Raw genomic sequence first — 72089 nt, forward strand, 5'->3', positions numbered from 1 at the left:
TTCATTGAATTTTTTACGTGTATATTTGAACATGTATCCTCTTAGTTGTTTACATAGCTTTATTGGTCTACTGTACTCGAGTGGCGGTGCATAACGGGCACGTGTCTGAACGTAGGACATTATGTAAAAACTGATAACGGGTCAGGCAATTTAAATTCCACGGGATCATCATATTGCCTTAATGCTTGTTTGCAAAGGTTACTATATTGAAATTGCCCATGTCCAGGTGTAGTATTTAGACACACTTTTATCTAGAGCAAACAAGGCCGTGAAGAGAACCTCATTGCCATTCATTCTCTCTCTCTCTCTCTTTCTCAATTACAGACCAATTGTGCGTACATTTCAATTTACGTAAAATATTATATTAGTTTAACACAAATAAATGAGACGTTCGGTTCTCACATGTTTTTTCATTGATAAGTCAATGAGATGGTTGATCAGTCAAACGCTAGTCCTGGAGGGTCTCAGCATTCAGAAGGCAACATTTTTTGAGTGAGCACAGCTGGATGTTTACTGGGGTAGTTGTAGAGGTTTTGTGCCTTTTTTGCTCAAGTGCAACAGTTGTGTTGTGTTCAGAACAGGAATCTACAGACCGGGGCAATGGGAAAGGAAGAGTTTTACTGAGCACGGAGACTATGGGACTTGAACTGAAGATAGGCAATCTCACTGAGGACCCGTAACCTGGAGTGACCTCTCTCTCTGAGAATAGGCCCGTGTGTTCATCTGTGTGGTACTTAGGATGGGAATCACAGCATCTGTGCCACTGTCTGTGATGGCTTTTTGATAGCTTTTACTACTTCATGTGCCTTTGATGTTAATTAACATAATTAATTGATGTGTTTTAGAGGCAGTGACCGTTGGCATTCACTCATGGCCCTAGAGATCTGACAGGAGCATTTTAGAGTGGCCTTCCAGCTGATTGACACGTGGAACAACAGGTGATTGTAATTTCCCATCAATTAATTGCTTCAATTTGAATTCAGGTAGCACACACCTAAGAACTTCAGATTCTGGATTTGGGGGGAGGGATAGAAGTCAAGCATTTTCTAGATTCTCCTGTCTCTTGTACTGTATGTCAGTCTCTCTCAGGCCTGGTCCCTTTTTATCTTGATCAATTAAGGTTGTTGAAAATGTGTTTAAGTTCTACCATAATTGTGTGGTTAAACTTATTTTAACACGTTGCAGGTTTTCTCATTTGCTGTCAGTTAAACCCCATTAATTTTACTCAGGTGGTTATAGGTCTCCACACACTCAGAAAATGGGACCCTGCTGATTTCACCTGTCAGTTTGTAATTGAATCAATTGAAAATGGAACCTCTTTCAACTGAATTTTTATTTGCCTCTCATATAAACCCAGTGAATGTTCTACCGTACATAAGTCATTCTGCGTTAGAGAGTCTGCTAAATCAATGTAATGTAATGATTACCTTTTATATGTGCAGACAAAGCAGTGTGTGTCATATGGGCACCTGCATTGGCTTTTTTGCACTATTAAAAATATTCAGGAATACTAGGAATGCATAACGCAGGATATGAACAACACTGAAAGCAGGGGAGCGGAGGAGGAAACTGGACGGCCCGAGAAAGAACACAAATATTTTGCGGCCGCGATTGCCGCTGGCAAATCATTAACACCGCGCCACCTTTGTCGGAATGGGTTAAAGTTGCACAAGATCAAAGGGAAACTTGGTCATCCAAGGTCGGGTCGCTTCGAAAACAAGAGGCCGAGAGGCCCCCGTCGGAGGGAGGGCCCGGCGAGGAAGCAGGCCCGAGGCGCTGCCCGCCTGCCATTTTAAAAAGTCACGTCACGATGAGTCGGCGCGTTACTCAACGTTCCCGCCGGAGCGTGTTTACGCACCCGGGCGCAAACACGCTCGATCTCCGAGCCCGGGTCACGCCGCCCACGCCGCCGCCCACGCGCGCCCACGCCGCCGCCTCGTGCCCCGCGTTCGGCAGCCCGAGAAGGCTACTCCACCGCCAGCTCGTGGTGAGCGGCCTCCTCTATGCTGTGCATCAGCTGGGCCAGCCATTCCGGGACAGCAGGCGGCGTCTGTGAGGGGAGGAGCAACGGGAACGTACGCTGGAGAGGACGTCAAACCGGGCGGCTGCGGCCCAGCTTCCGTCCCAGCCTTCGTTGTGCATGCACGCGCACACACGCGCACACGCACACGCACACACACACACACACACGTTATAACGCTTCTCATTTGTGGGTCTGAGCTCTTGATTGATCTCATTCTGCTGTTTATGCTACAGTGTGTGGAACGTTTGGTTCTCTAACAGGTGAAATTTGGCTTCCGGGGCCCTGGGTGGGGTGGGGTGGGGTGGGGTGGTACACTGTCCTGTCCTTTCCAACATTTAATCAACCAGATGACTAGAAAAGAACACCTCTCAAATTTACAGAAAGCACATAACAGTGAGTTTTCTATCACAAGTGCATTATTTTCACGTTTTAAAGTCACCTTTGTGGATAATAAATATTAGAAATCTTCAAATACATTATTCTGGGGGGCTCTCAGTTATTTCCTGGTTACGGGTTAAGTCTAGAGCTGTGATCTTTATTCCTGGTACTGGAGAGCTGCAGGGTCGGCTGGTTTTTGTTTTCGTCTTAATATCAGCAGACACTTCAGACCCAAGGAACCAGGTGAGGCGAGTTAACTGTGTAAAAGTGCCAAGCAACGCCAAACACCAGCAGACCCTGTGGCTTGTCGGGACCAGGAATGAAGATCACTGCTCTGGAGGAACTGCCTTTCAGGGGCAGCGGGACCGGGAATGAAGATCACTGCTCTGGAGGAACTGCCTTTCAGGGGCAGCGGGACCGGGAATGAAGATCACTGCTCTGGAGGAACTGCCTTTCAGGGGCAGCGGGACCGGGAATGAAGATCACTGCTCTGGAGGAACTGCCTTTCAGGGGCAGCGGGACTGGGAATGAAGATCACTGCTCTGGAGGAACTGCCTTTCAGGGGCAGCGGGACCGGGAATGAAGATCACTGCTCTGGAGGAACTGCCTTTCAGGGGCAGCGGGACCGGGAATGAAGATCACTGCTCTGGAGGAACTGCCTTTCAGGGGCAGCGGGACTGGGAATGAAGATCACTGCTCTGGAGGAACTGCCTTTCAGGGGCAGCGGGACCGGGAATGAAGATCACTGCTCTGGAGGAACTGCCTTTCAGAGGCTTTCTGCATGAGCAGATAACCAATGGCAGCAGTTCCAATATACATCATTTGAGGTGTTGGCTCCTCTAATACTTACAATTGTGTCCTTTTTTCTTGTGTCCTTTTTTCTGAGTCGTTTCTTTTTTGGGGGTGCGACAGGTGCCTCGCCGTCCTCAGATCTCATAGAAAGCCTTCTGTTTGGTCTTTTGTTTCTCTTCATTTTGCTTGCTGTTGGCTTTCAAATCACAAACATCGCAGAACCAGTCACCAAGTTGGATGTGGATATGATCCGAGTTTCCCGTTATAATTAATCATCTTAGCTACACCTGATGGCACATTTTTCACAGACTGGTGACAAATTAAAGAATCATGCTCATTCACTGATTGCAAGTTGAATAATAAACCTTAAATGCCTACCTTAAATTTGTTGTTGTAAATATTTCCAAGCATTATTTGACAAAATTATTACATTTGTACATGTAAATATGTATTTTATATGCAATATATACTGTTATATATGTAGTTTGGCTGACAGTGGATGCATGTTGAATATGAAACATCTAGATTTTTTAGGTTAAACACGAAACATAGATATGAAGACAGTTTAGTGGCTTAGTTTGAGGGGAAGATGTCATTGTTTCGTACCTCTACCCAGTCCTCGTCCTTGCTTTCTGCGTCGGTGTCTTCTCTGGGAGGGGAGCTGTCCCCTGGTGACATCACCGCAGTCCCTGGTCCTCTGGGCCTCAGGGAGCGCTCGGACTGAACTTCAGCCAGCGGGTAGGAAGGAGAGCCGGGCAGTAGTGATTGGTCAGGGCCACCAGGCGCATCATCCGCCTCCTGAAGGGAGGGCAGGAGCCTGTGCGGCGGGCCTCGGGACCGGCGGGCCCTCAGCGGCCCGGAGGCGAGGGAGGAGTCGCCGCTGCAGCTCGCGGTGAAGCAGGACTCCTCGGTGTGGGCCGGCGTGCTCTGCTTCACCAGGGAGACTCGACCGCGCCTGCGCACGCCCAGCAAGACCGAGTCCTCCAGCTCCGCCTCCGACTCCGACTCCGACTCCTCCAACTCCTCTATGGTCTCCAAGTACCAAACCTGGACCAAATGCACATTTGAAATACTTCAGCTCTTCAGATGGTGGTAAAATAATAATAACAACAATAATAAATAAATAATTATACACTCCTGCAGATCACTAATGACTTTTTTTTTTTTACAAAACATTAGCATTAGCAAAATGTATAGTCATTTGAAGTATAATATTCTTCTGAAAACTGGTGAAAGAGTTATTTTCTTTTTTTTTGCTGGTGTGTAAAGGGACGTAATACTTGAATGCTCGTTTGAGCCAGGGTCTCTAAGGAACTCTACCTGTCTCCCGCCAGAGTCGCTGCTTCCAGCTGCCATTTTGGGGATGGGGAAGGGGGCTTCTGCAGGTGGAGAAAAAGATGGAGGCATGACGGCGTCCACTGCAAAACCCGGACTGCTCCACCCTGGTCCCGGTGAGGGTCACGGGTCCCCAGGGTCCCCTAATCCCCGGAGGGTGGCTACCTGCGATTTTGGGGGCTCCCTGGTTCCGTGAGAGGTTATTAGTTGAATAGTGATGGCGAGTTAGAATCTGCTGCCATTCATAATCTTAACAGCACCCACAAATGATGTTCATTATAGTGATCGCAAAACCTGTTGGACATTTCACTACATCTCACAGAGAGATGAGATGCATCGAGCAAATTGGAAAATTGGGCCATATCTGGCAACTTTTGCTGATTTCATAAGCCCACTTACTTATGGTGCCAATGCTGCCATTTTAGCTACATTGTTTTGATAGGTTTCATGAGTGACTGTTCAAGACTGTTCTTGTGTCTCTATATCACACTTATGTGGAAGTGAATTGGCATTGATATATTAGTTATTTGACATGGGAAATTAGTTTAAACAAAGACTGCATATGCACAAGCCCCTTCCCCAGGAATGAAGCCCCCACCCAATCTAGACAGTCTAGATCAGTGGTCTCCAACCCTGGTCCTGGAGAGCTACAGGGCCTGTTGGTTTTCATAGTGACTCTGCACTTCATGAATCAATTAGAGCAGTTGATTACACAGTCAACTCAACTCACCTGGTGTCTTGGGCCTCAATTGGGTGCTGATTTTAAGGCGAAAAACAAAAAACCAGCAGACCCTGTAGCTCTCCAGGAGCAGGGTTGGTGACCACTGGTCTAGACGAATGTTATGTTTGTGAAGCGTTCTTGTTCTCAAATGTACAATCGCCCCGCCTCTTTATTGCTGGATTATGGCTCAATCGCTGATAAGCTGGACTCGTTCCGGAGTGACCCCCCCCTCGCTCCTCGAAAGCGGTTCTGGCCGACCTGACATGTTGTCACACCGATTCCCATCAATATGATGTCCTGAACCCACCTCACCCCTTATCGCTGGGGCCTTGGATCAAAGCCTGGTTCCATGCAGCGCTGGGCTCGCTGAAGAAAAGCACCGAATCATAACTCTGTGTGTCGGTTATCCGTTGGGCATTGTCCCAACTGTAATACTATGCTCCTGTGTTTACTATGTATAGGGGTGAAAAAAACATTGCGCTTGTACTTGGCGACTGAAAGTCTGCCTCTGGGTCATGAAAGAAAAGGGATTAGAATTCCTTGTTCTCTGTGTAATGTGTGGTCGATTCCTAACGCATGGTTGTCATGTGCAAATTGAATAGATCAAACAGAACTGACCCTGATACAGCCTTGGCCAGCAAACGAGTTTTTCCACATTGGGTGAGATCAGTTAGATATTAACGTAATGATGAATTTTAAATTCCATCCATGATGGAGACATTGTAATAAGTACAATGTTCTACGAATACATTACAGTAAATATCTTTATGGTCAGTAGCCAGCTTATTCATATGTGTTTCAGTCACACAGATTACTTCCAAGGGAAAGATAAGCACATAAGTAGTATAAACCAGGCATTTACACATCTTACTTATCAATTAAATTAATGAAAGGATGTTTTGACATTTACCTGTGAAAAGTTAGAAAATCAAAAATTATAATGGGAAAACTGCAGCCCTTTCAAAAATAAGGAAGGTCCATGTACAAGCTAAACAAACAACCATAAAGGTAACACTAAAGATAGCTAATCATCTATCTGAGCATATTTACATAACTGGATATATACCCGAGTACCATATTGTCTTGGGACGGCCCCACTGCATCTATCGATTTATTCATTTTTGCGAATGCGTGTTTGTTCATACAGAATCAATGAACTGTCCGCACGCTTACATTACCTCCAGAGACAGAAGACTCTGCTGTCTTATTTCTCCAGTCTTTTAAATGGTGAATCTGAAGACTCAGACCCACCACAGCCAGCCCAAGGTCCACCTGCTGTCAATCAAGCAAGTGCATCAGTGCCTTCCACTGCCTGCGGTGTGGAGGCTGAAATTTATATGGACTCTTCAGGGATCATTGCAGCTTTTCCCACCTGGCCTCCATGGAAGCTATCATGAATGCTACATTGTTGAGTGATGGAATTGTTTTTTTGGGGCTGCAAGATCACCTTTTTCCAACCAGACCAACACAGTTTGTTTTCCTTTGATTGAGGTTTTTTTTCATGCCTAATATAAGTCCCTGTTTGCACATGGGCTTAGTTACCACTTACCCAGTAGGTGATTTAATCGTCCCATTTCCAGGGCCCAAATTAGCAGGTAATTGAAAGGAATTCGCAGGAAACCTGCGGCCAATTCTTCCCTGTGCGTCTTCATTTTGAGATCCCATACATTAATTATTTGTTTATTACTTTTAGTAATTGACTGCAATTATCAGGAGGAACACTGAAGCCAGGAATTACACATGTGCGACGTAGAGAGGAAACCAGCAGTTCATTGTTGTAGAGCAGTGGTGTCAAACTCGTTGCCATGGAGGGCCGTGTGTATGCAGGTTTTCATTCCAACCAATTAATGCTGCCTTAATTGAGTCCAATTACTCATTCAGCCATATGCGTTTAACTGCATTGAAGCACAGAATATAAGAAAATTTTTATTTAGACAATGCGGGTCACCATAGACGTCGGGTCACCATTGTGCACAAACCTGCATCCCTAATTCAGCAAATAATTTAACTAATTATATAATCAAGATCTGAGGCTGGAATGAAAACCTGCATACACACGGCCCTCCATGGCAACGAGTTTGACACCACTGTTGTAGAGTGTGTGAGTGGGGGAATTGATTGACCCCAGGCTGAGCCATTTAGAATCATGTAGTCACATAAACAGCAGACTCTTGATTGAGCAAGCCAGGCCTGTGTTGTTGTTTTTTTTTTCCACGAATCACGTGTCTCATTTGGATGTTTTTCCAGTAATGCCATGTTCCTTCAGAAGATCTTGGGACACTCCTGTTTTGTATCCAATCCCACACAGGTCAGCTGATAAGGCTTTTTTTTTTTTTTACCACTGTTGGATTACTCACTGTCCTATGATAGCCCTTTCACCACTAGCACCCTGACTGCAGAAGGGTGTGCTGTTACCCTATACTGACCCTGGATCAGTTTCACCAAATATCAGCCATTGGTGAAAACAGGCTGCCAGCAACATTCCAGCAAAGCAAGGGGACAAATATAAGATGACTAATACACTACATGGCCAAAAGTATGTGGACACCTGACATTCAACATTTCATTGAACACTTGTGGGCATTAATATGGTCCACCATTTGCTGCTATAACAACCCCCACTCTTCTAGGAAGGCTTTATACTAGAGGTTGGAGCATTGCTGCAGGGATTTGTTTCCATTCAGCCAGAAGTGAATTAGTGAGGTTGGGCACTGATTGGGCAATTAGGCCTGGCTCTCAGTTGGCTTTCCAGTTCATCCCAAATGTGTTGGATCTGGTTAAGTTCAGGGCTGTGTGCAGGCCAGTCAAGTTCTTCTGATCTCAACAGAACCATTTCTATATGGACCTGGCTGTGTGCCCGGGGCCATTGTCATGCTGAAACAGGAAAGGGCCTTCCCTAAACTGTTGCCAACAAAGTTGGAAACAGAGAATAATCTAGGCTGTCATTGCATTAAGATTTCCCTTCACTGGAAATAAGGGAGCTAGCCCAAACCATGAAAAGCCTATAGACCAGACCACTCCAGGATGTCCCCAAAAGTGAACGTGGACATGATAAACAATTTCCATGTCTCTGGTTTTATTTCTTTCTTTCTTTAAAAGTTCTTGGTCCCTTTTGTGAATAGTATCCCAGATTGACAGGTGGTTTTTTTATGTTTATGTTGTGAAAATGTTGTGGTTCATGATTCAGTTTGCATAGAAAAAAAAGTAAAACTGAAAAAAAAGTCATGATCTGGAGGTATTTATAATGCAGCTGGGAGCTACCAGCTGTGAGTGCATACACACAAAAGCATATTCATTATATAAAAGAGATTTATTGATCAAATAAAACAATATCTAAACAAAACTGTATTTTATATACATTGAGGAAGTGCTCCCCCTGGTGGCACAGATCCATACAGTGAATACAGCTGAGAATACAGTCCCACAAACGCGCTGCACTGTACATGCAATAGATCTATTCACACTCTTTCAAATACCGTGGCTATTTATATGGTTACTCAGTTTGGTATAGCAGTACACATTAAAATTAATCCTGACTGTAAAATTTAAAAAATTAATAGAGAAATCACTGGACCTAAATACTGCAAATAAGGTCATTAATATGTTTAAATATGTGTATTCTATATGAAGATTTGAATTCAAACTGAATAATAATTGAATGAGTCACACATGCATTTATAGAAATAATCATGGGTTTCCTAAACCCTGGATTGTCTCCCTGGACTAATACAACAGCCAGCAAATAGAAATACCTTAGAAAAACAAAATGTTTTTGGCAGAAAATGCATTTGATTGAAAAAGCAAGTAAAAACAGTTTATATTGCAGTTATCTCTCACTGTATTCATGTCAGGCAAGAGTCAGTCTAAGCCGGAAATGAAGAAAGTGCTTTTTCTTATTTCTTCCTTTTTTTTTCCTTTTTTTTTTTTTTACATTTCTTGTGTTTTGTACATCTTATGAGTTCAGCCAATTAAATAATATCCAAAACAAACAAACAAACAAAAAATCTTCAAAAAAAAAACTACAAAGTTTAGCAGACGTGTGAGTTTCCCAGGTTAAATACATTTACTTAAAACAATCAGTGTTCCCTCGCAGAGTTGCACAGATACGTCATGCTGCGTGTATTCAGATCAGAAACAGGGCAAAGCAAGAGCTACAGCATCCCAGCCACTATTACATCACGGGCAGCGCAATCTAAAAAGGCTTATTGCTGCTTTTTCTTAACAAAAAATGTAAATTTAATTTTCATATACATTTGGCATGTGTTCTGTATCACAATTTCTTTTTTTTTTGTTGTCAGAAACATAACTATAATCATGAGAAGAAGGCAGTTCATTACAATGATTATTTCTCATAATTATTGAAGTTCTGTGTAGATAAAATTATTATAACAACCAATAAATATTCTGTGTAAATAAAATTATTATGACAACCAATCTTTATTCCTTAACATACAGTTGCTACTAATGTTACTTCTACAACTTGCACCACTACAACATGTAAATAAATGAATAAATAAATAAGTAAAGAAATAAATAAATGTCAAGGCCTTAGATATGCAGATAGAACAACCAAATCAATTGAGTAATAATAATATTGCCTTTTATAAAATTACTCATTTATATCGATGAATACAAAAACTGATATTATCCAACTGTATCTTTACAGAGTCGGTAATTAATTGTGTGTAGTTGCTCCACAGATGCACAAGATCAAGTAAGCATATTAAATTGATTATGTAAAAGGCATTTATTTTAAAGACTGTACATTTAAAAAATAAGGCAGGAAATTGTTCGTACCTACATTTACATTTAAATTGTTCTCACAGAGAGGCTAGCTGAATCAATCAGGCAGCAGGTAGGGGGGAACCAGCGCAAGCTGCAGTGTACAGAGCTGACTGAGGGACACCGTGTTGTAAAAGTACAGAGGTCCTCTCTATGACATAACAGGAAATACTGTGACACCATTTCCTGTGCCATCCCCCAAGCAGCCCCACTCAACACCTACAGGGCAAAAAAAAAAAATTTTTTTTAAAAACTAAGCCGCTGGAAAATTTTCAACCAATCAGATCTAGGACTCTGTTGTTGTTGATCCAATATTGGATGGGTGCAAAAGCCACTCGAGCACTATTCCAAACAGCATACTGTGCCAGTGACCTCCAGCATCACTGTTGACATAACCGGGTTGAGTAATATTAAACTGCGACAAACCACACGACGACAAAAAGCGTTAAAAACATGACAGCCTAGCTGTCACACTTATAGCCTTGTGCTGTGTCCCTAACTTTGGGTCGCCAAATATAAACTGCATAACTACTCCATTTTACTTTTCTCTCCATAATGGTAGCCAAGAAAATTGGTGCAAGACACCAATCAACAGCCACCTTTACAACATTATAGCTTTTGCTTACGTTTCGTGCTCAGGACAAACTTCATAAATAAAATAGTGAAACCGGAATTCACAGCTGCTCAGCTTCGGGTGTAAAGATTCAGTGCATATAGTGAAATAATGAGAAAATATAAGAGCTAAAAAAAGGCCCAAGGCCCTTCCTGGTGTCAATCAAAATGCCTTTATTAGAACGGCATGTTCAATAAAGGTTCTAAAGTTAAAAACATCAGGGTGTGATAACACCATGGAGAACAAGCCCTTTTATGCAAACGGAGACAATGAAACCCTGCCAATTCACAACAGAAAGGTTTCCTTGGGAATTTGTGCTGTAAAAAACTAGCACTACTATGCTTATTCTTTAATGAATACACATATTTTGCACATGGTGATGGACAACACACTGGGATGTATGGGGAGACCGGACATCAAAAATAATGGGCAAAATTTTTATTGAGGCAAACTTTAAAGCATTAAAGAATTGTTTACTTAGTGCGTATTTGTGCTCTTGGGTGTTTTTGTGTGTGTGTGTGTGTGTGTACATCAAATAGTGTGTTCATGTGTGTTTATGGGAGAGAGACTTATTGAGTATTACTTTGCTTGTGTGTGTGTATGTAAGAGAGTATACGAACGAGACCGTTTTTGAGCATTTGTGTGCGTGCATGAACACGTGAATGCATGCGTGCATGTGGATGACAGAGAGACTGTTTCTGGGCATTTATATGCATGCATGCACACGTGTGTATGTCGGAGAGACTGTTTTCGAGCATTGGTGTGCGTGCTTGTGCGCGTGTGTGTGTGTGAGAGTGACTGTTTATTAGAGAATTTATATGCATGCATGCACACGTGTGTATGTCAGAGAGACTGTTTTTGAGCATTAGTGTGCATGCATGCGTGCGTGTGTGTGTGTCAGAGAGACTGTTTTCGAGCATCGGCGTGCGTGCATGCGCGCGTGTGTGTGAGAGAGACTGTTTTCGAGCATTAGTGTGCGTGCTTGTGCGCGTGTGTGAGAGAGACTGTTTTCGAGCATTAGTGTGCGTGCATGCGCGTGTGTGTGTGTTTGTGTGAGAGAGACTGTTTTCGAGCATTAGTGTGCGTGCATGCGCGCATGTGTGAGAGAGACTGTTTTCGAGCATTAGTGTGCGTGCTTGCGCGTGTGTGTGTGTTTGTGTGAGAGAGACTGTTTTAGAGCATTAGTGTGCGTGCATGCGCGCGTGTGTGTGTGTGTGTGAGAGAGACTGTTTTCGAGCATTAGTGTGCGTGCATGCGCGTGTGTGTGTGTGTGTGTGAGAGAGACTGTTTTCGAGCATTGGCGTGCGTGCATGCGCGCGCGCGTGTGTGTGTGTGTGTGTGTGAGAGACTGTTCTTGAGCATTAGTGTGTGTGCATGCGCGTGTGTGTGTGTGTGAGAGACTGTTTTTGAGCATTAGTGTGTGTGCATGCGCGTGTGTGTGTGTGTGCGTGTGTGCGTGAGAGAGACTGTTTTCGAGCATTAGTGTGCGTGCATGCGCGCGCGTGTGTGTGAGAGAGAGAGACTGTTTTAGAGCATTAGTGTGCGTGCATGCGCGCGCGTGTGTGTGTGAGAGAGAGAGACTGTTTTAGAGCATTAGTGTGCGTGCATGCGCGCGCGTGTGTGTGTGAGAGAGAGAGACTGTTTTAGAGCATTAGTGTGCGTGCATGCGCGCGCGTGTGTGTGTGAGAGAGAGAGACTGTTTTAGAGCATTAGTGTGCGTGCATGCGCGCGTGTGTGTGCGTGTGTGTGTGAGAGAGAGAGACTGTTTTAGAGCATTAGTGTGCATGCGCGCGCGCGTGTGTGTGTGAGAGAGAGAGACTGTTTTAGAGCATTAGTGTGCGTGCATGCGCGCGCGTGTGTGTGTGAGAGAGAGAGACTGTTTTAGAGCATTAGTGTGCATGCGCGCGCGCGTGTGTGTGTGAGAGAGAGAGACTGTTTTAGAGCATTAGTGTGCGTGCATGCGCGTGCGTGTGTGTGTGAGAGAGAGAGACTGTTTTAGAGCATTAGTGTGCGTGCATGCGCGCGCGTGTGTGTGTGAGAGAGAGAGACTGTTTTAGAGCATTAGTGTGCATGCGCGCGTGTGTGTGAGAGAGACTGTTTATTAGAGCATTGGCGTGCGTGCATGCGCGCGCGTGTGTGTGTGTGTGAGAGAGACTGTTTTCGAGCATTGGCGCGCGTGCATGCGCGCGTGTGTGTGTGTGTGTGTGTGTGTGAGAGAGACTGTTTTCGAGCATTGGCGCGCGTGCATGCGCGCGTGTGTGTGTGTGTGTGTGTGTGTGAGAGAGACTGTTTTCGAGCATTGGCGTGCGTGCATGCGCGTGTGTGTGTGCGTGTGTGTGTGTGTGAGAGACTGTTTTTGAGCATTGGCGCGTGTGTGTGTGTGTGTGTGTTGTGTGTCGGCACCCGTCTGCGGCCCGCGTCTCCCCGCGGTGTCGTAACTGCAGCGGGGTTAACGTTGACACACAGCCGACCCCACCAGGGCATCGCTCCATAGGTTAGCGCACGTTCCCCCCCGCGCTCCGCGCCTCTCATTGGCCGGCTCGCGCTTTGGACACGCACAGCAGCCTCCGTGTCCAACACAAACACGCCGCAACCGCCAAGGCCACTGGAGAGCTGATGGAATGTTGCATTAAATCCAGTCGTGACCGTTGGAAAATTTCGTGATGCATCGAAAGCCCTGTGCTGAAGTTCAGACCTGCGCGAACACGTTCTGTGCCAAAGATGACAGATGACCTTCATAGTAAAACGGAATACAAAAATTCAGAAACTTTCTCAAAATTCCTAATGCAAAGTATGACACAAAACTGAGACGCTAAGAAGTGCCAAAGTGTATTTTCTTATTCATGCAGAAAGTATTCTCCTAACCACACCAAAAGCATATTGCCATAAATAATAATAATAATAATAATAATAAAAGCATTTGTTATATAAGCTTAGAACAACAAATGAATTAGTGGCAGTAGAAAGACTGTACTGCATATTATTAAATATGATGCCTTTTGTCCGTAAATCCCAGCGTACAAGAATCTATTTCTGCTATTGTGGCAAGCATTGCTAAGCCGTTGCAATGTTTCATTTTCTGATTTATTTCTCAAAGGCAACAGCCTAGCTGTAGAGGTACAGTATTATCAAGTCTGTGATATTTCGTAGCAGCAGGGGGTGAGTGCACCTCCACCCACACCTATCTCTTCTTTCTAACAGGGTCCAAGGGACCATGTGGGGAGCAGGTATTCCATTTATAATGAACGTCCAGGTTGTGCTCACCATATTGTGCCTCCACACTTGTGGATTTGCTTGTACATAAAAACAGAATACTTCTATTACACCTTTCTTAAGTTATGAATTACTTAAGTTATTCTAATCATTTCATCATCTGGTATAAACAAAAAAGTAAACTTTAAACTGTTACCTTGGCATAATTTCTGGAAAGGTTACTAAAAGTAATGTCAAAGATGACATTTAGTTGACCTCCTTATTGGATATGTTAAGTATTTCAAGATAACAGTGTGTGTGTGTACAGGGCCGGCCCGTGGCATAAACGCTCTATGCAGCTGTTTAGGGCCACAACCACTGGGGAGGGGGGGCACACGACCACGAGGGGGGCCACACGATCCAATGTTTATCTAAGGTAAATAACGTTGTTTTCGTAATTACGTTATTCATCCCCTATCGCGGAATTAGCAGTATAAATTTAAAATGTAATGGCAACAGAACTTTGCATAACAATGTAACGTAAGAAGGATTTTACCAAGAGAACCCCCCCCCCGGCTCGACAGAATCCAACAGCACCCTCCCCCCCCGAACGCATCCCACATAATTGTTTAGGGCCACCAAAATCCTAGGGCTGGCCCTGTGTGGGTGTGTGTTTCTGTTTCTGTGTGTTTGTGGAAATAGGAATGGCAGGTTTTCAACTGGGGCAGTGAATGAGCTGAAGACTATTCAGCTACGATAAAACCATGTGACCCAATGACCAGTGACACAAATGTCACTGCGGCCTCCGCAGCATAGGCCTGTGCAAACTAAGTCCTTACATAGTATTAGGTGCCGGTTCTTAAAAATCAGACCACTGTGTTTACATCTCAGCACACTGGGTTCTGCGGATGGTCAAACCGTGACGAAATATAAAACGTGATGGCCTTGCCCTCGGAATGTACTGCAATACATTACAAATACGTGACCTTTTTGAAAACATAATGACAAATAATTTCACATTCATGTATTCAAAATATATATATATATATAGCAATGCAATATTTGAAAGGGACAATAATGTGTACATTTGCTCATGCATTGCAAATATCTTTCCGCTCTTAATGATATACTTTGTTTCAGTATACTGTAGTATGCTCCATTCCCTTCAGTGTTATTTTCTTGTCAGAATTTGTAAATAAATTTTAAAAAACGAAATAACTAAATGAAAAAAGTAGCTAATTAGCCCTGTCCGGTTCTGCCTCTTGAAGAAGTTGTTTCGGTCTGAATTTCTTGGCTCATATCGGAATGCCCCTGACAGTTTTAGAAACTTATTTCCATTAGGAAGGAGTGAGGAAACATGCTCCTGTCGATGTTATCTTTGACTCAGGCATCCTCAGCTCTGGTCCAGGAGAGACGCATACCCTGCTGGTTTCCACTGTTGCCCAGAACTAAATGGATCAATTAAAGCAGTGATTGAACTGGTATCTCACCTGGCCTGGTGTCTTGGGTCTAAAGTGACTGTTGATGTTAAGGTGGAAACAGAAGCCAGCAGATCTTATGGCTGTCCACGTCGAAGGCTGGGGACCCCGGCTGTAAGACTCCTGTCATCGGTTTAACATTCTTGTTTTCAGCTGGACGACGGCAAGAGAAAAGGGTCCTCACGGTTCGATACAAAGCAAAGCTCAAAAATGGTCTACGGCAAGAATAAAAACATTCAAAGGTGTTAGAAGATGGATGCACCAGGCAAACGCGTGGGGTCCGGGGTCCTTCCGGATGCTTCCGGTGACGGGTTGCGGACAGACCCTCCTTAAATCCCTCCGTGTCCCAACAGTTGAACGAAACCCAGCTTTCTCTTTGGTTGGTCAGCGAGGGACCCTTGTGCAATTAGCCTAAGACCACCCGGTGAGTTTACAAGCAGCGACGAGCAGCGCTTCTCAGCCCCTCCCCCCCCACCGCGTTCCCGTCTCTCACTCCTCCTCCAGGGCAGCCCTGGAGGTTGCTGGGAGTTGTAGTGTGGCGGAGGCGAGGGCGGGGGTGCTGCCCTTGGGGGTGATGCCCACCCTTGCTGGAAGGCTGGCCATGGATGGGGAGGCTACGCCCACTTTGTCCTGGACACCGGCCCTCCCGTATGTTGTCCCGCCCAGGTGGCCCCCGCCCGGCCGAGCTTGGGTCCTGGAGGTCTGGGTCTTGCCTTCCAGGAAGTAGGTCAGCATCTCGCCCTTGCCCTTCACGCTGACCTTGCCCCGGCACACAAGGTCATAGTCATCGTTCAGCATGCGGTACACGTCTTCTGTGACCTGCAGGGGGAGCCAGAGAACAGAACAAAATCAGAAAAAATATTTTCCTATTTTGATGCCAGTAAAGTTTGAAAACCCTCCTGGTCTGTAAGATAGTTCTTTGAAACATGTTACAAACCAAAATGGTGAGTTGAAGTATTTCAAATAATAATTTAGCCTAGGTCCAAATATAACAGAATAGACTAATTTATCTTTATTATTAATCTGGAAGTATAAATGTATCTTTGGTTCCACTTCTCATTGTAAATTGAATTCTGAAGAAACAATATACAATGCAAATGTAAAGCATATAATGCAAATTTAGACATAAATCGCCTTAAAAATAGGAAGAGCATGGCTCCAGCAACCCCATCATAAAAGCACCTGTCACCTGCCTCTGCCTCCGGTAATGAACAGAAGCACAAAGGAAAAGGCATTCAAGGATCACAAAGACTCATCTTGGAAGCTGCTCTGTTCTTCAAGAATGAACACTGCGGTAACATTCGATTTTATTTTTAGATGACAATGTTCCCCTGTGTCGGAATAGTATTACGACTTCAAAAGAGACGTTGAGGTTACTGGATAAAAATTACCTGCTGGAAACTTTTTTCCCCTACGTTATTCTGAAACGTGGAACAAAAAAACAATCAGCTGGGTGTCAGCTATACCCGCCAGTCTCACCTGTATCTTCCCTGGAATACCTGTGCTGTCCATTCGACTGGCCACATTGACCGTGTTCCCCCAAATGTCGTACTGTGGTCTCCGGGCCCCGATGACCCCCGCAACCACGGGTCCCACGTTAATGCCTGCAGGACCACACCGGCGACAGCCAATCAGGAGGCAGGTCTCTGCTAGCTGTCTCTCGCTCTCTCGCTCAGTCTCTCTCTCTCTCTCTCTCTCTCTCTCTCTGCACTGTATTCCTGCCTATGAACAGTAGCTAGGGATTTAAATTATGTTAAAATATAATCCAATTCCGAATTGAAATTGGTTGGAGGTTTGTTGGCATGACAAATAGAACTGTTTTGCCAAAGCACAGTTGCTGAAACACTTACCCACTCGCAGCACAAACTCATTGTATGACTGATAGTTGATTTCGTCGAGAACGTCGAACATCTCGATCGCAAAGTCCGCCACCGTGCTTAAATGAGAGACGATCGACTTTTTGGCCTGTTTCACAAAGACAAAGAAAAGTTAAATGCATGAAACCAAAATGATCATCTTTTTCAGAAAACAGAAGGAAACACAAATTATATGCAAATTATTTTCCATCACATTGTGCATACTGACAAAAACATTCTGTCTCTTTTCAATCCTAGTATAGCGTACAATATGACTGTTCGTGTGATACATATATCCAGGAATCAAAGTCTTGTAAAAAGCTACAGTGCAACTAAAACAGGTATTCATTTCTTTGGACTGTGGAGGAGTGGCCACAGAAGTGGTCCCTGGCCTAATCTCACACACACACAGACACACAGACACACACACACGGACACGCGCGCACACACACACACACACACACACGCCGCCCTTACCTTGGTTCCTATGGTAGGCACCAGGCCCACAGCTGCCATGTACGTGCTTCCGATGGTCTTTATCTTCTCGATGTCCTTGTAGCACTCTTTATCCATGAGCTGAAAAAAGCAGGTCTTTGCTCATCAAAGGCTAGAGGCTCCCACCCCATGCAGCGTGACTCCCTGCAGTGGCCCCAAACACACTCCTACCGCCGCGGTTTCATTTAAACTCATAGAGTGCGCGGAAACTGCAGGAAGCATTTTGCACATGTTACTGTGCAGGATGTTGAAGCTACTGCAGCATTTCTCTTACGTTGTGACATTTGTGGAATGTTGGAACTGCGTGATGATGTTAGGGGTCTAAAATAGTAATACTATGTGTACAATTCGCTCTACATTTTACACTTCAAGTAATAATAATAATAATAATAATAATAATAATAATAATAATAATGAAATTTGTGATTATGATAATGTTTTCTGTCCTTATTTATCAGCTATTACAGCTTGTCCTTGTCATTCTATGTCAGTGCTATTCAAGGGAGGCATTTGTCTCTCTCTCTCTCTCTCAAGAGAGATCATTAATCCTTTTCATTCATTAATTTATGTCATTAAGTCATTTGTGTGGCGGGTTGATTGACGGGCTGACCTCGTCGAAATCAGCGATGATCTCATTGAGGAGCCGCAGGCACTCCACCCCCATGTTGTTGCCGTCCAGCTCGATGTAGAAGTCATTGAAGTTTGGGATGGAGGCGAAGAGCACGCCCACCTGGGCGTAGGACTGGTAGTACAGGTCCTGTGGGGAGGAGGAGGGGACAAAGTCACATAGTGCCCAGGGAACTGGGACTGCAACCAGCAGGTTATGGGTTTTAGTCCTGGGAAAGGTAGCATTGCAAGAAATACATACATACATATAATCACACATACCTGTACATATATACATGCAGACATACATACATACAAACACACACACACATACACACACATATACATAAGCACTCGCATACATACTTGTATATGCATGCAGGCACACTGTCTCACACATACATACATACATACATACAAACACACACACACACACTGGGGAACTCACCATATTCCTGGGGTTAGACAGAAGAAAGTGCTGAGCCACGTGGGCAGGCAGGAGGTTAAAGAGAATCCTCTTATTATCCAGCTTCACCTTCTCCATGCCGTCTCTCTCCTCTTCTGCCTGAGAACACACACACACACGCAAGCACACACACACACACACACACACACACACACACACACACACACACACACACACACACAAGCACACACACACACACGCGCACACACACACACACATGCGCACACGCGCACACACACAAACACACAAGCACACACGCACACACACACACACACATGCGCGCACACACACACACACATGCGCGCACACGCACACACACACACACACACACACACACATGCGCGCACACACACACACACATGCGCACACGCGCACACACACAAACACACAAGCACACACGCACACACACACACACACATGCGCGCACACACACACACACATGCGCGCACACGCACACACACACACACACACACACACACACAAGCACACGCACACACACACACACACACACAAGCACACACACACACACACACACACACAAGCACACGCACACACACACACACACACACACACACAAGCACACACGCGCACACACACACACACATGCGCACACACACACACACACACACACACACAGGTGCACACAAACAACGCAGAATTGGCCCAGCTGTAGATCATGCCCCATTTTAATTAGCAATACAAAAAACACCCCTCTGTACATCTTAGATTTATAACATCATGTCACCTTGAATAAAGCCATCCAAAAGCAGGGGAGTCAATTTTACTCATATTCCCTGCAGTTTACTTAAATCACCACAAGAGGCCAGTAAAGACAGAGGCCATTTATCAAACACATAGTCATTAATAGTCTATAGCATATTTGGCCTGGCTAATCTCATTTTATATCTTCCCACAGAATTATGACATCTATTTTTTTTTAAATTCCAAAACATGGCTTACAACACCTAATGCAAGAAGTGACACCATGATATTCAATACAAGGATGCACAAAATAATTAAAATCAACATTTTAAGCCGGTCAACTCTAGAGTTAATCAGTGCATCTACACAGCACGCCCATCACAGAAAGTCCCACATCACTCTGGCTGCCTAGTAGATTCGGTTTGTGATGTATGGGATACCCTTTGTTCAACATTTCACTGTGCCCTCCAAATTTTGGCAACATTTGAGTGATTACAATCCCGCACTAAAATCAAAGCAGGTGATTGAAACAGCCAACAAGCCAGCAGCAAGACTGGCCCCTTGTGAAGAAGCACACCAATAAGAGTATGCAGCTAATCAGACAAATGGCCCAAATTCAGGTTGCCATGTGAACACCATATGAAACAAATGTTTTTAATTAAATAGAGGGGGCTTGTCCAGCTTACATTATTGTCCGTCATGAAAGCAAGAACCAGGCCTGGGCACGTTTCTTTGGGCCTGTATGTGGAGACAGCCCTGAGGACTGAAGCAAGCACAACAGACTCCGGGATTCTCCCATGAATGGAAATGACAGCGGGCCCTTATCAATGCTGGACCAAGTAGGCAATTCAAATGCTTTAACCGTGAAACTCACAGAAAAATAACTCGCGGGCATGAGTTCACAAAGGCACAGCCATCACAGCTGCAGCCAAAAACAACAGGAGAGCGATGCTCACGGGTGGCCAGAACCCTTTTTCAGGTCGGCTTGTTGAATTTCCAAAAAACAAAAAAAAAGAACCATCCCCGAGTCTCCTCCCGGCCTGTTTGAAGTTCGGATTGCCTCACGCTTCTGTTCCAAGCTGGTGGACTCGCACACATTCCAAAAAACAGGATTATACCAAAAATAAAGCCCCTGCCCCTCCTGGACGCTCCTCGTTGGAAATTAGGACAGCGTGGTTCTCCTTATTTGTGTCAGTGGGTACTGTTGGCCATAAAGTCAGGACGGTGCTCAGGTAAAGGTTGAGCCGCCGCTGCTGCTGTATGAAGTTTCTGGAGCACAGCTGGAGGGGGCACACTGCGGGGGGGGGGGGGGGGGGGGGGTCTGCCCGGCAGGGTCACGGTGAACACTGGCACTGACCTGCCCACAGAGAGCGGGAGAGTGCCAGGTCCTGGGGCAATAGAACCTCAGAAGGCCCCCTCACAACAAGCAAAACACACTGGAGACTGGGTGGAGGGGATGGGGGGGGGGGGGGGGAGAGTAGGCCAACCTGACCCCGTGCGAACACCCTGACACCCTGCCCACTAAAGCCATGGGCTAAGAGCAATGAACTGAGGAACATTCCAGCAAACGGCAGTTAGCACTGCTGTGGGATGGAAAGGGCACACACACACACATATGCACACAAATACGTACACACACATACACACACACACACGCACACACACACGAACGCACACCCTCCAGAGCGTTGGGACGGTTACAGTGTCGGTGCACGCGATTGGCCGGTGCTCACCTGCGCAGCCCAGAGGTAGTCCAGCCGCAGTTTGAGGTCCAGCTGGCGGGAGTGCAGGGCCAGAGCGCTGGAGAAGAGCACGATGGACAGGATGGGCTCGATGCCGCGTATGTGGAACAGCCCGGCACTGCAGAGAGAGACGCACAGGATCACAGTCACATGTGCGTAACTGCGGCTACAGCTCCTGCACCAATCAGACCATATGAACGGGAATGCCCTCTAATTAAAGAAGACAGTCTGAACTTTAACCTCATGTTCACTGTTTTATTTCAAATCCAATGTGCCGGAGGACAGAACAAAAACAACAAAAATTGTGTCACAGTCCCAATACCTTTTCATTTAACTGTATATATATATATATACAGTATATATATGGTGGTGGTGGTGTGTGTGTGTGTGTGTGTGTGTATGTGTGCAGTATATATGGCTATGTGTTTATGTATATGTATATGTAAGTACTGCATGTGTATATGTATATATTTTGAAGGTAACTAATACGTGTTCCTCTTCCTGAGCGACAGGCGGGACGTGAGCCCGCACCCACCCGACGGACGTCCTGAAGCCGCTGATCTCCAGGACGGTGACGTATAAGACACTGAGGAGGAAGAGGAGGGTGATCTTTGGCAGCCAGGAGACGCGGAGGAAGAGGGCGAGCGTGAGCGCGCCGGCGGCGCAGGACAGGAAGGCGTAGCGGGCGCCGTCGCAGGGCAGCTCCGCCATGGTGCGGTTGGCCCCGCCCGCCTCCACGATGACGATGGAGCTGGCCGAGTCCCCGCCCCACAGCAGCGGCATGCACCCGACCTGGGGGGGAGGGGAAGGGGGGGGGGGGGGGTGAAGCACACGCAAACAGGGATGGAGAAAAACTACAAAACTACAAAAATACAAAATGCCTTCCCTCAGCTGCATCTATAAGCTATTCAGCGGCTGGAGAAATGGGGTTTCCCAGAGGTATCAATCATACAAAAATGGGGTAAGCGACCCATATTACACGTGGCATGCAGAGAAATAGATGCAAATATGTCATTTAAAGATTTAAAGGGCATGAACAGGTCAGAATTAATGTTTGCAAATGTCAGACGTTGTATATTGCATATGATACATTCTTCTCAGTGAGAAAAAAATCGGACATAGCCAGGATATAGCCTGGCTATGTCCGAGGTGGCTAGAAGACCGAAATGTAGACAGGTGTTCACCTGAACGTCTAGACAGCATTTCACTGACTTTGCAACGACTTTTCACCACAAAGATTTTTGGGACGTATGTGATGCACATGTATGCGTGCGCACGGACTCACCACACATGCCTGGGCCACGGCATATATTAAGAACACTATGAACACACACAGCACTGTCCTGATCTGTATGGTGAGGCACCCTGGGAAACACTAGAGAGATAGAGAGAGAGAGAGAGAGACAGACAGACAGACAGACAGAGAGAGAGAGAGAGAGAGAGGGAGAGAGAGAGACAGACAGACAGAGAGACAGAGAGAGAGAGAGAGAGTGCGTGTCAGATTTCCTGAGAGGGGGTTCGGTGGTCATTTCTAAAGATACAATACTTTTTGAGCACTGTTTTAAAAGACTATTCCTGAATGTCTCAAGTTCATATTCCAGTCATTCTGTACATGTACATGAAGATGGAACTGCAAACTAAAAATTTCTCAGAAATAAACAGATTTTTTTTTTTTAAGTATCCCACTCCTTGATTTATGGATTTATGCGCAATGCTGCAAGTGGAAATCAAATCTTTTTAGCTGTGACTACAGTCACAAAACTGACTAAAGTTGAATGATAATAAAAATAAAAAAAATTGACCACTGTAAAGAAAAGTCCATAAAGATAGAAACACAACGTGCATCACATACACACGGTAGCAGTAAAGATTTATAAAATGGCCGCAGGGCTTTGTAAAAAGCGAAAGGCGCTAACGATGTTTTACCTGTATTCTTGTGACGTACAGGTACATGATACAGGCCATGAGGAAGCATATGCAGAAGACCAGGAGGACCAGAACCACCGTGCCTCTGGACAGAAGGACAGAGGGACAGTTAGGGGCTGGGGACAGGGATCGAGCGGAGACACTAATGACCTTTAAAGAGGAGCAGGTGCGAAGGCGGAGGTACGCACTGCGGTATTATCAGAAGGTAGACCAGGCCGAATAAGGCAGCGAGGACCAGCGACAGGACCACTGCGCTGATGAAGTACTCGTCGTGGAGCTGGTGGTACTGCAGACGAGATAAGAGACCATGATGCACTGGGGCAGAGGGGGTGAGGATTCTGTGGGATGAAACAGCTTAGAAGTGTGTCTCAGTGTCCTCTGCTACCTCCTGTTCACCTCAGTAAGCGCTTCTCTCTCTGTCTCTGTCTCCCTCTTTCTCTGTTATTCTCATGCACACACACGCACACATGCACACACACACACACACACACGCACACACACAGACTCACATACACACACACACTTAAAGCATTCTCAAATATACTGGGCCTGAAGCATTACTCATCGTATTCTCCCAGAGACAGAGCTGAGACATTGCCATATCTTCTTAACACACACCCACATTTCAAGCACGCACACACACACACTCACACACACACACTCTCTCACGCACACACACACACACTCTCTCTCTCACACACGCACACACATTCCCGGTTACAAAAGCTCTGAGCCGGCTCCAGATGGATTACTCTCAATAACAGCAGACTCTGACAGTTAGCTGGAGAGGCTGAGAGACACACACACAGGTTAAGGCTGTCTCTTCCCACGGCGGGGGGTTCTGACAGCACAGCGTGAACGCCAAGGAGGAGTGAGAGTGAAAAAGCATCGAAATAAAGGCACTGCACACCAAAACCCTCAGTGTTAAATCAACTCCAGCGGAGTCGTACGAGCCCATTGCAGCCCACACGCACTCCAGTACTATTATAAGCACTTTATCAGAATACTTTTATCATCTGCCATGTGGCTTAAAGGCTCCAGCCGTTAAACTCAAAAGCACTAAAGAGTCAATCGGATGGGCGGGAGGAGGACCGTACACAAACCTTTGCTAAAATTCAGATTCGTTTGACAAATGATCTCTCTCACAGAAACAGAAACTAGGGCAGCTTAGAAAGGTGTGTAAGCTCCGTACTAGTGTTGACATCTCGAAATGGAAAAACGTGTGATGTGTGTGTGTGTGTGTGTGTGTGTGTGTGTTTATGTGCATGTGTGTGTAAGGGTGTGTGTGTGTGTGAGGGAGAGAGAGAGTGTGCGCGTGTGTCCGTATGTGTGTGTGAGGGTGCACGTGAGTGCAAGTGTGACTGTGTGTGTGTTTGTGCGTGTGCGTGTGAGTGCATGTGTGTTTATGTGCAAACGTGTATGTTAGGGTGTGTGTGTGTGTGAGGGAGAGTGTGTGTGTTTATGTGCATGTGTGTGTGAGGGTGAGTGTGTGTGTGAGGGTGCGTGTGTATGCTCATGGCGGGTCCCCTCACCTTCTGCTCGCGCTCAGTGCGTTTGTACATGAGCGTGAGGAAGTGCAGGTCGGCCGTCTCCGACTCGGTCTGCCGCGCCTCGATCAGGCGGCCGATGTAGCGGTTCACGCGGCTGCCGGGGCTGCTCTGGGCCACGTTGGCCGAAAACGAGGTGCGGTTCCTCAGCTTCTCCGGGGCGGTGCGCAGCGCCCTTCTCTGTGGGGGATGGGGGGGGGGGGGTAGCATGACAGGTTAAAGGTCAAGTGGCCCGTTAGCTTCTCCGTAGCAGCTGTCAGCCAGTGGGGGGCGCCGGACCACCAGACCTGAGTCAAATGCATGTCCTTACATCAGGGACCTGAGCTGTGGGGTCTCTGGGTATCCAATGTGTTTCAGCATTTAACTCACTTAAGAGTAGATTTTTTGGAATGTTTTTTGTCTTCCAAATTTTAAGTCAGTGTTTATAACTCCACTGTTTTCAATTGCCAGTAGAGATTTTCATTGATATGCAGGAAGTTTCCTGACATCTAAATAGTTCATGTATTTGACATGATTATTTGATCCAGGTCTGGAGATCCCTTCAGCAGCCAACTGACTCAGGCTGGCTTTACTGTCAGAGGCCTCACTAGTGCTACTAAGCACTGAAATCAGCATAACCAGGCTACCCCACCCCCCCAATAACCTGCCTAAAATAGCCAAGCTGTAGCTATGTCCAGGTCCATTGCTGCGATCTCCTCCTATAATCAGCGTAGCTGCACACACAGGCACACAAGTGCGCACGCACACATACGCAAATGCGTACCCACACACACGCAAGCACGCAGGCTCACGCACACGTGCGCAGAAGTCACACAAAATCAAACCTTGCTGAAAGGAAGATCGACCAGCTTTTCAAACCCAGTTCTCAAGGGGTCGGACTGGAGACGCAACGTGAACCTGACGTGACTGCAATCGCTACCAGAAAACTGAAAAATAACCAAATGAATATACACCTGGTCAGCACTTTTCTATATACACATTTTTCATTTGGTGGGCTCCTTCATTGTTTCTCCATTTTATTGATATTACGATTCTTTATGTTGTTTTCTTTTTTGTGTCTGGCCCCCATTGTTTGGGTTTTTTTGTTGTCATAAAATGATATTACTTATGATATTACTGAATACTTATGACATATAATTTCATATCATACAACATCAATTCATATAATATAATACATAATAATGTAGTCCCGAATTACAATGGATGCATTTTTTTGTAGATAAAGTGCCACTGCTCATTTAAAAGTTTGTGATGCGGCTGGGTAAAAATGAATTAGGCTCTCTTGTCGGTTAGACAGCAACGAGGAGCCGATATGCTCCCTGGCATGAACGCGTCCGCGGCCAGATGGCTTCAGAACATCAGCTGTCATTGTTTTCCTCTCTATTCTCAGTTATTTGTCAGGCTGTTCCTCCTTTTGGTTAACGGGAGGCAGGGTAAGAGGACTCGGAGGCAGGGTGAGTGGGAAGTAGGAGCAGAGCAGCTCTAGAGTTCCGCGGGGGTGTACAGCGTCGTTTCAACGTCGCGTCCGCCGTCAGCGTCGCGTAAGCGTCCCGTTCGTCCCGCTCCCCAGCCCGCGTGGAACATACGGAGAAATAGCGCTTGCGTGTAGCTAGCAGCTAGAAACCAGTTCAGGCTATACACGGCTTTACTGTACATAATGTAGGCCAGTGGGTAACCACCCCTGTTCCTGGAGGTCTACCGTCCTGTAGGTTTTCACTCTAACTCTAACAAAGCTCACCTCATTCAACAGCTAGAGCAGGGCTGCCCAACCCTGTTCCTGGAGGTCTACCGTCCTGTAGGTCTTCATTACAACCCTAATGAAGCACACCTCATTCAACAGCTAGAGCAGGGCTGCCCAACCCTGTTCCTGGAGGTCTACCGTCCTGTAGGTTTTCATTACAACCCTAACGAAGCACACCTCATTCAACAGCTAGAGCAGGGCTGCCCAACCCTGTTCCTGGAGGTCTACCGTCCTGTAGGTTTTCACTCTAACTCTAACAAAGCACTCCTCATTCAACAGCTGGAGGTCTCTAGAGCTGCGAAAATGTTCTCATCAAAATAGTTTGATTCTACAATCTCTTTAGCCCTAGCCGGCATGTTTAACAGCTGACTAGAAAAACATCACTTTTTAGTATGCCTTGTAAATGAGCTCATTAATAATAATTGTTTCATGACGTGAGTGAATAGCCTACATCAGAAAACAATCAACGTGAAATTAATCTCATTAACTTAACGCACTGCTATGTCAGCAGACGGAGTGGATGCGTTGCGTTGCCGTCAAGAATTGAAGCTTGCGGACTTCTGAGCTTGGATGCAGCTGTCAACGCAATGCTAATGCTAACGCGATGCGGGCTGTGGAGCGCATTTCATTGCTTCCAAGGGCTACACTCCCTGGCTGCTGAGGACAATGCTCAACAAAACGCTCATTAAACACAACTCTCAGTGCACTCAAGGGGGCGCTCAAGCAGGGGGTTTAAGAGGAAGTAGAAACAGAGTGAGAGGAAGTAGAAGCAGGGAGAAAGGAAAGGAGGCAGGGTAAGAGGGCGGCACAGTGGTGCAGTGGGTAGCACTGTCGCCTCACAGAAAGAAGGTCCGGTTTCCTCCCAAAGTCCATAGACATGCAGGTAGGCTAATTGGACACTGTAAACTGCCCATCGGTATGAGTGTGTGAGTGAATGGTGCATGTGCCCTGCAATAGATCAGTGAAAGTCCTGCTTCTCACCCAATGCATGCTGGGATAGGCTCCAGCACCCCCTGTAACCCTGACTAGGAATACGCAGGTATAGATAATGGGTGGATAGGTGGATGGATGCATGCATGGATGGATGGATGTAGGTGGGGTAGGAGTAAGCAGAAGCAGGACAAAAGGAAGTAGCAGCAGGGTAAGAGGAAATAGAGACTGTGTTAGAGGAAGTAGAGGGAAGTAAATAGATAGTTAAAAAAGGCTCCTCCTTTGTGGACATGTTTGTCTGTTTGACCTTGCACAGCAGGGCCATAATTCGCCGATTGTCAACAAACAACATTGTTACACCCGATAAGCAGCTTATTGGGAACTGAAGCAATTTTCAGCTTGACATGAAATACAGTAGCCTCCAAACCCGCCCCAAGCCCCCAGCCCCCTCCCGTTCTGAACCTAAATAAAACAGCATACTGCTAAGAGGGAGAGACTGAAAAGATAAAGGCAGACGGGGGGAGAGAGATAGAGAGGCAGGGAGCAGGAGACCTGGACCGCGGCCAGGTTTGGTAACAGCACATCTGTCACGCCCCTCTCAGCCGAACAGCGGTGTTTCCCTCGGATCCCCTCCGCGCCGAAAAAGCCAGCGACGAGGCCGCCGCATCCCGGCCTGGAGTAGCACCACCACCAGGGGGCGCCATTTTCACTTTTGCGGACACCTTACAAAGCTTAGAATGTTGGTCTGTGCTGCTCTCTTTACTGCTACTGACAGAAGACAGGAAGGCAAGTGCAACTGCATACACGTACGCATGCCTGCACGTCTGCAATGCGACCAATGCGCTGCCAGTGCACACACATACCTGCGCACGCATGCTCTTGAAAAACCACACCCACGCGTGTTCTTGCACAGAAACATGACTGCGTACACAGGTACGCATGCAGTACACGAACACCACACATCAGCACACAGATGTTCAAACACAGTTACGCACACAAACAGTATAATGTATGTATGCGCATACACACCCCTGCATAAGAATGCTTCATTTGAGACAGCAGCTAAAGCTTAAACCGTTGAATACCACATTTTTTGTGTTAGGGAGGTCTTAGACCTTAAACTAGTAAAAAAAAAAAAAATTACATAACCACTCACAGCAAAAATCTTAAACACTCACGGCAATAGCCACACCCACACTCATGCACAATCACACACACATGACACACACACACACACACACACACACACACACCCTGGGCGCTGATGGGGGTCTCACCTTGTCGCCATCCTCGCAGTTCATGGCGTTGGAGAAGGGGATCTCGGCCTTGAACATCTTGCGGCAGTGCATGAGCTGCACCAGCAGGTAGCACACCGTCTTGAACTTCATCTTCTTGGCGGGCTTTATGTCCGACAGTATCAACCCGGGAAAAATCTGGCGAAAGGGAAAATGCACGCCCAGTGTTAACGAGGCTCGCGGTCAACAGAGGGCAGGCATTAAAATAAAGAACATGTCTTTTCTCCTTAACTTATTTTACGAAATGCAACACGTTTTGGAACTATGTGTATCAGTCATGTTAATCTTAGGTTACATTGTGGGGGCGGGGGGGAAGAGCATGCATCCTACCCGGTATAAATAAAGGTCAATAAATGCGTCCTGACAAAAGCAGACAGTGTTTTGTCAAATAGACGACGGAGCGGAGGCAGCGTGCGAACTCTTCCCTATTTAGGACACGGCGAGACGGAGTAAAGGGAGCAGCCAGAAACGCGGATCAGACTCGACTTAGCGGGCCGAAAGAGGAACGGCCCGCTTTCTGGGGAACTCGGGAGGAATTAGGTCAAAGAGGCGCACGGTGAAACGCCTCACCCAGAAACGCGCGGGCGAAGAGTCCCACTGAGCACGTGCGACGCACGCATCAGAGAGAGCCGGGTGCTCTGGAGGTAGCGCGGCGCGGCGCGGCGCGGCGGCATGCGGTACGATGGCGGCTAAGGGGTTTACGGGCTTCGGGATTAGTTCCCAGGCAGGGCACTGCCACTTTACCCTTGAGAAAGGTACTTAGCCTGAGCGGCTCCTGAACAAACGGCCGTGGTTCTCGTAGTCAGTGGGCGGCAGTGTAGTGTAATGGCTAAGGAGCTGGTCTTGCAACCTAAAGGTCGCAGGTTCGATTCCCCAGTAGGACGCTGCCGTCGTACCCTTGAGCAAGGAACTTAACCTGCATTGCTCCAGTGTATATCCAGCTGTATAACTGGATGCAATGTAAGTCGCTCTGGATAAGGGCGTCTGCTAAATACCTGTAATGTAAATGTAATGTAATGCGGTCATGCAAAGACTATACTTAACGGGATCAACAGTTTTTTTTTTTTGGTACAGATGACCTGATCTTATATACTGAAAAAAGGGAAAACATACATGAAAAATGCAAAAATATTAAATATGAGTCAAACCAAAAAAAAAAAGGAAAAAAAAGTGGAGAACTGCTCAAAGCGGTGGTACAGTTCAAGATCCTCCCTTCTGCGTTTGGGAAGAGATTCTTATTTGAACTGCATTAGCCTTTCAAATGCCTGCTTTAGCGTGACAAATTCCTTCGAGTGAATTTCTTTAAAAAATGATATGATGTGAAAAAAATCCTTGGGACTGATGGAGTGGTGCATTATGGGAACCGACAGTTACACGCGGCCAACTTGAGAGTGGCGACCTCTTTGAGTTCCCGCAAAAGAAAAGAAATCTTTGAGGTGTTAAAAGAACCCTTAACCTCCAGACAGAGAGACGAAATCTCGGGTATTAGAGATGAGAGGGAGAGGGGATGAGGGAATGATTTTCAGAGTGGATGCAGAAGGATGGATGGAGACCAGCAACACACACAGCTTGGCACATCACCACAGTGTCTTTGGCCTCGATTCAATCAACATTTGTCCTTAACTCTGTCTCCCGATTGAATGCAACTGCTAACTTTCTTCTTCAAGAACACAGCTTGGCGATCAAGAAAAATGAACTTGCTTGACTGTCCTTGTGATGAAAAAAAAAAGGAATATTTGTATTTATTTGAAGAATAAGTGTTGATTGAGTTCAGACTTTATACCGGCTGCATCCATTGTGATGAAAACTATAAAGCAGGTCAAGGTGAACCATGGCAAAAACATTACATCTACAAAGTCCATCTGTCTCATTGAGGAATGCAGACACTTAATGCAGTGGGGTTTTTTTATCAGGTTTCTGTGTGTTCTGGAACTCCATTGCTTTCAGTTACCAGTAGTGGTTGTTACATCAGCACTAGAATGTTCAGTTCAGTTTGTGTCTTACACCGGAAAGGGTTAAACACACACAGACAGACACACACACACACACACACACACTCCCCCATGCCTTGCGTCGGTGCGATGGCACTATGAAGAAGGTCTCGATCTGGTGCTTCTGCAGGAAGGCGTGTCTCTCGTGTCCGTTCCCCGGCTCCACCTCGTAGTCCCCGTTCAGGCAGTCCAGGGTGGTCCGGGTGATGTGCACCTTCCTGTGTGGGACGGGACGCGGTGCGACAGGTCAGCGGGGGGGGGTCACCGTCCGAAAAACAGCCACGCAGGCATGCTTTCAGTCAACATCTAGCACGTGTGCCAGCGATACCGAATCCCGGAGAGCTGCAGAATCTGCTGGCTTTCAGTGTCGTTCGGTATCGCAAAAGTGCCACAGGCATTAACTAGCTGTTGACTGGGCTGCACGCTCGCACGCATTGACAGGGATGGTAATTTCGTTTTTTGAGGTTGGCAGAGGGTGTACTGACTGCACGTGGACACACAGACAAACGCGGATGGTAATTCAGGGTAACGGCCTGCGGGAGGGCGGGGGGCGTACTGACTGCACGTGGACACACAGACAAACGCGGGTGGTAATTCAGGGGAACGGCCTGCGGGAGGGCGGGGGGGCGTACTGACTGACCCGGGCAGGCCCCCGGCCTCCATGACGTTGGCGAGCGTCACGTCGTTGGACCAGACGTCGTACTGCCACTTCCGCAGTCCCAGCACCCCGCACAGCACCCGGCCCGTGTGCAGCCCAACACGCATGTTCAGGTTCACCTCCGTGGCCTCCGCCACCGACCTACACAGAGGACGGCGTGCATTATTAATGCCGAAAACAGGACCGGATGCATTATTAACGGGAGAAATAGCACAATGTGCACTATTAACTCGGAAAATAGGAGAACATGTAATACCAACATGGAAAATAAGTGAATATACGTTTTCTTTGTGATGAATAAGAGATGCATTACCAGCATAACAAATAGGAGAGTATGCATATGAACATGATACACAGGAGAAAATAGATCATTACCATAATAAAAAAGAACATGCTTCATTGATATAATTAATCAAAGAACATTTTATAAATATTAACGTGATAAAAAAAGAGAATATACATTGTAAACCTGATAAATGAAATGATAAGATATGACACATTATCAACACAATAAAAAATGATTAACACCCAGATAGGAGTAGTGTTAACATGATTAACAACATACATTATTAACAATGATTCATCAACACAAGAACATACATACATGTTCGATGAGGAAAACAAGCCACTTAGCCCATTCTAGCTTGGTATTTTAATTCCCGCCTTGAGAATATCTAGCACTGTATCAAATCTGGTCAATACACCGCCCCCAACGATTTCTACCTCTACAGGACCTGGGAAGCTGTTGCATGCATTAAACTGGCAATACAACCTTTTTAACATACCACTGCCGCCCCCCCCCCCCCCCCCACACACACACACACGCACCCCCCCCCTTTTTTTTTTTTACAACAGCCCTCAAATGTCTAGTGATTCCTTTATTATTGAAATGATCTACCGAGCTCTTATCAGTGCTGATATTGTGCCTGCATTGTGTTTGCACTGAATGGCCGGGGTGCCGATGGAACAACATGGCGCAATATTGCTAGAAATTACCATAGAAATCTGTCCTGAGGAAAGAATGAAAAACAGCAAAATAATAACTGCACGGCAGGCTTGTGCATGTGTGTGTGTGTGTGTGTGTGTGGGGGGGGGGGGGGGGGGGGGGGGGGCGGGCAGCGGGGGAGTGTCATGTAAAAATGTATGTGAATGTCTGCAGGTGCCACTGTGTTTTGTCTGTGTGTATTTGTGCAAAACCTGTAGTCCTCTTATCATATCCAAAAATAACCCTGTTGCCTTTGCGACTACCGTTGCGATGCGCTCCTCGACACTTCCAGCGACAGGTTTTTAAATTATAAATAGTCTCTCCTGCATGTTCTCTTGATGCAGCAGAAAAGGTGAGAAGGAAAGCGAGCTGGCGGTTGGCGCCAGTCTTGCGTTCGCTCGGCCTCCGAGCTTTGAAGAGATACGATGGGGAGCCAAATTACCGCCGCTTTGCATTTTAAAGACCCCCATCGCCTCCGTCTGGGCGCAGACCGGCAGAACGAAGCCAATCCGCGCTAAAGAGAGTCGTGTTTCTCATCCTGAAAGAAGCAGGAACTTTTCCTTTTTCATTAAACTGCTTGGCCCGAAATGAGTACAGAGATGCACAAAACCAGCATGTGACAGCCACTGGTTTGCCAATGTTACATAACCCTCTGACTAACCCCCACCACCCCCACCCCCCCCCCCACACACACACACACACCCTCGCCACTCCCACAAAGAAGAGGGACCAGAAAACAAGGTTAGGCGTTGTCTGCCTTGTAACTGATTCGTAACAATTCTACAAAAAAGACAGTGGACTGTATTGGTTTTCTATAAATGGGTGGTGTCTCATCTAACAAATTCATACAATATGCAGACGTGTTTTCCACCCAACAGCATTTGGGAATTCATTCTGCTCTAAAGTAGACTTTCCATTGCTTGTTGTAATAAAGAAGCAAAGCATGTCTATAAATAAAGTAGTACTGTACTAGCTAGTGCATATATGCATACAGAATGTGTCACTACAGGCATTCCTTGGAAAACAAGTGATATTTCATCTTACTTCTCTATGCTATTTCCAAAAAAAAAGTGGGGAGTGTGGGAGTGGTAGTGGAGGTGCAGTGTGGGATCTGAAGGGTAGGGGAGGATGGGATTCGTAGTTCTGCACTTCCTCAGCCACATGCGGCATTTGGTGGAGCGCCATTTGGGAACCATTCGCGTGCGTTCCCAGGGCGAGGGGAACAGGAAACGGGGCCAAATTGGGCAGCCCACGACTGTTTACTCATTAGCGCCAGATAAATAACCTTTCAGCACCTAGAGCCAGCCGGCCCAGAGCCACCCCCAGTGTAATTACTGCTCCCGCAGAGTACGACGCAGACATACACAGATAAATAAAATAAATAAATAAATCCGGTATTTTTAAAAGTGCAGCTTCTTTTTTTGTGCTACATCTCTCCGAATTCTCCATTCCCCCAAGATCCTATCGACGCCAATGCTATTAGGCAGTATATAAAATAGAACTGAAATAATTCTATAATGAAAGGATCCCATGTTTTTTTTTTTTTCCTCTCCACTGCAGTCTGGAAATAAAAAAAAGCCAATTAAAATTATTCCTCCTCAACATTCTCCACTAATTACACAGCTCGTTTCAATTCATTTCAATAAAACCGAAACTTTTTGCGAACCATTCATTGTGAGATTTAATTAGGGGATATTTGGGTGAGAGAGACGACGGAGGGGGGGGGGATGTGTGAAAGAAATCCAACCTCGCCGTAACAGAATAGGAAACAGTCACCCCTTTAAGCTTTTAATATAAGCTTCTACAAATTCAGTCTGTACTTAAAGCAGGCTACCGTGAACGCGTACCTGTAAGTGTGCTGCTAATGCACTGTTCCTGATACACTGAAGATGCCAATATGCAAATCAGGCCTCTCCTTGTCCCGTGATCCTGATCCTTGCCTTGTTTTTGGATTTTTTGTTTGTGGCCCAATGTAAGGACAGCGCTTCTCATACCATGGCCCGGTCTGCACAAAGAGGCAGGCAAAATTGCAGACTACTGGAGCCCCTTTATTTTCCGTGTCCATGCGGGAAAAAAAAAACAAAAAAAAAAAAACGATCGATCAAAAATACACTGTTGGCGCCAGTCACAGAATCATCTGTTTTTCTTTTCACTAACACCTTATTGGCCACAGTGCCACAGCAGGCCGTGACACTGCTCTATGTAACCCCAGCAAATCCATGTTTCCACAACAAAGCCCCTGTGATACAACAACCTCCTTTCCTCCATGTGTTCACCATTCAACTGCTCTACAGCCGTTATTGATTGGCTAGGTGCAGTTTCTGCCACATTGCTCTCACCTGTCCATACCGTATACAGATCATGCAAAGGAAAGAAGGAAAGAAGTGACCTCTAGAGCTTATGAACACAGCCCCCAGTCAGCAGGAAGTGGAAGTAGAGCTGCTAAGTGGGGGCCTAAGGTAGCAGTGGGCGGAGCCTTAGTTTTCCAGGTCACTCACGTGATCGTGTCAATCATGTCCAGTCCCATCTCCACGCAGCAGTGGGCGTGGTCAGTCTTGGGCTGCGTCAGGCCGGATACGCAGTAGTAGCAGTCCCCCAGAATCTTGATGCGCCGGCAGTGATTCTCCTGTCAATCAGAGAGAGGGGGATGATGGGACATCAGCGGCAGCCAGAAATTTAGTTCTGTCTTTGGAAACTAGGTAAAGAAAGTCTGAGCAAAACCCGAAAGCATCCCTCCAATCCCAAACAATTATCCAAAACATAAACATATTTTTGCTCTAAATATAGGTGGTAATATGCATTTCACATAAACGCAAACCCTACCTAAACAGTGTGATTTGGCCAAAATAAGATGGAGACCAGACAAGATCTGGTAGCATAAGACAGACCTACGGGGCCAGAGTCAAGTAATCCTGTGTCTACTGTGGACTGCTGGGTGTGGGTGTGGTTGGCTACAGAACAGACCCGCCAATCAGCTGATGTCAAAGGTGACCACAGGACAGGGCTTTGGGCTGCTAGAGCCAGCCCGTTTGACCAGGGGCCAGTTCCTTCCCATTTTTAGGCTGACGGGGGTGTTAATCTCTCAGCCTGTGGGGCCAGACAGCGTTACGACACGCCTCCGCTGCGAGGCTCTGGAGGAGGTCACATGGCCTGCGCCTGGAGCAGACTCTCGCAGACACAAGCCACAGGACAGCCGCCATTTTGTCTCATTCTATCACCTCCGGCATAATTGAGTAATTAGTCACTGCCGTTCTGCATTATTCCATTGATCGGTTGCTTAGCAACCTTTGACACCCCTGGCAACTTTCACAGGAACAGAGGAGGCGGGCTGCACCTGTGATTCTTTTCATTAACATTTTTTATTAGTTAATTTTCACGTGTACAATTTAAAGAATGATAAATATGGGGTGGAAAGTTGGAGCAATTACAAAGACGGATAACAAAAACCCACGGAACTGCACTTTACAAATAAGGTCAGCAACAAAGTACACAGCGACCACCTGTGAAAAATGAAATAGTTCCTTGGCCACAGCCCTCACAGTGCTCACCAACGCCAACATTAATGAAATTTAAGAACACAGGTTCAGATGCACAGCACCCACACTGCACAGACTCACACAAAACAATGTTCAGAGTTAAATCAGCTCTGATGGAGAACATTTAACTCAAATAAATGCAAAGTGAGTGCAGTCTCTCAAAACATTTTACAGTGCATTACCACAAAGTATGCCTTGTGGTTAAACCTGTTTGGGGCCTAAAGAAAAGGCACAGGTGTGTTAGCGTGATGGTACAGTATCCAGTACCCAGCTCCTTCCCAGAAGGCGTCGTTACACACACCCGAGGCATCACCAAACAGGGGACGTGCTGTAAGCAAAGCTGGCGTGAGATCTGCGAGACCAAGTGAGCCGTGTGAAGAATGGGCTGACTCAGCTCCCTGGGAGAAGGGCTCGTCGGGGACCGGGCTCCCGCCCTCTCGTTACGCCGCGTCGAACGTCGAGCCCCCACCGCACAACCGTCCTCACGCAGCCGCTGCTGCCTCTGTACCGCTCACGTTCCGACCGCGACCGCTACGCAGCCTTTGCCATGGGGAGCGCGTGATTTAGCATGGTTGAGGTTGTGTTATGAGGCAGACAGACGCGAAACAAGGGATGGAGGTCAGCACGCAATCCTACAATGTGTCACGGAATAAACAAATGAGGAAAAAGACACCGGGACAGACAAACAGTCACTGGGCTCGACGCACGCTGTAAAGGGGGTGTCCATGGTTGGGGTGGGTGTCCATGGTTTGGGGGGGGAGGATTGGCGGATTTATTCAGGAAGCCCTACGCCATTGTGATTAACTAACGGGAAGAGGCATAAATCTCCATTAGGCTGGCATTAGATCTGCAGCGCCTCCTTCACTCAGCGCCCGCTGACGTGCCCGGGTTAGGGAGAGACTGAATTAAGGAGCGTCGGAGTGGGCGAACTGAACAGAGCCGCGCGCCAGTTTATCCGCCGCCGACAGCCTCTCCCGCTCACTTATCATTTTCCCCGCGTAATCGCACGTGGCACGCAACATTTGTCTGACTTGAAAGGGAAGCCCGTGTGAGGACTGCACAGGCCCTGGAGCTGCGTCATTGTGTTCTGTTCTGACACGGGCAATTTAGGTTAGAGGAGAGCCCAACACACTTCATGGTCCGCGCGGTGTGGAAATTTGCCTTTGGCTTGGCAACAAAATAAAGAGCGTAATCAAAATGAATCAACAGAAAGACAGGGTAAGAACATCGGGAGCTTTCCATCACCAGGATATTCACATAAACTGCACGAAGCACAAGTTTGGCGAGAACAGTGCTTGAACCTGTTTAACCCTTTAGCGTGTAAGATCACAAATATGAGTGGAATGTTCATAACTGAGCATTCTAATGCTGATGCAGCAATCACTACCGGAAAGCAATGGAGTTTTAGAACACTTAGACTTAGAATTCCAAAAAATATATTCTACCATAAATTTGGTTTCAGAAACTTTATTATATGGCCACCTCCAGGCAACCAATCACACGCCATCATCCAACACCACATGCCCGAGGCATCCAATCATGCACACTCCCTGCGCGCCGCCATTAACTCAGTCCTACACCTAAAAATGACCCTAGAGAGCGATGGTCCACTAGAGAGCAGTGTGATCAACTGCCTTAATTCATCAATTACAGCAGCGGCAGAAAGTGGCAGACCCCTGCGGGCCGAAGGTGCAGAACCCTGCGATAGAGACGCGGGCCTGGGCAGGTCACACTTTGGCTGGGGCGGTGGAGCTCTGTGGAGGGGCCAGGCTCTAAGCTCCGGCCGAAGGCTTTGGGGGGGGGGGGGGGGGGGGGGGAGCGCCTCAGACGTGAGGAGGATTACCCCAGGCCCAGTCACGTGCCTCGCCCTGCACACACAATCTGTTTGCGGCTTTTAATTGTCTCTGTGCAACGCGGCCGGCCGGAAGCAGGGAGGGGTTGGGGGTGGAGGGGGTGGAGGGGGTGGAGGGGGTGGAGGGGGTGGAGGGTGGGAGGCTCTTCTCTGTGACAACAGGTCACCGCGTTGCGTGTGCGTGAAAGCGGCGCGGATCGATGTTCTTTCATGTATTAGTGATGAGACACGAGCACCCGCACCCTCACGTTGAGTTCACTTCCCTTTTTTTTTTTATTCTTCGTCCGTGTAGATTTTCACAGAATAGCCGTGAACGCAGCTACGCAGAATTAACTCTCTTCCGAACATAGCTTGAGCGAATTCCGGCGTGCGATATCCAAAGCGAGAGCAGCGAAGGATCTCTTTTTTTTCAGAACCCTCCGTAAATTCCGGTCAAGGCGAGAGTCGCACATTTGCAGAGAAAATCAATCCGAAGTTCCGCGGATGGAGTCGGCTCTGACTTGAACGCACTTCAAAGCTGAGCACACACCAGTTTTAGGAGGGCTGCTTCGCAATCTGGCAGCCAAATGGCTGTGACTAGAGCACTCACGAAAAGCTCTCCGATTTCAAGAGGCAGAGTGTCGAAAAAACAATCCCCCCCCCCCCCCCCAAGATGGCAAGTTTGAAGAAATGTTAAAAAGTCAGTGTCCAAATCCACTTATGCAAGACAACTTTTCACTTGAATGTTTACAGAGGCACAGAGACCCAGAGAACAGGCAGGGAGAGACAGCGAGAGAAGTTCAGTGAGAGACAGAGAGACTGGGAGTGTGACAAGGCAAAGGAAAGAGACAGAAATAAGAGTAGTAATAGAGGAAGAAACGTGAGACAGAGCGCGCAGAAAGACAGAAACACAGAGAGAAAGAAAATGTGTGATAGAGTTTGAAAGCATGCATTTTTGTGGGAAGAAGCACAGGTGGAGGGACATTGTGTTCTTTGCACTTTCCCACACAGTGATGACTTCACCAGTCAGACCAGGGGTAGAACAATGGCATTCCGCAGAATGCTGGTTACAGCACACGGCATAAAGATGAGGCTGCAGAACACACAGTGAATCTAAGGAGGGCATCAACCCTTCAAGGTATGAGGTCACACATATGTGATTAGAATGTTCTTAACTGAACATTCTAAAGCTGATGAAACAAACACTACTAGAACACTGAATTAAATAAATAAAAAACACTGCAAAGAATGTTAAGGGTTAATTAATGGCCAATGCTAAGACGAAAAGGACCAGTCCGTGGAACCACAATGGCACGGAGGCGGGGGGATGGGGGGTGGGGGGAGGGGGGGTGGCCATAAAGGAGAAACCAAAGACAGGGACAGGCACGAGGACGCCGTGGAACGTGACAAGAACAACATCGGACGCAAGCTTCTGTGAAAGGCGGAAAAAAAAAAAAAACTACGGGCAAGAGTTTGGGCATAATCCTGTGGATTAAAAGATTTTGAGCGCACACATTTGTGCTGTGGTAAGCAAACCAAGACTGATTGCGTTTATTTAAGGCACGCGACCTTCAGGAGGTTACTGCATCGCCTGGCAACGGGGCTAGGGGTTCCAAAACTTTCACAACCCTTAATGAGACTGTACCCTTCCTGTGACCTCACTCCATATAACAATGTAGCCTTGGATATGTTCAAATGTGCAAGTAAAGTGCTTTTTAAAACATATGTCAACACAAGCACACTGTAATTAATACAGTGTATGTAATGGGTGCAGCGCTGGACTTGAATGTCAACGGTGTGAATGTCACTGTGAAAGTGTATAGTTACAGAAGCAATTTTTGTAAAGTATGTTGCCGAAGGGTACAATGGCTGTGCCTCACCTAGGAATCAAACCTGCAACCTTTTAGTTACAAGGCCAGTTACTTGAAACATTATTCAAGAACTGCCAGCTTGACTATAATAATTAAAGCACACCGCCTCTCGAACAACAGGAGCAAAAGCTGTTTTATGTGTCTGCAAGAAGCTGGCAGGCTGCCCAGTTCCAGAGCACAGCACCTCAGACCACACTCTGAGCAAACAGCTGCCGCTGTCCAGCTCTACGGTGCTGGAACACAAATCCGAGCTGCAACAAGAGCTTTTTCCCTTGACCTGAGTGATGGTGGTTTTAAAAAATGGTGGAAAAATCTAATTTAACGCAATTAGCCCTTAGCAACATTATTTATTAAGTAGCCAGATTTATTTGGTCTGTCCGATGTCTGGTATGTACAGCTGTTTAGGAAATGAAGGCTGAATAATTGGTTGGACCGGACCGCGTAGCGTGCATGCTAGCCGAAAGGTGACTCACCGTGGCCAGCTCATCGAACTTCCCGAAGAGTTCATTCAGTAGCTTGACCAGCTCCTGCGCTGTGCACTGGGATGCCAGGCTGGTGAAGCCCACGATGTCCGCAAACAGGATGCTTGGGGGGGGAGGGGGGAGAAATGGAAAACAAATCATTTTCCAACAAATGTTTTCCAGGAAAACTCTCCAAACACTCCAAACTAAAGCTCCCCAGATGACGATGCGCCAGCAAAACCCCTCACAGAAACACGCTCTCCAGGCAAACACTCTTCTAAAAGCTCTCGCCAGTGAACAGCTTTCCAGACAAAGGCTATCCAAAGAATCTCTCTCCAGAAAAAGGCTATCCAAACAATCTTTCTCCAGAGAAAGGCTATCCAAACAAACTCTCTCCTGATAAAACCTTTCCAGACAAAAGCTATCCAAACAATCTCTCTCCAGAAAAAGGTTATCCAAGCAAGCGCTCTCCAGATAATATCTTTCCCAACAAAAGCTATTCAAACGAATACTCTCCTGATAAAACCTTTCCAGCCAAAGGCTATCCAAACAATCTTTCTCCAGAAAAAGGCTATCCAAACAAACTCTCTCCAGATAAAAGCTTTCTCATCAAAGGCAATAACCAAACAAACTCACTCCAGGTAAAAGCTTTCCCAACAAAGGCTATCCAAACAAATCTTTTCTAGATAAATGATTTTCAGACAAAGGCTATACAAACAAACTCTTTTGAGATAAAAGCTTTCCAGACAAACGCCTCTGTTCTGGAGCAGACAGGAATGGGGGTGGCTTTAACAGCAACAGAGAGTCCATCATCTTTGGTGGAACTTGCTAAATGCCACTTTGTCACATCACAGATGTCAAACTAGTTATGCATGTTTTTTTTTTGCTTATTAATTTAATAATTACTCATAGATTCAATTTGCTGTGAATATTTAGAGTCGTGGACCATCTGTAATGAGGCAACTCAGAGGAAAGCATAACTATATGTTATGTGCAAAGAGCAATGATAAGATTTATGCTGGCACCATAAATTAAATTTGCTGTGGATATTTTTAATCAGAGGCCATCTGTAAGCAGGCAGCCCAAAGGAAAGTATGACATTTTGCAGCATGTATGATCAATGACTGACGCGTGGTGAGGAAAAATTACTTGCAGCCAAGAGTGCGGCTAGAAAAATAAGCAGCATCTATAAGAAGTGTTTTTTTTTGTAGGCCAGCCTTGAATAAACAACACGTTGGTGCTTCAGAACAAATGACAGTGGCAGTGCACTGGCAAATGTTCAGTGTTAAATCAGCTCTTACAGAGTGTATATATACTGTCCCTTCGTCACAAAAGACAACTGTCTTTTACTCTCTCAACTCTAGCCGTGCTGCTTTCTCCCACATCATTCTGCAGAGCGAAACGGTCAGCGTAAAATCAACACCGACACGGCCCAGTTTCGCACTGACAGACCACGCTGCTAACACTGCAACTGTGTGTGAAGACACAAAGCCGTGAAATGACCTCACATGACCTCGCTGTGCCAGAGGACCTGTCGCACCGCCAGTGTCTGGGCTAATTCCCAACGCGGCCACCCTAATCACCCCCCGCTTTAATTGGCTTAATAATTCCCTCCCTCTCCACCTCACCCAACGTGAAGTGAGCATTCTGGGGCAAAATGGCTGCCCTGTAGCTCCCAGATTGCTCCTCAACTGTGGTTCAGTTGAAATGCCACTGTTTCGCTGTAATGTGCTTTGATATCATGACATGAAAGCTGCTAAATGAATTCAATGCATTATTTTTTATTCACAGCAGTAGGAGTAGGAGTAGCAGTAGCAGCATGGGTATTAGTAGTATTATAGTATTATTATTTTATTATTATTACAGGCAATGTGTGAAGTGAGAATGTAGTCGTATGTTTGCCTTTACCTCCACAAATCAAATGAACAAAATAAATTTTTATCTATTATTATTATTATTATTATTATTATTATTATTATTCTAAAACAAGTAAAACAGTCACCGGGTGTGAACCAAGTATGATGATGATGATATCAGGCCGGTGGCAATTAAAAAATGCCATTCAGAGTCGCGTTAATTATTCACTTATGAATTGCCTCTGATTCTCCCTGCCACGGCAGCTCTGATTAAACGAACACTGTAGTCATTACAGATCAACAACAACAACAACCACGGCCGAAAGAGTAATATCAAATCCACCCCCACCCCCACCCCCACCCCTACGCCACCCCCCCTCGCCATGGTATAGCAGGGATAGTAATTATAATCAGATAACACATTCACACCAGTACGGAGGAGAGAGCGCGCCGCTTTGAAATTCGCTCCAGTGTTTGCCGTGGTCTGCATAAATAATGGCCCGTTACAGTATGTGGTGCGTCTGATAGCTGTTAGTCTTCACCTACAGCGGCCCCGCCATCGGCATTAAGCTGTCGGGCTGAGCCTCTTTAGGCCGTTCGTAACATCTCAGGTCAGCTTAGCGGCTCGTTGGCATTCATAGTGGCGTTAGAACTCAAGTCCCGCAATTGTGGCTGCATTGAGAACACAAGAGAGAACAACATCATCAAATCTCTCTCTCTCTCTCTCTCTCTCTCTCTCTCTCTACAGTATAACTTGAATGACGCATTTTAAGATGCGTTCCATCGGCTGTGACAGGAGCTGTGCGATGCACAGTAACCCCTCTCTGTGTCTTCAGCACGCTACTCGCGCTGCGCTAGCCGAAGCTCGGCCCGTACCGCAGTGTTGCTGTCCCGCTGTTGAACAGCAGCGGTAACGCACGCTGGGTTTTTTTCGAGCGGCGCGCTCGGCCTCTGTGATGTCACGGCTCATTCGGTGCACGGCGTGAAGCGTCCTCTTCCGCCGCGCTGTCCACCGAGTCGGCAGGACGTGGCGAAAACCGTATTTAGCAGCGTGCTTTTTACGCAAGGCCATTTGGGCTCTGTGGCATTTAATCCACTACAGTTCTAATCGGAGTGCTGAGGAAAACTCTCCGCCCCCCCCCCCCCCAACCGGTCTACTGTACGTACTCCATGCCCAAGGCCAGCGCTCAAGCACCTCACTGCCCGCAGCGAGAGTGCTCCCTAATTGGACAGGTTTTCTCGCCCCTTGTCTCTGATTGGTCGGCTGAAGAGGGGGCGGTATTGTTTACAGCATGGGGGGAGCAGATTTGTTGCAAACCTGTCAGCATTACAGCGTGTTACAATACATTACAGTAATGTGTACAGTAACTCGCAAAGATAATCCCAGTTGTCTGGGTTCTGTTTGAAAGAAAGAGGGAGAGAGCGAGAGAGAGAGAGAAAGAAAGAGCAAGTGAGAAAGTGAGAGAGAGACAGAGCGAAAGCAAGAGAGAGAGAGAGAGAAGCAGAGATGCTAACAAAGCACTAATTGGTGAAAATAAAAATAACTTTTCGCATGAAGCCAGCAGAGAGATCTGTTGAGACAGAGACTCAGGAAGCTGGCACAGGGATCACTTGGAAGGGTTATTCATTGGGTCTGCACTGTGATTGGTTAGAACAGCTGCATTGTTTTTTTTTAAAAAACCTGGCACAGGAAATGGCCACTCCCAAACACCAGGCTGAGCTGCACCTTTATTGGAGAGCTATGCCTACTCTGTGTTGTGTGCATTTAAGGGTCAGCCAAGGATATCTTTTGGGTTCATTGCCATCAACAATGAAGGCTGGATGGTTTCTGGGAAATGTGCACATATCGGTTTATGGGAGTGAAACAGTCCAAATGTACTCATTCAGTCAGAATGGCTCAATCAGAATGCTGCTGTGTACAAATATTACAGCACATGTCATAAACCTTGAGTGTGAGTCTGAGCGAGCTGGGAAGCATTCATATTTCACCAGGGTCAAATGAGGCCACCCGTGGCCTGGGTGGATTCAGGGCTCTGCCTAATCTTGCGCTGATCTATCCCAAAGAGAAGGCACTATATTACCTGACACATATAGGACTTGCCAGTATGCATGAAACATAATTGTTCATGAGTGAATAGGAAAAAAAAACCAGACTGAAGATTATATTTGACTGTTAATCCTTGTTGTCTGTCCTATGGTAGCAGAGCAGAAAGAAAAAAAGATGTTTCACCTGTGTGTGACACACATGGGAAGGGGGATCTTACCTGACATTATCGTGTCTCTGGATGTAGATCTTGTGAAAGATCCTCTCTGGAGGTTTGAGGAAGTCCTCTTTCATCTCCATGGCGACGTTCCTGGGCAGCAGGCTCATGAGGAGGCGCTCCTGAGAGGGAACATGAGGGACACGTGTGACTGGCTGGCTGCTGTTAGCTCCGCCCCCTCCGTTCGCTGACGGACAAGAGCTGAGATGTGCTGTGATGACTGTGGCTTCCCACTAACCAACTGTGTCCTTAGTCATATGCTGTACGTGTGTGTGTGTGTGTTTATGTGTGTATGTGTGTGTGTGTGTGTGTGTGTGCATGTGTGTGCCTGTGTGTGTGTGTGCGCATGTTTGTGTGTGTGTGCGCGTGTTTGTGTGTGTGCCTGTGTGTGTGCGCGTGTTTGTGTGTGTGCGTGTGTGTGTGTGCATGTTTGTGTGTGTGTGCCTGTGTGTGTGTGTGTGTGTGTGTGTGTTGCGTGTGTTTGTGTGTGTACCTGTGTGTGTGCGTGTGTTTGTGTGTGTGCGTGTGTGCATGTTTGTGTGTGTGCGCGTGTTTGTGTGTGTGCGTGTGTGTGTGTGTGCATGTTTGTGTGTGTGTGCGTGTGTGTGTGTGCGTGTGTGTGTGTGTGTGCATGTTTGTGTGTGTGTGCGTGTGTTTGTGTGTGTGCGTGTGTGCATGTTTGTGTGTGTGTGCGTGTGTGTGTGTGCGTGTGTGTGTGCGTGTGTGTGTGTGTGTGCATGTTTGTGTGTGTGTGCGTGTGTGTAAACGTACCTGCTTCTCGTTCTCATCCTCCATGCGCAGCCTCTCCTCGATGCAGTTTCGGGCCTGCAGGAATGCCTTCCTCTGGGCCCTCTCGGTCAGTATCCTCACAAAGAGCCCGGAGAGATTCACACTTGTGAACAGGACGGTGTTTGCCACCAGCTGCAATCAGAGCCAGACACACACATTACTCCCTCAGACTCCCAAAGGCAGGCGCACCGACAGACAGACAAAAACAGAGCATTCTTTTACATTTTTAAGGTTTGCACACAAACCCACAGAAACACAATACATTAGAATGTATAAATGTACATAAAACACTGATGTACCTGAAGGCTTACAAATGGAGAGTTGGGTAATTATTTTGTGACCCTTTGCAGGGGTAAAGTGCAGAACTTCCACCCTGAAAGTGAAACTATGTCCCCCCTTACGTGAACAGAGTTAGAAGACAAAGCACTTCTAACTCGACAGAAGCGCCAGGTGCCCAACTAAGGCAGCTAGCTAACCGCTAGTTTCAGAACCGTGCGTAGCGCGGCATCCTCACAACCCCTAACAGCAAATAACCTGCTATATAGAGGGTTGGGAGAAAATCCACATGCGCTGTACGACACGGCCGCGATCCATGCGATTCTCTTTCTCCATTGTCCGCGATAGCGCTGTAAAATTAACAATAGCGTTTCGGCGATCGCGCAACACGGTGGGTGAGGGTGAAAGAACTAATGCGGCCCGACGGGGCGGCACGTGAGCCAATTGAAACGCATCGCTGCAGCTGAAAATGCGCGTCGTCTCCCGCGGGGAAAATCCTGCTCCTCTCAGCAGCCGAAACCTTGAGGTCTGAACGCTCAGCGTCTCCTTTCGATTTTATGGAGTGCTACTACTTGAAGGTCTGGTTGTGATTGAAGGAGGGAGATCTGTATTGTTGTTAGAGATTTTTAAAAAGCGTCCTCCTTTTTAAAAACTGAAAATAGATCGGTGGTTCTACTTGATATCAGTCTACCGCAGACTGATCTGTTAGTGAATGAACCCCATTTCATATCCGTAGTGATACAGAAAAAACAGCATCCACATGCCACAGGCAGAATGTACAAGATAATTTTTCATTCACAAAATCTAATTATTCTTATTTTTGTTCTTAAAAACGTTCCCTGCAAAAAAACCAATATGGGATTCATGACCTTTGTTTTTGTGCATATCCCAGTTGTATGAGATGATGAATGATAAATTTTTCATGCAATCCGGTTCATGTGATTAGCGAAAGGAAACAGCCATGAACAAATACAGATAAGAAAAAAAAAAGAATGGCGAAATGTTCTTGGAAATGTTCTTATGTGCAGTGTGAGATCAAATGTGATCGGTTGCATGTTTCGTGAATGAGGCCCAATATTATGTGATGTTTTACAATGCAAGCTCAAGTGCAAAGATCAAGTGCAGTAATGCCCTAAACGGGGAAGGTATATTCCCAAGAAAGACGACAAATGCAAGAAGTGCAGACTCAGTCGACAACTTATCAGGATTGTATAAATGCTGCAGACGTCCAGCCAAACACTTTCCCACGAGTTCACTGTTTTCAGATATAAAGGAGCTTCAGGGTGGCATTTCCACAGCTGAAAGACCTGTTCTTGCATAGAGCCTCCAGGTCTGTAAAATTCCTGCCTCCTGTTAACCAACACAATGAATGAGCCACCATGTTGGCCAGAGAGTGAGGCCTGAAGTTCATCTTACGCCATTCGAGAGGGCCTGCTGTAGTTCATCAGGATCAGGTCCTGTTCAGTACCCAAACACACCCCACCTGCACGCGCGTGCACACACACACGAATGCACGCACATGCCCGCATACACACACATGCTTGCGGAAGCACATGTACACACATACACACACACATGCATACACACAAACACACACACGCAGATGCACACACGTACACTCGCATACACACTCGCATACACACAAACACATGCATGCACATGCACACGCGAATACGTACACACACAAACACACATGCACACATACACACACACGCACACACACACACACGCACACACAAACACAGAGTCTCAATGAAGCCCAGGGCAATGAGCTCACTGCCAAGATTAAGTGATTAGGGGTTTTCTAAATTCTGTCCTTGGTCAAATCTTCTGGCCACAGTGTGGTACATGGGAACCATTGTAATACGATCACTGTTATTCACAAAAAGTGAATGTCCCTGTGCACAGCTATACACTAGAATGCCTTAAAGGAAGCAGTTCACTAACAAATCCTGGCAAAGTGATGAATGTGAAATCCTTCATTTCAGGCATCTTTATTATCATTGTCTCAGTTGTTTAAATACGTATACTCTTGCTGTAGATTTTTCACTCTTTAAATGTAGTTCTGTTGTTTGCTACTACATGGGAAATATAATTAATTGCAACACCATTTACAGTTAACTAACATCATTTCTAATGACGTGTAGGCCAGAAACCTATCAGTTTTGTTACAGTTGCTATAGATGGCAAACTGCAATAGGTTTAGCAAATACCAAAAAAAAGTAAAATAAAATACATTTTGGGAACCACCTTGATCTGTTATACTATCAGCTATGTCACTTCACTGTGCCGTACCTCCTCAATTGCAAAGCAAGTTCAAGTAAAACAAATCTGGTGGCAGTACATTGGAAGATGTGATTCTATTCAGATCTGACTCTTTTAGTGTTCCTTGCTTATCTGACAAGGTATACAATCGTGAAAGTATCTGCTTGCAAAAGCTGAAGTTTTATCAACATGGACAGGTTAACATATGGTAAATGGCATGGTTAATGCATAAAGGGTTAATGTTTCCACTGTTTTGACAATGTCTTATTTATCCTCAATACCGTGGCTTTCTCTCTTACTTGTTCCGACTTGTTGCAAACATGCTATCTTGGATTTCAAATGGTAACCATGATACCGTATCCTGAATGGAATCTCACTACACAGTGTTCCTAAGGTGTTTTATTATACAGCTGTGCATTTGTTTTGACATGGATCTTTTTAATTTTATTTTATTAATATTGTATAGCAGCTATCTTGGCCAGGTTTCCCTTCAAAGAGGATTGTTATCTCAGGGGACTTTCTGGTTAAATGAAGGTTAAATAAAGTGCAAGCCACGTTAGTGGTTTGATTGAACAGAGCCTTGAGTTTGCCTCTGGGTGAAAACAGGATCTCCACCCACAAGTACACGCATTTAATTCTGCCTTCTGGGGATTGGGGAAGAAAACTTAGCTTCCTCAGTTTTTAAATAATTGACACTCCAAGGATGAAAACGAGGTAGCGCTGCAAATGAGTTTTTTTTCCATACATTGAACGCATGCGGGCTTCCCTGTTGATGTGGGTTAGGGCGATTAAGCGCCCGTCGGACGTGTGCCCAGCGAGGCTCCTGTGATATGACCGGTAGACCTTTCTTCACTAAGGATAAATTCAGACATCTCGTGAAGTGAGGGGAGTTAAGTCCGCGGGAGGTGACGGGTTTGAGTGCTCTTACAATTATCTGTGCAAACCCCTAACTTGTAAAATAAATAAATAAATAAGCTTTAGATGTATTCCAAGTCCGCACCCTGCTTGATGTGGCAATTAGTCAATGTAACTTTTTTCAAAAGCGATTATGCAACTGATTAAAATATTGTCTGCATATAATCTCAGTTTAGAATACACCCATCCTATTTAGCAGAAGGCATGTGGGTAAAAATTGAGGTTAATATTAATTGAATTAAACAACAAAAAGGCAACAACAACAACAACAACAACAATAATAATAATAATAATAGCAGCTAACTTTGAAACAATGTTCTTCTTAGATGGCTAAAATAGATAAGTATGCTCTGGAAAACTTTTGATTAAGCAATGCTGGGGCGCAAACCCACATCTGAAACTCCAAGCATATGTCCTTAGCGCTGTCCATTATCTGGTGCTGAACCGAAAACTCGTCGCTATTACCTCGAAAGATAAAATGTACACTAGGAAGCATAGCCAGAGGTCTCCCCAATATTTAGTGCAAATTACAAGCGGATACTTACTGTTCTCCATAGCCTCTGTCGCTTGACTGTGACCGATGTGGCCGTCACGATTATATGGGACACGGCGACCATAATTCCAAACAGTACGGCTAACAGAGTCCGTACGGGCAGAAGGGAGTAGGCGACAAATGTGACCAGCATGAGCTGCCACATCCCCTGCTCCGGCGAAACCGGAGGCTCCGTGCCGAACGCCGCCAGAGAGAACGGGCAGCAGAGAAACGAAAACGTGAAGCCGAAAAGCAAAGTAAGGTTGACGATTTGCTGGAGTTGTGTCACTTGTAGGTACTTTACGTTCGTGACGATGAACAGAGAGACGAATATAATGCAGTGCACCGGATGGGATCCTTTGGAGATGGTGAGGCTGGGACCGGACATCAGCTCCACTCCAGCCAAAGTTGATGCCATGATGATCAGGACCGCCAGAGCCTTGAGCGTTGAGGTCTGGTCCAGTTTCAGGTTATAATTTTGGAAGAGCGATTCCAGCTCTTTGCAGTCAAACTCGTCCTCGCAGGCGATAGCGCTGAAAGGAATTCCAGGTGGACAGTGACCTTTCTTCCTCCGGGTTTTGACTTTCTGAAACGGAATTTCCTCCATGTCAGGGCCATTCATAAATCGAAATTAAAGCGGTTCCCCGTCCCAGAGGTTCCGTAGTCTCGTAAAAGCCACGGTTAACGCAGAGCAGGTTACATCAAGGCGTCCTGAAAATCACCGGCTGGAGGAATGACCGTTATTCCATGGAGGCGAAAATAATCTTTCTCTGCTCTCACCATCCACAGGTTGATAGCCGTCGTTTATCATTAAATGCATCCAAGCAAGCACGTTAGATTCAGTTTTCCCTCAGACAACTCTAAAATGAAGAAGGTCCACGGTCCCTTGGTTCAGTTAGTTTCACAAGTAGGTTAGTATACTGTAGCACTGGGCAGGGGATCTTATTCGATATTCACCAGCATTTCGCCGGGCTCAGATTGGATCACGCCTGCGCAATATGAGCTTGAGACACAAGGCACGTCTCGGTAGCGGAAAAGATTGACAAGACAACACAAAGATTTGACAGGAGCCACCTATGGGTATTATGTCTACCCAGCGAAGTAAGAACACACCACTTTGATTTCGTTTTTGTTGTAATAAAGGCGAGATACAAGTTATTCTCCAATATGATCATGGTAATAAAAAGTTATAGCCTACTAAATGTATCATGGCCAGATTTGTGTAAATAGTAGGCTGTTGCCTGCATTTAATTAAGAGCGCGCGAGAGAGAAAGAGAGAGGTCATCACGTATACACACAATTGTAATTATCAGAAGATAAAACGAGACACTATTGGTTAAAATAAATGATTTGCAAATAAAATATATCTTTTACACCGTGCCTACAAAAGAAAGGAAATATTATTTTATTTGGTCGTGAAACCTTACGTATTAACAGGTTTGCGGTCCAATATTTGCATATCCTAGTTCACAATCTCCATAAGTCTATTTAATTCCATTTAGCTCACAGCTTAATTGCTTCTATAAATAATCGAGGCGTTGCTCCAGCTTAGCTGAGCAATGAAGTTCACTCATCCAGTGTCTGATATGAATAACTAGATATGAATACATCCAGCATTTTATGTGAACTGTATCGGGAATCATTTAAAAAGCACGAAGTGAAAATGAATACAGCTGTGCATTGACAAGCCACAAATCTTGCAGTTCGTTTAGCAAACTATTATTATTATTATTATTATTATTATTATTATTATTATTATTATTATTCCCAAATTGAATAAAGACTGCTTGAATCATAACTGAGAGTTCATCTGCATTGTTTTATTGTTACCACAGTGTTTGTGTCTTAACGCACATATTCAGCGAACTTGATTGGAAATAGGTCATCGTACCCAGTTAAAGACAGTGTTCTCCTCGATTTTGTCCATGCAGCAGGAAAGAAGCCCGCAAAAACGGCGTAATGTTGAATAGGCAGAATTTGCTCACCGAGGCAAAGAAACAGCTAGCCTCGTGCACAAGGACGAGGCACTCTCTTTCTTGACAGGAGAGCGGGTGAGGGGTTAGATGACATCAATGTAGCGCATACGTATGCAGTGCGTCCCTCTACACCTGCGAGGAGGCAAAGGTCTGGCCCTCATGTTCAAAAATCGAAAACCATTTCCACAAAAAAAGGAATGGTGCCAGACGCATGTGAAACGGGTCTCGAGATTCCTTTTTTTATTAACAAGCCAATTTAATTACGTACATGCCACGTGCTTGTGTGCGAGTGATGAAGCACTCTGGGAGAGAGAGAGAGAGAGAGAGAGAGAGAGAGAGAGAGAGAGACTTTCAGTGGTTAGAAGGTGTGCCAAATGGATGGCTACAAATCAGTGGTTCAGGCTCTCCTACTTGTGGTTCAAGTGTAACAGGGTATTGCTCATCCATTGTACTTCAGGATGCATGCTGCACGACGAAACTTCAGGTTCTGTAAAACAAAGCATACTGACTTAGCTTTGACTGTTTTTATGATGCACTGCCATGTCCGTAAAGGTCTTTTTCATAAAATCATTGACTAGAGCCCTCCAGCGTTTCTCCACTAACACAAAACATAACTGCAGTGCAGTGTCTGGACCAAAGTTTTATTAGGAAAAAACTAAACAAACTTCAGGATGCATTCATGCCCTGTGGTATAAAGCTGTATCAGGGCTTTTCACCAGAAGAACCATTAATCAGTGACAGGTGAGTTTTTAGAGGCTATTTGAGATAAAGGTGTTGCTGATTTGGTTGTCTTTTCTGGGAAATAGTGTTTTTATACACTTATCAGTACGTTATGTTGCTATGTGGTTGATTTCATGGTCCGCATTCATATGCACATGTTTTACATCAGTGTATGAACCTGGGAATAAAAGCTCAGTAGAACACATTTCTAAATAAGCATTCTTGGGCTAAAAATAGAATGAAGGATGTGCCTGGATTGGTGTATTGAGTATGCATACATTTTTTAAATATTTAAAATTAAATTCTATAAAGTATATATGCATGTAATACGTAAAACTTTTTGTGTGTGTCTTTTGGAGTGAGCTCCATAATTCTTGGGACAAAGACATGTCTTTGGATCTTGGGAAGTTCCTTTCGGCCACCACACTTTGCTGTTGCCATCACTCTAATACAAGTGTATCTCGGATTCATCTGTCCACAAGATCTTTTTTTCCCGAACTCTGCAGACTCTTTTAGGTTCTTAGCAAACTGAAACCTAACCATCCTGTTTTGCAGTTAACTAGTGGTTTGCCTCTTGCAGTGTAGCCTCAGTAGTTCTGTTTGTTAAGTCTTCTGCAGATGGTAGTCACGTCACAGTCACAGTTTAGGGATTTTTCTTCATTATGGTAAGAATTCTTCGGTCATCAACTGTTGAGGTCTTCCTTGGCCCACCAGAACCTTAGCGATTTCTGAGCTCACCAGGTTTGGTCTACAGTATGTCTCTGACTGCTTATTCCTATTTCTCAGCCTCATAATGGCTTCCTTTCATTGGTGCAACACTGGTCCTCATGTTAAAAAATTCCAATAACAGACTACAAAGGCCATCAAAAACCTAGAATCAAAACCTGATCCTGAAAGCTCTCTTATACCTGCACTGAGGAAGCAATGAATCACACTTAACTAAAGAGAAACACCTGTAAAGCCACTTGCCTCAAACATTATACTGCCTTGAAATGGGGGTACTAAAGTGCTGTAATTTTGACATGTTGAAACCAAAATGTACGAAAAAAATAACCTTCAATAAAAGCTGAGAATCTACACTTTAACTACGCGTTAGTTGTTTATGAATTTAAAATTGTGGAGTGCAGACACAAATCATATATATACATATATACATATATATATATACACATATATATATAGAGAGAGAGAGAGAGCGAGAGAGAGAGGGTCGCGTTCTTGTGATTTGTCCCATAGGTCAATCAATCGAGCAGTCGATAGCCTAGTTCTTGTTTTTGTTTTTGTTTTGCGTGCATGTGTCTGGTGTGTGCATGTTTTTGCAGTGGACACGCTTACTAACACAGCAAGTATGGCACATGATGAATTTCCAAAAGGACTAAAATCTATCTATCTATCTATCTAAGTGGCAGCTTTCAGCTCTATCTCTTCTTCAGAGAACCCCCCCACAGCAGGGGACTTCTGGGAATAGCACTCACAAACAGGCAGCGGATATGATAGGCTCATAATGTTGGCAGAAAGGATTTGATTGGCTCGTAATACTGAGCAGAATGGAGGGGGCCTCCGAGCAATCAAAGAAACTGGAGTGCCATTTAGAAACATGAGAATTAGTGAAAGGACCCAAAATACAACCACAACACATCACCTCACAGGACATGGGCCCATCAATCGCTGTGTTTTGTAACCCATTGCAATTACATAGATATAGTCTTGAGCAAAACCACTTCAGGGTAAAAAAAAAGCATGACTTATCATGTGTAATGTATAACACAATAAAAGTGGTCGAAATGAACCATACATGTTTATGCTGTTTATATGGTGTTTTGTTTAATTCTAAACTGTACATGATAAATTATATAATAATAATAATCATCATCATCATCATCATCATCATCATAATAGTATGTATTTGTATAACATTATCTTACAGAACCAGCCTAAAGGACTTCATACAAATATACGCCTACAATATTTCAGAAAATTCCTGCAGGTACAATCTGAAAGTCTGGAGGACTGAATCAAAATCCATTTCACATAAACAGCACTTGCCAGTGGCACAGGGGATTGTGGTTAAAAATACAGATGCTTTCTGCGAGTCGTGGCTTTTACTCAGCGACATCACCTTTGAGGCCTTCTACGATTCAGATTTTTAAAAAACTAGAAGAAAGGCAAAAGGAAACAGGCCTTAGCGTTTTTTTATGCGTTTATCCTCTGTGACAGGAGGTGGCATATCCTCTTCCCCGACGCGGCTGCGGGGACGCAGCCCCCCCCCTCTTAAACGGGTCCTGTTGGCCGGTCCCGGCCCGGGAGGGCGCCTCCGGTTGCTCTCCTTTTTCATTTTTGTGAAACGTTGGTTTATTAGCGCCTGAACTTTGCCGTGAATAGCCTGCGCGACATCGCCCCAGCTCCGGAAACCCACAGCTGCCTCCCGGCGACGAGACGGGCCGCGTTTCTATGGCAACGGAGGCCAGGAGCCCAACTGCCACAGCTGATGCACCACCAAGAGCGTTTTATTTTTATTTAAAATTCTTCTCTTTTTTTTTTTTTTGAAAGACAGGAGTTATTTTGTTCTTCGTTGTTGGTAGTCATGTGACCTGTCTCTGTAAGAACATTCCTTTCTTTTATGTTCCTTGTTGTACAGGTCAAAGAATATGGAAAACATCTTTTACAATAAGCCCTTTGATTGTGTGATATTTAATAAGTATAGTGGACTGTACTAACTTCTGACTGTTTTACGTACATTTTTGATGTTTATGTACTGTATTGCGATTATTATGCGTCCATTAGGCAAATCCTTTGAGCCAATTCAGCTTCTGTTCTCCTTGTGCCAGCTTTTCCTACTGAAATTCATGCTGATTTTTATATCATTAGGAAATGTGTTTGAAAAACCAGACTAAAGCAAACTAGGCTAGACTATTAAATATACCAACAGAACAAACATATACAATAAAATATTCAGAGTTAAGCTAACTCTAATAGAGTACATTTGTTCCTGATTGGGCTCATATAAACTCTGTCAGAGTCGATTTAGTCCTGAACATTTCCCTGTGCTATGCCACAAAACCAGCACAGAAATGACTGTGCAGTCCCCAGCACTGCCCAGTTTGTTGACACAGTTCAGAATTTCCCCAAAAAAAGCACCGTGACCCACATTGCTTCGCCCTCGCCCCAATATCAGCATGCGTCTCGTCCCCGGACACGCAAGTGGAGCGCAGCCAAATCTGACAGGGGGCTGTAGCCAGGGTCCCAGCTGGAGACGCCTCCATAAACGCCCTCAGACAGACCTGGAGCGGGAGCACTGGGTGCACCCGTCCCAGGCGTCCATAAACGTAGATTAACGTGTTTCTACATCTGCCTGGCGCTGAACAGCAGCTCAAGTTAAAAACTCTGTGTGGCCAGCAAAGAATTATCTGGTTATCTGGTTATTTATTTGGCCCCATTGGTCAGCTGTCTAGTTTGACCTTGGAATGTAGGTTAAAGTATCTGAATGGTAAAAAAAACTTTTTGAGTTGAACTGAACTGAAATGAATTGAGGAGCAAAACTGCATGTAAGTAAAGTCTATTTGTGCAATTTATCTTTCTGCACAGCTGGCTGCAGATTATTGATGCGCTCTTGCAGTGTTTGGGTCTCACCCCCCCCCCCCCCCTTACCCCCCTACCCCCTCGCCCCACCCCCACCCCAGATTGCGTCAGGGTGTCGGATGGGAACCGAGTTTCCCCCTCCTCCCCTTGTCTGCGGAGAACAAAGACAGGCGGGGTGGGACTGGAGAGCGGTGAACCGCGACTCCAGCGCGCTGTTCACCACACGCTTCGCCTGCTAACTGAGCCTCTGCCTTTGACCCCCTCAGATACACTGCCCGAGCCCAGTCTCGCCTGAGAACACACAGACAGACCTTCGTCTGTCTGTCTCTGCCTTTCACTCCTTTCCTCTCTCTCTCTCTCTCTCTCTCTCGCTGTGTCTCTCACTCTTTCTCCTCTTCTGACCGTATTTCTCCCTCACACACACACACACACGCACACACAGCCTCTCTCTGTCTTTCACTCTTTCTCTCTCTCGCTCTCTCTCTCCCTCTCCCTCTTTCTCCTCATCTGACTGTATTTCTCCCTCACACACACACACACACGCACACACAGCCGCTCTCTGTCTTTCACTCTTTCTCTCTCTCTCACTCTCTCTCTCCCTCTCCCTCTTTCTCCTTGTTTGACTGTATTTCTCCCTCACACACACACACACATGCACACACGTGCGCGAGCACGCATACACACACACAGCCTCTCACTGTTTTTGTTTTTCATGTTTCTCACTCACCAGCTCTGCTTATATTTCTCTCATTCCCCATTCTGTCTCTCTTTCTCTCTTTCTAACATACTGTGTGAAAACACACATACAAAATAATTATTCATCCTTTCTAACAGTTGTTCTTAGAAGTCTTCCAAAAACATGTTTTTTTGTCACTAATCTTTGCAATCCTGTGACAGGTAGAAAAAGCCTCCTCACATTAAAAGCAGTTTGAAACTTTAACCTGCCTCCGCTCAGCTGTGTATCCTGAAGAGCTCGCTGAACTGGTCGAAGAGGGACCGATTGGGCGGGAAGGGTTGGGTCTACGATGTCACTTCCTGGTGGGTTTTTTCATGGCGCTCCGTGAGGTCACTCTCACATCTCACGACGGGAACACACTCAAGCCCCGCCCATTACTCAGGGAAAAGCCCACTCGCGCTACCTCAGTGACCTCCGATGCCCAGAAACATCACTCCATATTGACTTCCCCTCTCCGGTGCCAGAGATGCATGAGTGATAGGCTCATCGCCTTCCACTTTGAAAGCCCCCTCGCTGTCTTTCGGACGTGACGCTGACGCGGGCGTTGGGCGGTGCACTGGGGCCAAGCGCTGATGATTGCGTTCTCACCTGAGGGCACAGGAGTGGAGGGGTGTAGGCTGGCTGAGAAGATCGCAGTTAGCGCCCCAGACGCTGACGCTAAGCACTAGCCTCCCTTCAGGCTCACTGACTGACCAGACCGACTCGCCATTCGATGATGATGCGTTCGGCTGAAAACCCAGCTACAGTTACAGTAAGAAGCGTCATGATCTTAACACTCTCTCTGTACAGAGCACCTGGTTTGTGAAATCACTTTCACGCAATCTGATTGGTTCTTTGAAGTTTTAGTTATGTTGAGTTTGTCTGAATTGCCGTCACTGACTGGAGCTCCATCTACCCAAGGTGATTTGCTAGAATATTCAACTGACCGTTGGTTTAGCCGCAAAAGCGTATCCCCAGAATTTGCATGGACTGAACTCACATCAGGTCAACAGGAGCAGATACTCTTCCTGACTTTGTTTCCCAGACGGAGTGATATTTAATCCTCTCTAATGAAGGCGAGGAGGGACCCCTCCCTCCCCTTTTCACCAAATCTTCAGAGAACTCTTTTGATGTGGATGACACAGCACTTTCCCTCTAAATGAACATCGCTGTGCGAATGTCACTTTTAATTGTGGCGCGGCCGTCAGGTGGAGACAGGCGGGAGGGGCCGCCCCGGACCGGCCCCCTTTTCTCCCGCCGTCCAGTCTGTCCCCGCTAAACACTCCTGAGAATAACAGGAAGTGTGCTTCCCCATCCACGCAGGGGGCTGTCTGTCTGAGAGACCCCGCACGGTCAGGGACACGCTCCTGTCTGTGCTCTCCTCACACACAGACACACACGCACACATACACACAAGCACACACACAAGCACACACACACACACACATCCATGTATACACAAACATGCACACCAACACACACGCATACACACACCCATGCACACCTACACACACATACACACACACACACACCCATGTATATACACACACATGCACACCAACACACACTCATACACACACCCATGCACACCTACACACACATACACACCCACATGCACACACACCCATGCACACACACACTCAGGCACACACACACACCCATGCACACACACACATGCGCGTGCACACACACCCATGCACACACACACACATGAACACACACGTGCACACACACATACACGTGTGCTAACAAGTGCACTCCAACCATTTCTGGCTGAAATACTTGGCTGAATATAAAATTGATGGTGACTGTTGGCATCCCCACCGTTGTCCTACTTGCAGTTCAAACCTTCTGGAAACAGAGAACATGTAATGCTTATCTGGGCCTCCTGCATTACATTCACCGAATGTCCTTCTTAAGCTATCCTCGACAAAAGCACAGATGTGTATGATGGAAGCGTTCGAGAAAGCCTTTCAATTTATGGCCAAAGCAGAAAAAAACAGGGTGGAAATAGCCACAAACAGATTGTGTGAACTGTGGCTTAATGAAACGGAAAAGCCAAAGGAGAGCACTGGCTGCAGTAATCTGCTAGCAGCAGATGTTGGCATCAATTAAAGTTTGAAAAAAAAAATTGATTCGTTCATTGCCTTCAACACGGTGTAGATATCCACTGAACTCCACGCCACCCTGTAATATACAACACTTTAGTTTACGTACATCGCCCTCCGTTAATTCTTGAAAACAATCATCTCTAATTTTGCCTCAGAATACTTTTTTCCTGCCTGGCAATGTCTTGTAGTGGCATACGCGTGAAAAACACTGCAGCTGAGGAGTCAAGGCCTCTGCTGCTAGATTGCACAGGAAGCGGCACAGGCAGAGGCTTAGCTTAGCAGCTCAAAACCAACAAAAAGAGAGAAGTCCAGATGTACAGTTTTTCTGGCCAGAAGTTTGCAAACAAAAAGAAAAGCTGGCAAATGTGATCATTAACAAGATTTTTTGGGGGCGCAAATTTATTAAAATATTGTGTGTTTTTAAAAAAGCAAATGTGACCAGTGCATTTTCTGACATTTCTTACTTGTTCTGGATAAAGGGCAAAAGTGAGCAGAGCCAAAGGGCCAATGGGTGGCCATTTGACACATCGCTTACTCTGAATGCTGTCGAAGACAAATATGTCTAGAGAGAGAGAGGATTCATATATCCGCTTATGTTTTATAAACCAAACTGCATTTCCATATATTCAAAAGCCAATCTTCATAAGCTTATCAAATCCCGAACTGCAGATTCTCTAATGCTCACATTCACCCCATTAAGCACTATAATCTCATCCATTTAAGCGTTCAACGTGCATGTTTATGCTGTGCAGTGTTGGTATATTCTATAGCTTTAATACTACACTTATATAGTGCTAAATGTGTATAAATAAGTACGCGTCATATTCAGTATACTTCAAATATTGTAAAACATACCAACTAAATGGTTGTAATTATATGCATATATTAAAAATTGTACTGCCAAGCAAACCTGATATATAAAAACACACAAGAGGCATCTTACACATTGTGGATAGCACATTTTTTTTAAATTTGCATATTCATAATTTTGTCCGGGTGTGAATTTCCAGAGTGACTTTTAAAAATAAAATCTGTCTTTTACTATCCAAATGGATATGTTCTGTTAAGCACAGCATATCCCACTTGTCAGCTTTTTCAAGCATAGATATGTACTGCCTGGGAACTGACAAGACACAACCCAAGTCACAAATACACCTCCTTTTTCTCATGTTGCCCTCCTGGCTGCCTGTTAACTAATCCACTTATTATTCATAGCTGCCACTGGACTGTCAATAACACTTTCATTAGCCCTACTTAACATTATTATGAATCATTCATAAGCATGTTGGCAGGTATCGTACCTACTGTCACCCACACATGCTTACAAGTTGTTGCCGCTGGTGAGCTATAGTGTAGTAGCAGTGCTGGCTGTATCCTGGAGTACTGCATGTACTGAAGCCTGTAAAATAGTTACCGACTCAAGGGACATTGTATTGGAGAAGAGCAGATTGCACTCCTGTCTTGGGTTATATATGCGGTGTTGACTGTTGGCAATTCCATAACAAAACAAAGGGGGGGATGGGGGCGTCATGATTTTGAACAAAAACTGAATGACAACTTAATTATAGTGGCAAGGGCATTGCAGTACTGAAGGTCAGTTATCTCTTATGTTAGACATTCAATGTTCAGTTGCTCAGGACAAGAGCGCTAAATGGCTACATCGCGTAAATGTAAATCTAGCTAGCGACCAGCGACAATGAAGGTAAACACCGAGTCTGAATCTGAACAGCGAGGTCCACGCTGCTCTCAAATCTGCAACCTGGTTACAATGGGTATTAAATTATGAATCACGGTTCTCAAGCGCAATACACCATGGCTCTTCACCCCCCCCCCCCCCACCGCCCCCCTCCCCCCCCGCCCCCCTCCCCCCCGTATCCTCCCTCCCCGAAGCTCTTCATTTTTCATCAAAAAACGTAATTATGTTGGGATGTCACAGTGTGGCCCTCAGCGGTTGCTGTGACTGCTTTTGTCAATGGAAAGCCATGCAAATGTAAATGATTAAATCCTGTCGCGATGGCCCGAGGTGCTTCTGCGCCTTTCCCCCGTTTATTGCACCGGTGCCCGTGCGCTCTTATTGCCATTACATCTCTTCGTAGACGGGTTGCAGCACGTCAAAGTCACGGCAACCCAAACATGCCCAATTAGAGAGAGACGTTGGCCCGCAATGGCGTCATGTTCATTCGCTGTTCGATCGTGTTTAGTGCCCCATCGCAATTAAAGTTATGTGCAAGTGTGTGCACGTACGGTATGCGTGCATGTGTGTGTACGTGCATACATGCGAGCGTGTGTACGTGCATGCGTGCAAGTGCGTGCGAGTGTGTTTTTTTTCTCTTCACAATCATAGTTTTGGTGAGTTCAGCAATCACCAAAGCTAACTTCCCAAAGCGTATTTATGAAGAAAATTATGGATATTATTATTGGTCGAGTTGTCACTTGTTCTTAATTAGACATTTAATGTCTACTGAAGGATTATTTACTGGCTTAAAGTCACAGTATGTCAGAAATAGTAATACCATGAAAAATAAATAGTCCACATTCACATTTCAGAACTTGTAATAAGTCAACAAAGTAACGCTCTAATTTTCTGTCAAGTTATTCAATTACAGACCAACAGTTGAAAAAATTGCCATCCTAACTGCTGAAAGTGGTCTTTGTAATGAAACAATTTGAAAGATAGATTTCAATGACAGGACAAATGGAAATAGGCCAATCCTGTATTATGCTGGAATGAATGAAGAGCACAAAGTTAGAACTTCAACACATATTCGAAAACTTTAACTGATCAGACTGTTGGCTGTGGAAAGCATGCACAGTTGGTCCCCAGGGCCCCAGAGTACTCAAACCACTGATCGCCCATACAGATGTCATACTGTATGCTTTCAGTATATTGTAGGGTATTTATACCTGTATGAATGTGTCAGAACGGCAATGAAGTGAAACGCCAGCCCCGCGTATTTCTCAGTCACCGTCTCAAAGTGGCACAGAAGAAGGGGCCACGCGTTGCTCGGGCAACGCAGGATGGCCAGGCGGCGTGCGAAACGCCAGTCGCCAAGCAGAGAATTACCGGCTCCAATCTGTGCTGGCCTCCCAGGTCCGGGGTCCAGGAAGCACGGCGAGCCTTTCGCTGCGCTGTTTACGGGGGCCTAAACTGGCCATTTGGAAGATATATGTGGGTAATGAAGAACAGTGGAGCACATCACAGACTCATAAAGAGGCAGAGAGATCAATCATTTCCACAGGCCAGGGGAATGCACTGATCACTCACTGGGAGGATAAGCAGATACACACACACATACTCACACACACAAGTGTGCACACACACACATGCACACACACACACACACACACAAGCACACACACGTGCACACATACACACACACATGCGCACACACACACACACACACACACACACATGCACACACACACACCGGCAGGTTGTTTTGAAGCCTATTTCTTTCTCAGTTTGCAATTGTCAATTTCTGTGTTCATGCAACCTCCTCCGCCAATTTGGAAGAGTGCAGTCCACCAGTCAGGCTTTGTGTCAGAGGCAGACAATTCACATGAAAGCAGGCTGGAGGTGCTATACTGACCAGAGGATCACTGGTGCGTGCTGCTGAAGCACTTCCCTAGCTTGGTGATGCTAAGTAGCTGCTGGACCATATCTGGGACTGGCTGGGTTCAGATTGGACTAGGCGATGGACTCCACACGTACTAAGAACAGGGCCTTAACAGGAGTCACCCAGCATCCCAGCAGGGGGTCTTAAGGAAGCCTGATGATTGGCTGTAGCGTTTCCCAGGGAGGGAGGGATTCCGCCAGCAGCATCAGCTGGTACCTGCAACATCTGAGGTATGCTCCACCATTGTAGCGACTGCAGTGAAATTAATGTAAAAATAGAAAATTATATTATGATTTTGCCAACCTGAATGATTGGCAAGTTTGTAGCTGGTAATGGTAATTTCGGTAACTCCCATATGACCCTTCCTCTAAACACAGCAAACCACACCCCCTTTTATCACACACTCCTCCTCCAAACAGAACCAACCGCACCCCTCTTAAATCCACACACCCCTCCTCCATAAACAATAAACCACACCCTTGTTTATATGTGTCTCCTCTGCACATGCATGCCAGTCAGTTTACTGTACATCCATTCCACCACCCCCCCCCCCCCCCCCCCCCCCCCCCCCACAGCAGGCCTGACATAGATCCCTCTCCATACAAAAACGATCGGAGCCTTCTGTTCCCAGCCTGGAAGTCCAATCTGGCCCTCTCCATTACAGGCCCAGCTCAGGCCCAGCCTCTGTGGCGTTCATCCTCTTTCAGGAACTGTTTTTTTTCCCCCCTCCATTTCCTTTTCTGCTCCGCCACCTCATGTTAACAACAGAGATCCCTGCCAGTCCGGTCCACTGCAGGAGTTTAACATCCTGACAGTGTGATGCTGATTAATGTCCTGTGGCGTGGGGTCTAGAGCTCTCAGTATCTCTCTCTCTCTCTCTCTGTCTCTCTCTCTCTCTCTCTCTCTCTCTCCCTCTCTGTCTCTCTCTCTCTCTCCCTCCCTCTCTCTCTTTCTCGTTCTCTCTCCCTCTCTCTCTCCCCCTCCCTCCACCCCTCTAACCTCCCTCTCCCTCTCTCTCCCTCTCCCCAATACTCCAGGGCTAACAGAACAGGTTTTGCTATGGTTATTTTTTGTTATTGGAGTGATCAGATTGTAAACCCTGACACACTTAAGAGCTTAGGCAGTGCTAAAAATAGGGAGAGCTTTGCTTCCAAAATAAATAAATAAATTCTCTTGACAAGCAGGGGATTAGTGCTTCCCCAGAGGATTTTCCGTGCAAATGCCCAATCTGGGTGATATGGCCGTATCCCAACAGGAGTTAGGATCTTAATGCAACTTGTGTTCCCACCCTTAAGTCGTGTGTGCATGCACACACACACACATATATATATATATATATACACACACACACACACAGGCACAAACACACACACACACACATGCAAACACACACACACACACACACACATGCAAACACGCACACAGACACACACACACACACACACATACAGGCAAAAACACACACACACACACACACATATACAGATACATATACACATACAGTACACACACGCACACACACATGCACACACACACACACACGCATGCAAACATGCTTACTTCACATAGCATGTGCAAACACACGCATACACACATACTAATGCATGCTCACACAAGCATACTACAAATGCAAGCACGCACATATACAGACATGAATGGTTTCTGGTTTATCTCTCTTTCATTGGCCTGACAGGTCCATGAGGACAATGCCTTGTTTGACACAGAAGGATATATAATATCTTCATTAAATTATCTTTTATCCCCACTTTTACATAATTTTATACATCCCATCTGTGTCAGCCATCATAAAGTATTCTGCACAGTGTGAGAATTAAAAAGGATGGATACACATACTGTGAAAAGTACTGATTTATGCGAACAGCCACAATTATTTCCCAAAAGCAACAGGAAAGAAAGGAAGTGTGCGCAGAGTCTAATGAAAAGCACATGCTACACCTCTGCACATCATAAAGAGACGCTCGATATTCACACCACCGTGGGGCTGAAATCCCTTTAAACCTGCATCAGCTGCGCAGTCTGAGCTTTCTGCTGGGAGGAGCCAGGAGGGGCAGCGGAAAGCAGAGAAGGACAGGGCAGGGTTGGGAGAGGTAGGGAAGGACAGGGCAGAGTTGGGAGGAGTAGGGAAGGACAGGGTGGAGTTGGGAGAAAAAGGGAAGGACAGCACAGGGTTGGAAGAGGAAAGGGAGGACAGGGTGGAGTTGGGAGAAAAAGGGATGGACAGGGCAGGGTTGGAAGAGGAAAGGGAGGACAGGGAGGAGTTGGAAGAAAAAGGAAGGACATGGCAGGGTTTGGAGAGGTAGGGAAGGACAGATCAGAGTTGGGAGAGGTAGGGAAGCACAGGGCAGAGTTGGGATAAGTACAGGGTGGAGTTGGGAGAGGTAGGAAAGGAATCTGATGTATTTAGAAGGGGGTGAGATTTTTTGGTTAGGGGGCTATGGTCTTCTGTGACGGGTGCAAATCAGATGATCTGACAACAAAAAAATCAATGAAAAAAAAAACACACAGAACACAGCTTAAGGATGGAAAGGCATCACAATGACATGACCAGTTTACCCCCAGCCCGCCACGTTTACAGAGCCATTCCCACAGGGCGATTACGCACAGAGAGGTTAAGACACTATGGCAAAGTCTGGACACATAATCAGATGTCTCTTTGTGCATGCATGCCCCTCCTCCCCAACTCAAAACACAGCCTTCTGATAGGCCTGTGGTCAGCATACAGGGGAAAGTGACCTATCACTGGTAGGCTCATAAGCAGCAAATTAAATAAGCTTTCAGGCACCTGAGCCCTCTAAGCTCATTACAACTACCTCACTGTACCAGGAAGTGACCGTGCCACTGGGGGAGTGGGCCACATCGCCACGGAAACAGACAGGACCAGACCGCTCTGCCTTTATAAGTATTGGTGGAACTTGGCCCCAATTATTGCCCCATTCCCCAGAGAGAGAAAGAGAGAAAGAGATGGAGAGAGGGAGAAGGAGAGAGGGGGAGGGAGGGAGGGTCAGGTAGAAGGTCAGGCAGAGTTTATAGATAGAGTGGCGGGTGTGGGGGGGGGGGATGAGGGAAGGGGTGTTATTCTATGCGACTGTGCCTCCAGTACAAACACCAAGGCGAGACAGGTAGATGGATGCTGTAATTATCATCACATTAAGGAGGCTAAAGGCTCCGTCCCAATAATGGACAGTTATGATTTATTATCTCTAATATCTTTAGTAGTAGCAATTGTAACAGAAGTAGTACGGCGATTCAGCATAATTTCTGTGCATGAGGGGTGTGAGTATGATGCCGCTTTGGTTACCCACTCACAAATAAATCATTTGCAAATCAAACATGTCAGACGCCATGGAATAACTGACACTTCATTGGACACAAATGATGCATACATCCATGAAGAAACAGACCATTAAATTTATTCATAAATGTGGATATAAATACATCAGTTCACCAGCTGATACCTACCCGGTTTGGTATTAAATACACGTGAAGTACCCTCGTTATCAGTGAAGAAAGCTTTCCGATTCACTAAATATAGGGGGAAAAAGTCGGTTCAGGTTTTCATTTGTATATGTATTTTTTGTGTTGATTCAAACAACCGTGTTTGAAATGTCAGCTCTGTGACGTGAATCATGGCATCAGAATTAAGCTTATTTTTGAAGAGGAGAGTGGACCCTCATTCCTGGGCGGACATATTGCGTTTCTGGATTTCATGCCAAATTCAGCCCTTACTTATTTAATTAACTCAAGCCATTTGTGGGACCTGACAAACTCATGAATGACACTTAAAGCCCGTTTTCCTCCCAATATAAAACCTTTCCCTGTGCTCTAATGTACAAGTCAGCTGGTGTTACAGTATACTGCTAATTAGCTAACTGAGCCAGGGGTAATTGCCAGAAATAGGACACAGGTTTCCAAACCTTGTCTTTAACGAGCAGTCTAAAAAGCCGAACCCGCACGCAATCCGATCCAGTCCTCTGTGCTCGCTGCAGCAGGTCTGGAGCGGCCGGGGGGGGAAGCTTCTTCAGGACTCCCCGCGTTTCCCTGTCCATTTTATTTTCAGTCAAAACACAGAAATGTCAGCAAACCAATATGAGCAAGGATTGTTTCCCTGACCCCAAGAAGGAAATGTCACCACTGTGCACAGTCGCCACCGTCTCATCCCACCCTCATGAATTACATATGAGGTCCACTAACAAAGAATCTGACACTCCGTCCCACTAACGCCTATATTACTTACTCAAAGCGAAGGACGGAACTTGCTGTGTTTCGATGGTATCTGGACCGCACATCAAGACCCAGCGGCTGGCTTCCAATCACAGTAATCCCAGACCAAAACACCCCCCCCCCCTTCCATTTGGTCTGCTTCTCTTCAGTTTTGGGTCAGGCCGGAAATTAGGCAGCAGATCAAATGATTTTTTTTTTTTTCCCCTCAGTGACAAACCAAATGCGGATCTGAAAAGAGCAGTTAGAAATTATTTAGGAGGGTGAAGAACATAAAAACAGACTTGGGGAAGAGAAAGGAAAGGGTTAAACCAAATAAGTAATATATTAGAACATGGAAGTGAGAACACAATAGACATATAACTTTCAGCGTTGAACACTGGAGTGAACAATCTCTGCAAACTATTTAGTCCTTGGTTAAACTAAACCAGGCCAGTGACACTGAGTGAAACAGATACAGCTCCATTTTGGCAGTTTGCCATGCCATGTCTAACCACCCCCACGTGTCACATTGACATAAATGGCAATGTCACGTTATATAGACACCAAAATATGGAACCCCTACGACAGCGTCTATAAACTGGAAGGCAAAAAATAAAATGAAAACAACGAGCGTCAATTCCGTTTCTGTCACATGTCATTTACCGCTTTCAAACAGGTGCAATGCCAAGCAGACACCTTGCAATATGTCTGAAAAACACCCTCCTGTCACAGCTGTCACCCTGGCCCTGCCCCCGCCCCGCCCCCAGCCATCTACATTCGCCCCTCTCCTTGTCAGCGCCCCTGCAGTTTCGATCACGGAGGGGCACGCCAGCGATCCTGTCCTGTCCGCCAGCCGTAACGATCTCCCCAGACTCCGAGACAAAGGTGAGGGAAACCACTTCTTCTCCCGACCAGCCAGCGTCAGAGCGTCACTTATAACGAAACACAGGAAGCCAAGCGGCACTCCCCGGGTCCGGAAGGTTCCTTCTGCTGAAACGGCAAAACGGGGTCTTTTATTCTTTTGCGATGGAAATGAAGTGCTTGACGAGCGGGGAAACGATTAAAAGTGTGGCATCCTCAAATTAAAGCAGGACTGTGCCGTGAGTAATCTTCGCTGATTAAAAGGTCAGCTCCTACCACACAGCAAACACATATCCTCCTCAGACTGATCACACGCTCAGCTTGCCAGTACGTTAGTCATCACTGGATGCATTTCTGAACCAGCTACATTTTCCCATTATGAACGGTCCTTAGGACCGTTCTTTTCTTAAAATCGGAGAGAACGGTGACAACATCGGTCAAGTAAGGGCGCCTTGGCACTCATTTTTATTTCCCCTGAACTATTTAAAATTTTTGTTTTGGAAAGGACTAATAGATTCTATATAGATTCTTATATGGTCAATATGAAATCAATACTACATGACATGGCTAGGTGTGTTTGCACATTGTGTGGTCTCTAGTGCTGCATAAATTCATATATTTTACATCACATACAACTTTGTTAACATTAAACAACATTAAACATTAAAAAGTGGCCATAATATATTGATTGAAGTGTCAAGACCTTTTATAGATGTGTTTTCTATTTAATTCCAGCTATTTCCTCTTTAACTGGAAGCAAGGTTAATTTTACAAACAATTAATCAGTCCCCGGTGTTTTTACAAGGAAAGCAAGTTTCAATCTTTTACTTCTGTGTATAATTATTTGAAATGACTGCTGGCATTGAGAAAACGGCACACACATTTCCCACACAGCACTTTCTGATTAAACATACATTACTGTTACAACAAACAGTCTCCAGAGGGAATTCTAAGGAACAAAACAATACTGCCGTCTCAATGTTGTACACGCAGCAAGTTAATTAATTTCACGCGCTACAGTGCCACAAACCAGGCGGGTTAAACCGATATCACAGAACACGCCAGTCCCCGTTTTTAACATTCTGCGCATGACTCGTCTCTACAGCTGACTGGTCTCTGACCTCATCGATTTTCCCGGCCTAGCATCGCTCTCCCAGCCTCATGACATGGACCCAGAGCCTGCCGCTGACACAAACACTCAACTCTCTTATGGCGAAAACAGGGACTAAGAATTACAGCAACGTGGTGAGTTGGATGTGTACGCCAAGTGCTGCCTTTCTTAAAATGGAAAATTCGTTGGATGTCTGATATTTTTCAATAACTTTTTTGATACTCCAGTTCCCTCTATGAAGTTATGAACTGAGGATTCATGAAGATGATTTGATACTGAGGTTGTTTGCCATATCAAGCGCTGCCATCACATATGATATCTCAATACTATCCTCCACAGGGATATATAGCCTTTATATGGAAGAGACTGGTCTTTCTAGGGCCACAACCGTCACTGGGAAACAGAGTTCTTATTTAGGGCCACCCAAAACCCTTAGGGCCTGGCTCTGTACGCACCCGCTAGTTAGCTGCATCGGCTAAGCGGATAAATTCAAATCTACCGGTTTCCTTTAAATTCTCAGCAAGGCTGGGCGATTCTGAACTAGCCGACAGCCCCGCCGCACCAACTTTGTTCCGCCGCTGAATTCCACAGGGAGAAATGCGAGCGGCCCTTCTGGACACCAGCAGCCTCTTCGCCATCGCTACGCGTACCACATGGCCTGTCGCAGCAGGCCTGCGATGTCTTCGCAAATATGAGCAATGCGTCGTGGCCGCATTCCATAACAACGTGTAAGTGCGTTCTGTTAATAATACACTCGGTCTCAAAGTTACCAACTCAAATTCACGAAGGAAAATAATGCATTTTCTGAATTTACTCAGTGCTAAAATAAGGAAATGTTTGGCTGTAAATATTCGAGTAATGATAACCAAGCTTCAAAACACACTACTACAGAAATTTACGATTACTGAGAATGAGGCTACGCGGAGATATTTTACCAAGTATAGCGCAGTAAATTGTAATTCAGTTATCCGCAGTTGACACAGTAAAATAACATTATTCCTCTTGGCATCTTTAATGCCCGAAGCCTCAGAATTCAGAGAATGCATGTCTGGATTAAATCTCACTGGAGACAGAAATGTTTCTCATAAGGTGTCAAAGACAATTTATCTCACAGCTCAATCTCGTTCACCTACTCTCCTGGCCGCATAATTCAAACTGGGGGGGGGGGGGGTAGCATGCAGCTAGCTTTGTTTCTTTCCTGCTGACACTGAGCCATGGGTTCTCCTCCAGACCAGACTCGCCAATGCGGACACATCCCACTCAGTCCCACTGGACATTTGGTGGACCGCTTAGATAGCAGCGTGCTCAGAACAAGACCACTTGTGAAAGTGGTAAAAAAATGTTCATAATAACTGTCAATAGCATTTCAACCACGGCAAGTAGGGGGATAACACCGCACCCTCCCCACAGTGATAAGTACATGGTTCCCCCCACCCCACAGCCTCTAAGCACTCACCACCACAACACACAGCAGATAATCTAGCGGTTTTTCAATTTGCCCCAGTCCCCAGGATTTTTCTCATCGCTGTGGTCAGTCCACATGTATGCTACGCTCAGAAATAATGCACTTAGATGCTATGAATGGCACTCTGGTCAGAACACAATAGCAGACTGCAGGACAAGGCACAGGTTGCTACACTAAGTGATGCTGGTCACCCAGTAGGGGGCAGTCTTCTCACTCTTCTGGATCTATTCATCCAAATCCAGGAGACATATTTGGGGACGTCATCATAGGGCACCATTGACTAACCAGTGCCAACTGCCAGTATGAACAAGCACATACAGTAAGTGGTACTTAAACACTGATTTGAACACAGCTAAGCATTGCCCCCTGCAGTCAGTATGATGAATGTACAATCTTAAATATGTGTCCAGAAAATATTTCATAATAAACTTTGGTTCTCTCCCTGTGTCCATACGGGTTTCCTCCAGGTCCTCCTGTTTTCTCCCACAGTCCAAAGACATGCAGGCTAGATTAACTGGAGGATCTCGGTGTGAGTATGGGAGTGAATGGTGAGTGCGCATGAACTGGCAACCGGCCCATGGTGTATTCCTGCCTCTTGCACAGTGCATGATGGGATATGCTCCAGCAACCCTGTTGTCCTGACCAGGAATAAGCGTGTATAGATAATGGATGGATGGCTGGATTTCAGTTCTAAACCCCACTGGACAGAGACTCGGTTGACAAAGCGAGTGGAAAAAACATATTGTGCGTTTTATTGCATAAGGAAATAGCCAAAGTCTTCCAGAAGGATCTGTGTAAAATTGGAAAGAGCACTGTATAAAAAGAGATGCTAATCCATTCCCAAAAATAAAATAAAAAAATCCAACTGTCAAGAGAAAAATACAAAATATATTTTGGTCCACAGTAATAAACTTTAGGTTCCACCAATCATACTGCAATTTGATATGTAATTAACTCCTGTTTTTAGTGTTTTCGACTCCATACTTTGCCAAGTAAACTCAATAGTGTAAAATAAACACTGTGCACACTGCAGTAACCACCTCCCACAGACCTGCCAGGTTTCCTGACACCCTCATTTAAATCCTCACGTCAATTTCAAACTGAGATTGGCAGCCTGGCGACGTGCGAACTTCCACACGAGTGCGGCATTCAAACCGCAGGCCTACGTGCACACCCCCACTCCCAGTGCAATCTAGGGCTACCTGACCTCCCTCTACTGCATGCGATTGACTGCCCATGATCACCGCACTGTGATGAAGTGAAAATAAAAACTTGGAACTACACAGTTGAATGAATTCAGTCAAACAATTTCATGGGAGGACACTGTGAAAATTGCATATGCAGGTCTGATGAAGGTCCAGTCATTTGGATGTTTCTGAGTTATGTCTGTGAAGGCGTCCTCGGCAAATAACGCCATTTCCCTGGTGAAGGCACAACGCGCAAATCTGTGAATCTTCAGCCTCATTTTTAATGCAAACTGTAGAGTGCATATTTGGCAGTGATCGTTTCAAAACTATAGACCGTGACCCACAGAACATGGCTGTTGAAACTGCCACAGGCGTAGAGGACCGCAGGACTACAAATCCCAGATTCTGGGGGGGCAGCAGAGGCTGCAAGGTTCTGTTCCAGCAAAGCACACAATCACTAAATCTCAGCAGAACCACTTTTGATTTCAGTAAAGAGCACTTTTTAGAAAGAGCGGGAAAACCTGCAGGATCAGAGTACAGTTTGGATGTTACGAGGCCAAAGCTTTCGATCCCGGACCTCACACTGCCCGCCATGGAATACTCGTATTCATGGAATTCTGGGAAAATTCCTGCACCCGCAGGGAGACAACAAAGTTGTACGACAGGCACTCATTTAAATATTCTATAAATTACAATAACATTTCCATCCCGTGGATCACTCCATACCAACTGATTGTCTTAAAATGTGCTGGCAATTTCAGCAGCAACAGATATTTGATAAATGCATAGATCCATTGAAAATGGGTGGAGGAATTATGTTCCATCAGTGACTCTCTGATTTGAACCAATCATTTTGTTCTGCTGTGGAGAGCAAAGTGATCCAATTGGGCTAGATATGACAGTTAGTTACCTGAAAGCAATCCATAGCTCCACCGCTTAAAGATTAATGAAACCTCAGTAATAGACCTGTCCATTCATGCCAGCCAATGCATTGTAGACTGTAGTCTCATTAAGGCTCCTTTGGTCATCTGTACTGTATGTAACAGTTTGTGCCTTCTCCCACAATGCACTGCTAACACTGAAAAATCATTTAAATTGCCGGATCTGCAGAATTAAAAAGACGTTCAGCAAGTAAAAAACATTCATCTTCCCAAAGAATGCAGCACAAAGAAAATCTGGAATCGGAGTCTGCTAACAAAGCATTTTAAACAAGCCTGCTATAAATGCCCTCTTTCCCCAGTATAAATAACACTTCAAAGATGCCCATAAAAAATGTAACGCCTAAAATATTGCTCTTTTGAGTAGCGGTAGTCAAATGCACTTCCTGGCCGGGGACAAGTGGTTTTGCTGGTTATTTATCTGCTTTTAAATCATCTCATTAGCCAAATTGCGCACCTTCTCGTGAGTGCAAGACGATGCATCGCAGCAGAAAGCTGGAAGTCTGGAGTGTCCTGGCGTGAGTGTGAGCGCGCTCCCTGAAAGTGAAGGAAAAAAAAAACACAGTACAGAGCCGACTCCCGGAAAGGCCAATCACGGAAACCGGCCAGAACCTGAACCAGCACAGGAACTGCCTTTGACTCCGCCTCTCTACGGCACAGGAAATGGTGCACCTCTACACGGTTAGCGGCTTTAAGCCCACCGACAGCACGCTTATGCCGCGCTACCGCCATTTCAGTCAC

The 72089-nt window shown here is 45.8% G+C and overlaps 3 protein-coding genes across 5 annotated transcripts in view; all 3 read right to left on the reverse strand.

Moving 5' to 3' along the window:
• Positions 1-1316: 1316 nt before the first annotated feature.
• LOC118234745 lies at positions 1317-4649 on the reverse strand. The gene is made up of 4 exons (XM_035431539.1): positions 4514-4649; positions 3800-4240; positions 3252-3389; positions 1317-2050 (listed from the first exon to the last, which is right to left on the reverse strand). Exons 1-4 carry the CDS (start codon positions 4598-4600, stop codon positions 1967-1969), a joined length of 750 nt encoding a protein of 249 aa, XP_035287430.1. The 5' UTR covers positions 4601-4649; the 3' UTR covers positions 1317-1966.
• A 9185-nt stretch (positions 4650-13834) lies between these two features.
• LOC118233055 (adenylate cyclase type 1-like) lies at positions 13835-49855 on the reverse strand. Of its 2 annotated transcripts, none has more exons than XM_035428382.1 (20): positions 48861-49855; positions 44842-44991; positions 44074-44192; positions 39966-40077; positions 34753-34880; positions 31252-31410; positions 30688-30829; positions 28603-28758; positions 24640-24834; positions 23296-23393; positions 23108-23192; positions 22467-22556; positions 21717-21973; positions 21173-21299; positions 18720-18836; positions 18276-18422; positions 17648-17746; positions 17165-17279; positions 16794-16918; positions 13835-16133 (listed from the first exon to the last, which is right to left on the reverse strand). In XM_035428382.1, exons 1-20 carry the CDS (start codon positions 49467-49469, stop codon positions 15804-15806), a joined length of 3360 nt encoding a protein of 1119 aa, XP_035284273.1. In that variant the 5' UTR covers positions 49470-49855; the 3' UTR covers positions 13835-15803. The 2 variants fall into 2 exon arrangements, with proteins under 2 accessions (XP_035284273.1, XP_035284274.1); XM_035428383.1 differs by lacking the exon at positions 48861-49855 and adding an exon at positions 45159-45641.
• A 20097-nt stretch (positions 49856-69952) lies between these two features.
• Positions 69953-72089, reverse strand: part of LOC118234556 (NAD-dependent protein deacylase sirtuin-5, mitochondrial-like) — a 9240-nt gene continuing 7103 nt past the window's right edge. For both annotated transcript variants that reach the window (XM_035431158.1, XM_035431159.1), the window contains exon 9: positions 69953-72089. This exon is cut by the window's right edge and continues 393 nt beyond it. The gene's annotated coding sequence lies outside the window, so the exon portion shown is untranslated.

Source organism: Anguilla anguilla, chromosome 8 (assembly GCF_013347855.1).
Source record: "Anguilla anguilla isolate fAngAng1 chromosome 8, fAngAng1.pri, whole genome shotgun sequence".
In the NCBI taxonomy this organism is placed as follows: domain Eukaryota; kingdom Metazoa; phylum Chordata; class Actinopteri; order Anguilliformes; family Anguillidae; genus Anguilla; species Anguilla anguilla.

Excerpts from the sequence above, each read along its gene's own strand:
- LOC118233055 (XM_035428382.1), bottom strand. The coding sequence starts at position 49,469 with ATGAATGGCCCTGACATGGAGGAAATTCCGTTTCAGAAAGTCAAAACC. Across the intron at positions 44,992-48,860 it reads GACAGAGGCTATGGAGAACA|CTGGTGGCAAACACCGTCCT; the intron begins GTAAGTATCCGC and ends CTCTGATTGCAG. Across the intron at positions 16,134-16,793 it reads GTATTCCAGGGAAGATACAG|GTCACAGAAGACGTGTACCG; the intron begins GTGAGACTGGCG and ends CTCCCCCTGCAG.
- LOC118234745 (XM_035431539.1), bottom strand. The coding sequence starts at position 4,600 with ATGCCTCCATCTTTTTCTCCACCTGCAGAAGCCCCCTTCCCCATCCCC. Across the intron at positions 3,390-3,799 it reads AGGACGAGGACTGGGTAGAG|CCAACAGCAAGCAAAATGAA; the intron begins GTACGAAACAAT and ends GTGATTTGAAAG. Across the intron at positions 2,051-3,251 it reads CAAGAAAAAAGGACACAATT|ACGCCGCCTGCTGTCCCGGA; the intron begins GTAAGTATTAGA and ends CTCCCCTCACAG.